Source organism: Peromyscus eremicus, chromosome 9 (genome assembly GCF_949786415.1).
Source record: "Peromyscus eremicus chromosome 9, PerEre_H2_v1, whole genome shotgun sequence".
NCBI classification, from domain to species: domain Eukaryota; kingdom Metazoa; phylum Chordata; class Mammalia; order Rodentia; family Cricetidae; genus Peromyscus; species Peromyscus eremicus.
Genome location: NC_081425.1, coordinates 112,110,759 through 112,166,824, shown reverse-complemented (window position 1 = coordinate 112,166,824; position 56,066 = coordinate 112,110,759). Strand labels below are relative to the sequence as shown.

Genomic DNA, 56,066 nt, shown 5'->3' with positions numbered 1-56,066 from the left:
TGTCAGGCCTCAGTATACTCTATCACTGACCTGTATCCCAACCCCATTTTTAAACTACTGAGGAGGGAAATTTAAGGTAGTTAAAAACAATTAATTTCAAGTACACACAGTAGAGATTACAGATGGCTTCCAGGCTGGACCTTCTAGGATGTTATTTGTTCATTGATCTCATTGCTTCACTAATTAAATCCTGAAATCACGCTCAGCATCTGTTTGGTAAATGCTCCCAGACTCCAAGGTTGCAGGTCCTACAATTAAGGGGCCCCTGGGGAAGCCAGTGTAGCTCATTTGTGTTCTTTACCACTCTGGGTCTGTTGTGAGGCCCTTGTGGGCAGGTGGGTTGGAAAAGCACAAAAGTGAGTGTGACTCAGTGAGGAGAAAGAAGGCCACAGCGATTTGTCTAAGCCACCCACTTTGATGGGTGATTTGTCATGGAAGCTGTGGAAACAGTTCCCTGTAGTGAGTCAGATGCAGCCCTTGAGTCCTGAGTGATGAGATAGCCAACATCTGGCATGACGATGACCCAGCCTTAGCCAGGAATCCTTTCCCAGACTTTGGAATAAGTTCCAGAAAAACTTTTCTTTCAGACAGGAGTGTGCACCGGTGGTTTCAGAGGCCTCTGCTTGGAACCTGAGGCTTCGTGTCCATTCTTAGAAGCTAAGACACGCTCAGCTTAGTCCAGATCTACTTGCTGCAGAGCCTGGTGGGACATGCTGGGGGGCTGCCCTTACTCACAGAGGATGTAAGTGGTCCAGAGTCCTGTGGGACACTGGTTCCACCCATGTTTGGAGGTAGAGGCAGACAAAGGGTCTAGTATTCCGTGCTGTAGGAAGACCTGTGCTATGAGTATAGGGCCGGGTCCTTTGCTCATCTCTGTGCAGCCATTCGGTGCTCAATACACATTTGTTAAAAGAACAACTGGGTGTTTTGACTGGACTTCAGCTTGCAGCACAGTGTGAGCCTAAAGGGATTTAGGGAGGGCTTCCTGGAATGACATCTTAACTGAAACTTTGGAACAGGAAGAGCAGCCAGGCCACACTGTCCTACGAAGGAAAAAACGGCAATATACTTTTCGGAAAGTTTTTCTAGATGCTAAACACTAGGATCTCACCCCTCCATCCCCACCAGCTCAGTAGAGTCTTACTTCTTCCAAGAGCCCCTAAACTCTCAAGGTTAAGATCCTTCTTGAATCTTTTTGGTGGGTGAAAGGCTCAGTAGCGCCAGGCACACAGTAGATGTTCAGTAAACGAAACAGTTGCCCCGTGAACTGTGGCTTCGCCTGGCAAGGTGGCAATATTTGCTCCCTAATGCCTGCCACTGCGCACTCTTATGGGAGGTCCTCTGGGGACCCATTAGATGCTTCTGCCTTAGGTTCTTGGTTGTTGGAGGCGGGCTGCTGGGGAGGGACTGAACTGCCAGGTTTAATGTTTTGAGCTAGTAACGCGAATTAGATCGGGGGAGCGGTCCAGCGTCCCCCAAACAAAACCCGGCTGCTGAGTGAGACACAACGCCGGGTGCGGGCTGGGCTGGTTTTTCTGTCGGAGGACGCGAGCGGGCGCGTTGCGCCTTTAAGGAGTTCAAGCCAAGCCTTTCGCCGAGAGCTGAGAGTGCGCAGGTGCGGGGACCTGGGGACGGAGGGCGGTGATCCGGCAACTGGACCCCGGCTTCTGTGGTCGGTCAGGTGAGCGAGGCGGGAAGGAAGGCGACGGTAGCTGAGCTCTTAGGAGAGGGATGGCAGCCTCCCACGACCTGGCTACTTGCCCCCACTTTCCGAGGCCAAGCCCTCCACCCCAGCATCGCAAGGGTGAATGCAGCTGGGTCCGAGATACAAACCTCCCTTCCTGTTCTATTTTCCCGCTCTCTCTCTTAAGGTGCGGGGAGCGGGGGGTGGGAGTGGGGGTGGGGTGAGGAGGTGGGATGGTGGTGGTGGAGGGGAGGCCTGGTGTTCCTAAGCCGGGTCTCTCCAATGGCTGGCTAGATGCCAACTTCCTTAAGCCCAGGGATGGAGTGAGGACTGAGTGGAATATGCATCCTATTTCTCTTCCTCCTCCGGATCCTCCGCGCTTGCACCAGCCGAGGTGCCTTTCTCCTAGTGCCAGGGTGGACTTGGTCCCCCACCCCCCACTCCAAGCCTGCTGCCTTCACCGCTCTAAAGCAGGGCTACAACTCGCTTTCCTGGTAACAGGGAATTGCGGCACTGTTTTATGGATTCGTAGTCTTATTGATAGAAACATTTTAAATCTCGGGAACCATGCTGTTGGAGTTTGAGAGAAAACTGAGCAGGCAAGCTGTAAATCTCTGTGGCTGATGGAAAGAGGGAGATGGAGAGGAAAGTCGTGCCCTTTGAGTTAGGGTCAGCACAGGCTCAGCAATGGAAACTCTGCAAGCAACTGTGTGGAAGGGCTTTGAGTATCAGGGAGTGACAATGTTCAGAATGTCGGTGGCAAGCATGATTAGCTTTTTGAAAGAGAGCTCAAAAAAGTGGGCAGTCTTAGCAGTGAAGATATGTAAGCAGCTGCCTCCAGGGAGGGGCTTCTGGGGTCTATATGTACTTATCTCATTAAGTGATAATTATTCCTACCATTACCTTAACACATCTTCAGGTATATCAGCCTTGCTAAAAGGCGGTCTCCTGGCTAGGTGATTGATAGGCCCAGTTTGATCAACTCTTAAAGACCACGCTTTACCGGGAGGAAATGCTTTCTTTTGAGGGGGCCTCAAGAAAGACCATCAGCCTCTAGTTTCCTCTCTTGCATATGGTACTTGAACTCTTAAAGAAGGGAAATTATGATGCTTTTCTTTTTTTTTTATTTTAATTTTTTGTTTTTGTTCTGTTTTTCGAGATAGGGTTTCTCCGTGTATCCCTGTTCTAGAACTCTCTGTAGATCAGCCTGGCCTCAAACTCAAGAAATCTACCTGCCTCTGTAGCATGAATTTCCTATTCTTTAAAAAAAAAAAATGCCTTGCCAGGGAGACAAGAGGTGGAGCCTAAAGCTCATGAGTCCATTGTCTAAGCCTGTCTGGCTTAGACATAAGTCCATTGTCTAAGCTACCTAACACTCCTAAATGACCTAGTCCCATGCCACCTCCCTTACCATGAGCAGACTTCTCTTCTTCCACTGACATCAAACCTCTTTCGGGCTTCTGGTACCTTAGCATGTCCCAACTGTCTCTCCCTTTGGCAGAGTCAGGAAGCTGGTCTAACCACTCTGACAGCTAAAGCAGGCTGTAGCATCCCTGCTCACATGGGATTTCTGGTTTCCTTAGAGATGCAGATTGTATAATGCTAGCTGCTGGGCTGAGCACGTGTGAGTTACTCCCACACCCACAGACCTGTGGGGAGCCAGATCAACCTAGTGGGCCTGGGGTGGGCTCCAGGTGGGGATCAGACTGGCTGAGGGTGTTTTGTTTTGTTTTTTTTTGTTTCGTTTTGTTTTTTTGAAGGCTCTAGTGGTTAAGAAAAGGAAGTAGAGGAGAGTCCTGAAAAGGAAATAGAGGAGAAAACCTTTACTTTACTCCCTACTCAGAAATCCCTCATGGCTGGCTGCCCCCAGCTGGTAGTTAAATATTGAATGTAATTATACTAACTAACGAAAGTAAGCAAGTACTGAGTGCCTGATTCTGTCCTAAGCCACTTAAAGAACATAACTGGCAGTACTGCCTTGATAGCCCCATAAGGTGGGTGTCCTGTTGATGCAGTTCTTAGGGGAGTGATGTGAGATGTCCAGAAATGGGCCTTTCCTGAGATACACCAAGTATGACCTCAGAGGTTCTCTGAGCCACTGATTTTTTTCTAACCCAGTTTTAATGACTTTTTTTAAAAAAAAAAATTTATTTATGTCTATGGATGTTACATCTGCATGTATGTCTGTGTACTATGTGCATGCCTCAACCTGTGGAGGTCAGAAGAGGATGCAAGATCTCCTGGGAATGGAGTTACAGATCTTTGTGAGCTGCCATGTGGGTGCTGGGAACTGAACCTGGGTCCTCTGCAAGAGCAGCAGTGCTCTTAACTGCTGAGCCATCTGTCCTGCCTCCATGACTAACTTCTTATAAACACTTTTATAATATAGGGAATAGAAATGTGGTACCTGTGTTTTTGGTACTGATTTATTTTTCTAAAATTAGGCTTTGTGGACTAGGGGTCGGGGAGATAGAGTATTAGAGCACCTGTCAGGAATGTGATGGCCCTGGTTTAATCCCTGCCATAGCTAAATATGTAAATTAAGTTGCTCTGATCATCAGGGAGTCTTTAGTGATCTACAGGATAGTCTCTTTCTTCTCTCTCTCTCTCTCTCTCTGTCTCTCTGTCTCTTTGTCTCTCTCTGTCTCTCTCTGTCTCTGCCTCTCCCTCCTCTGTGGAAGCCGACAGGTAGGTTGGTTTGTAAAGTAATAGTGGGCCCATGGTTTCTGAACCGTATAACACTAAACTCCCTCACTGTAGCACAGCTGGATCACAGGGAGAAAGGCTCACGTTATATGGTGGCATATTTGCTTTTGTTCACATGTAAAAGGTTTTCCCCACAGTGGCAGGATTGGGCCTACACCTCTACTTGCTGTGTAGCCCTGGACAGGTTACCTACTCTCTGAGCTTCAGCTTTTAGGGACTGTTCCTACATTAGAGGAAAGTATTGATCCTTTGATAAAGTAATATGCAGAGCCCATTGTGTGAGCCACCAGTATTAGGAAGAGCCATGATTGTTGACCACTACTTTGAATTACAGAAGCTATATTTAATCACAAATAAGCAGCTCACACCCTCTACTTGAAAGTGAGTTTGGGCCAAACAGAATAAACATTTTTTTTTAAAACTCAGAAAGGCCTCTAAAGCTTTTGTTAGCTCTAACCCATCTTCTGCCTTTGCACTAAAAGTGCAAATTGGTCTTCCCTTTCTTGAGCTTTTAAAACTGATGAGCTGTGAGCTATGTGAGAGATCTGTATAGGGAGAGTGAATGTGGCCACACAGTTTGTGCAACTGTAAGTATTTACTCAATTTCATGCAAGGAAGAAAACCTGTCTTAGAGATGGTCTTGGTTCATAGACTGTGTTGCTGATACAGGCCTGTCCTGTGGGGATATGTTAGAACCAAGGATCATTTTTGGGTTTGGGAGGGGAAAAAATGATGAGTGTTTTATCCTAGTAGACTGATGAGCAGCTGAGAGAATATTCTTTACCAGTTCCTGGTTATTTTGGTGACTAGATCAGTTATTGTGCTATGACTTCAAAAAGAAGGGCAGAGACTCCTTTAAAAGTGTTTGTAAGCTGGATGTGGCAGCACACACCTTTAATCCCAGCACTGGAGAGGCAGAGGCAGGAAGATCTCTGTGAATTCAAGGCCAGTCTGTCTACAGAGTGAGTTCCAGGACAGTTAGGGTTACACAGAGAAACCTTATCTCGAAAAACAAGAACAAACACAAAACAAACAAAATAATTAAATTTGCAGTATACCAAGAAGCAAGCAAGGTCTGCAAGTTGAGGGGTTTTTTTTTTTTGTTTTTTTTTTAAGTGGGTGGGGTACTTACTGGTATGGGTGCTGAACCTAAGGCCTTGTACATGTTAGGTACTCTACCACTGAGCTACATGTTCACCCTTTAAAAAATGTTAAAAATTAATTACATGTTTATTTGTGCATATCTGTACATGCATACCACAGCACACATGTGAGATCAGAAAAAACTTTGAAAAGTTGGCTCCCTTCCACCTTGTAGGTCCTAGGGATTGAGCTCAGGTTGTCAAAGTTTAGTGTCAGGCGCTTCAATACTGAACCATCTCACCAGCACACACACACACACACACACACACACACACACACACACACACACACTCACACACACATACTCACACACACCACCACTACCACCATCAGTTTTTCTTTTTAATTTTGAAACAGGGTCTCAGACTGACGGAGGCTGGCCTTGAACATTCCTATAGTGCTGGCAGGCTTGGCCTTGGTGTTCTCCTGCCTCAGTCTCTGTTGCAGCTAGAATTATAGGCTTGTACCACCAGGCCAGCGGAAACTGTTACTTTTTAATTTCTTTGAAATTGCATTTAGTTGAAATCAAAATTGACAAAGATGTTGAGTTTAGATATTTTAAGACGTAAATCTTTGTAAATTTTGATGTTCTAGAAAATGTAAGAAGGCTGTAGAACTTTATTTTTGTGACCCTGTAGGGACAGAAACACTTTCTGGGTTTCTAGTATAGTAACAGTTAGCCACATATTGCCATTTTAAAAATTGGTTTAAATTAAATTTAAAATTCAGTTCCTCATATTTCAAATATGGTCAACAACTGTGTGAGGCAGGACTTCATGAACACCATGTATAACTCAATGAAACCTCAAGAAAGCTGCCTGTTGGTGGCAATAAGTTTTCTTTCTACTAAATTCTCTACAGGCTAAGAAACGGAGTACATAGAGGGTGTGTCATTGTGTGGAAGGAACATCAGAAATCTTTTTACACTTGTTTTGACTGCACCACTGGTTTTTCCACTGCCATGGGGGTGGAAGTTCCAGAAGTTTTATGCTGCATTCTATGCACACTTAGAGCAGTGGTGGGAAAGGCTCCCCTGTAGCTCAGTGGTGAAGTTCTTGCTTAGCTTTTGTAAAGTCCTGAGCATTTAGACTACCTACCCTGTGGGGGAAGGCTCTGGGACACATATATTCTTTTGGGGCAGGAAATGTGGTTCCGTTCCATTTGCTTGGCATGCATGAAACCCTGGGCTCCATCCCCAGCACCACGTAAACTAGGCATGGTGGTGCATGCCTGTAATCCCAGCACTGTGGTGAAGGCAGGCGGATGAGCACTTAAGGTCATCCTTGGCTACAGAGCAAGCTTGAGACCAGTTTGAGTTGTATGACATAATTAACCAGCCAAGCAGCAAGGGTTTTAAAAAACAGTACTGTTCGAAGGCTCCACTCCTGAACCAGCTGAATCAGAGAGATTCTGATATGGAATCCAGCTTTAAGAGTCTGAAAACTATGGGTTTGGAACCCTTGACAATGGAAGACATTATTTCTGGGTAACTTTTGTGTATAATTCCAAGTTCCTCACTGAGTTTCCATGGTGATGAGACAGTAGTAGAAGTCTCAGCCAGAGTAACTTTGTCCCCCAGGAGTTGTCAATTTTGTCTTGTTTTGTTTTGAGACTTTTCTGCTTGTCATAGTTTGTGAGCAGCTTGAGTAGGTGAAGGCCAGGGATGCTGAAGGCAGGACAGTCAACATTGCTCATCTGGCACCCATTGCCACTTACTACGAATCCTGACATGGTCATGCTTTTCATGACATGAAAGTGCCTCTTGACATTGGATATAGCTGTCTCTTCATAGAATAGCAGGCACCTGTGTGTCAGGTAGTTGTTGCTCCTGTGGCTGCTTGGGTGGGGTTGGCTGGGCCTCTGTGGTACTGAAAGGGAGCAGACAGTGCTGGAAGGGGTGAGCTGAGGTACCTAACTGTTGCAGGTTGGGATCCTCCTCTTGTTAAGTAATTAGCTAGAATAACAGCAATCTTTGTCTCAGAGTTTTTCAGAATCTTTGGCTGTTGGCCAAAGAGGTTTGCTTTGTCATGTACACAGTTTAGCAGTCCAGGGCTATACACTTGAGGACAGTAAGTTAACCCTGAGTATGAGGACAGCAGCACAGACCCTCTTCATATAGCTTAAGCAGTTGAATAGTCCCTGAGCAGGGCAGGGGATGGTAGAGTAAAGTTGTGGTGTGTAGGGAACTGCCTGACTGCTGGGCCAGCAGGCTAGTCTTCCTTGCTGGGCAGAGGGACTTCCAGTATCTGCCAGTCACTCCTTTGAACCTTCTCTTGCATCATGTCATCTCCACGCTAAGGTTCTGAGAGGTTAAGTTCAAAGCTCAGTGGCTGATCAGTAGTAGAGCAGAGATTTGAACCCAGGTTACTGAAGTGCAAACTTGAACCCTGCGGGGGCATATGCAGACAGGGAGTAAAGTGCTTAAAAGGACCAAGTGTGCCAAAGTACTAGAGGTGTGAAAGGATCTGATGTGTCCAAGGCTTGTGAGTAGTCTGTGAAAGTGTTGCTGGACAGGTGGTGAGTGACAGAAGAAAATGACTCCTGAGAGCTGGGCAGGCACAATCTCCTAGTTAGCCTTGCACCTGATGCTGAAGGCCCTTGTGAACCAAGGAGCAGAGGAAAATAAAGCAGTGTGACCCTTTGGGTCTCAGCTGCCTCATTGACCTGCAACCTCTAGCAGACTATTCTGACAGGAATGTTCATTGTGTTGGTAGTCATAGGAATGGAGTGAGGATATAGCCTGTGTTGATACTGGCTAGGCGACCCTATGGATTCATGACTCCTCCACGAGAGATGGTATAGTGGCTGCAGGGGCTTCTTTCTTCTCGTTCAGAGAGTTGCTTGTATTTTGACTTTCTAGTATACTGTTTGGAATTCACCAAGTGTCCACCAAGGGGTCTTAAGAGTTTATAACAAGTCGAAGTCATGATCTGGCTCATTCAAAAGTCTTGGGGGAGGAAGAATGAGTGAGATGAACTGAGGATACAGAGGAAACCCTAGCTGAGGATCTAACTTCCATGTTCCACCAGAAAAAACCACAAAGAAGATGAGATGTGTAACATCTGTCCTATCGGAGAGAGGGACCAGTGGCGAAGAAGAGAAAGCCACTGCTGTGCAGTCTCTAGAGGGCCAGGCCATTAATTGATCTCATATCTCAATCAGCCAAAGGATCCAGCTTGGAGATGGGAGAAAATCCTCATTAATGGATTCATGGACATGTAATACTATGTCCCATTTTATCATAGCTTCTGCTGTTTCCCACTCTGGTGGACAGGCAAGCTCCAGGAGCACCCATAGTTTGTTCTGTGTCTTCCATGCCATAGATTTTTGTAAGTGTTGGACAAGTCACCACTCTTAATGGACAGGCAGGATTTCATGAAATCAAAGCAAGTGATGTTTGAGAGCCTCCTGGCTGATGTGTTGAGGCAGTGATAGGACCTGATATTTTCAGATTTTTCAACAGTTAAAGACAAGGGATAAGCACCCCTTCAGGGGACAGAGACTGGAAAATTGGAGGCTTGAGGGACCCTTGAGAAATGAAACTGAGATACGTTTGCAAAAAAATTGCTTCAGGCCGCAGGAATATATCATAAGAACTCAGCTGGTTATGGCAAAGTCACTACCTGGAGGAATCAGGGAATTCCTCCAGAGGAAGCCAGATCCCAAGGAGTTTTTGGTGTTGTTATATATCAGCTGTCTTCTGTTTTGAAAATCATGTGTGCCTTCATAGTTTTCCCAATTGACTTTTCCCTAAGAAGGGCTAACAGTGTGGACTGATCACTCTCTGGACATACACATTCCAGGTATTTGGAGAACAGCCTCAGGAAAGGCTTTCTCTGGAATCAGATATCTCCCTTGGCCACTTTCAAGGACTAGCAGTAATAACAGTCCACATGCAAGTCTCCTGATTTAAGGTAAACTCCACAAGGAGACAACACCTAGGTCAGGTGGACATTAAGTAATAGCTTTACACAATTCAGCTTGGACCCCCCTTTCTTACAGCCTTACTAACTTTATAGTCCGCTAACTCCTTACCTAACCACTTCTAGGAATATTTAGATAACCTTCTGCACTGACAGCTATGCTCAGCCAGAACCCCAGTTCAAGCCTCCCTGTAATTATCATCATTGGCAGCATCCAGCCAGGTCCATCCCCAGTTGGAGGAAAGCACCTTATCAGAGATACCTCCGTACTCTCTAAGAACAGACTTAAGCATCCAGGCTACCTGTTTGAGAAGGCCTGGCGGATGTGCCAATTAAGCCTTACTTCCTCTTTTCCCAAACCTTACCTGTAGTTCCAGATCTCCCTTTAACTATCACCAGAGGCATCTAGTTGTACACAAGTTGCCTAGCGACTGAGCATACTTTCCCCCACCCTGCAGAAAAACGGCATATAGCTTGGACAGATAGGAGCCACAGGAAAAAAGAAGACAGTTTTATTTTCTCCCATTGACCTAGCAACTTAGATTCTTAACATTTTCTACTAATCACGTTTAAGAGTTTAATAGTTGAGCACATAAGATCCCTCTTCCTAGATATTACCTGAATTTAGCCTTTAGTTAATTCATTTCCCCATTGGTCACTTCCTTTGGGGATGCAAATGATAATTAAGGGTTATTGCCTCCCTATGTGATTCTTATCACCCTTCCGTTTGACCCTGGAAGCCTGGCTTTGCACTGCTAGGGAATACTGCTTGTAAGTGTATATATACCAGGACTTCCAGGGCACAGAGACACAGAGAAGAGAAAAGAGAATGGAAGAACTAGATGGGTAAGAACTTGAGAGGAACAAACTGAGATGGGGAAGAACTAGATTGAAGGGCTAAAAGAGAGGACAAGAGGAACGAGATGGAAGATGAAGAAGAGCCAGATGGGGAAGAACAAGATGAGGAAGAGCCAGATGGGGAAGAACAATATGAGGAAGAGCCAGATGAGAGAGAAGGAGACGGGAGAGGAGCTGATAGGGGAAAGAACTAGATAGATGAGAACCTAGAAGGGACAGAACTAGATGAAGGAATTAAGATAGAACCTAGAGGGGACAGTAGATAAATACAGAGAAATCAGGCAAGAGAGGCTCTAGACATGAGAGCAGAATAGAAGCTGTGTAGAGAGAGAACTATTACAGAATAATAAAGTGTATGAACCAAGGAGTTTCGTGTACATAGATTCATTTCTTCTCATCAAAGATTAATTATCAGCTGGTTGTAGATTCTTCCCGGACCCTGGGAGGGGACTATCGAGGGGCTGGACCCCCATAGTCCCCGATAAAAAATAGCCTCTTGATTAGCACCATGGTAACCAGAAGTTAACTGGGTGGACTCTTCATGGTACTAACAGTCTATGATGCTTTATTCTTTGTTCTAGGAATTAGCACAGCGTTGTAATTAAAACACAAATTTTGTTTAGTGTTTGTTATTCCATTTGTGTGTTTGTTTGAAACAGGGTCTCAGGTATCCCAGGCTGACCTCAAACTTACTATGGAGCTGAAGATGACCTTGCCTTTCCCACCCTCCAGGCTATGATTACAGGTGGCTACCATCTTACCCACTTTATATAGTGCTGGGGATGGAACCCAGAGCTTTGTGCATGCTGAGCTACAACCTTGCGCCTTACTTATACAAAAAATTTAAGTTTACTATGAAAGAGTGTATGGGTTTCCAGTGGCAAACTCCTGTTCATGGCATCTTAATTTTTTTAATTAGCATACAAAGTAACAGGGTTCTTTGGCATTTTCAAACATACTTTGTTTTGGTTGATTTCCCTTTCTCTCTCTTATCTCTCCCTCCCGGCTTGTACTCTTTGCCTCCAGTATTGTATGTGTTCTGTTACTCTGCCTAGTGCCTTTCCTTAATACCTCTTTTTCCTCCCTCATGGTCACCTTTGTAGTTTCATAACCTGTCCCCACACTCATTCCCTAATAGACACACATATGTAAGAACTAGAAACTGGGATCTGCATATGAGGAAGACTATGTGGTCTTTGGTATCTGTCTTTCTGAACCTAGTTCTTAATGTAGTGTTTTCCAGTGCTACCCATCAACTATGAAATTTTAAGAGCGGTTCTATCTTGTGTCTTCTTCTTTCCTCCCCCTCCCTCCCTCCCTCCCTCCCTCCCTCCCTCCCTCCCTCCCTCCCTCCCTCTACTCTCTTCCTCTCTTTTCTCTCCTCTTCTCTCCTCTCCTTTCTCTCTCTCCTCCTCTCCTCTTTCTCTCTCCTCTGTATCTTCTCTCTCCTCTCTCCCTTTTTCTCTCCTTTCTTTCTCTCTCTCTGACAAGGATCTCCTTTTGTAGCTCAGACTGTCCTTAAACGTGGTCCTCCTGCCTCAGCCTCTTGAATGCTGTGGGGTTCCAGGCAAGCACCACTAGGTCTAGCTTTCATGTCCCTTTTCTTGTGTTCATTGTTTTTAGGTTACTGAGACTTCTGGAGAGGAGCTTTTGCCTAGAAAGAGGGTAGGGACCAGTTCACCAAGGTCCAGGTAGACTTTGTGCCCTCCAAACCTTGCCACTGTTTATTTTGACAGGGCTCTTTTTCTGTGTGAAGCTGGCTTTCTTCCTATAATCAGAAAGACTTTTGACTAGCTGTATCTCCTTTGCTGAAGACAAACCTTTTTAAACTCCTAGCTCTTTGAGAGCAAGTTTGGGCAACTGGAGAATGTTTTGGGGTGTCCAGTTTCCATTCTAGGCCTCTACCACAGCACACATAGGGGTATTTTGATTTCCTTTTAGTCCAGTGGAAAATACTTGCCAATATGATGCTTTCTCTGGCATTTTACCTTGAGGGAAGAGCTGTGTGTCTTGACTGGTTTACATAAGCTGAATGCCTACATTAAGATAATATTCAGGGGGCTGGAGAGATGGCTCAGAGGTTAAGAGCACTGACTGCTCTTCCAGAGGTCCTGAGTTCAATTCCCAGCAACCACATGGTGGCTCACAGCCCTCCGTAATGAGATCTGGTGCCCTCTTCTGGCCTGCAGACATAACACTGTATACATAATAAATAAATATTTAAAAAAAAAAAAAAAGGGGGGGGCTGGAGAGATGGCTCAGAGGTTAAGAGCACTGACTGCTCTTCCAGAGGTTCTGAGTTCAATTCCCAGCAACCACATGGTGGCTCACAACCATCTGTAATGAGATCTGGTGCCCTCTTCTGGCCTGCAGTCATACATGCTGTATACATAAATAAATAAATAAATCTTAAAAAAAAAAAAAAAGATAATATTCAGCGGGGGGGGGGGGGCGGGGGGTCACACCTCCTGACCTATGTGACAGTACAGAGGTTAGGTATACACCAGCAAGAACTTCAGTCTTTAAGGTTCAAGATCCAGTACTCTATGATATCCACTGATAAGGACTTTCCACCCTGAAACCATATATCCATGGTTAAGCTATGACTTCCTGTCTCCTTCATGGTTCAGAAGAGGCTGATGAGAAAGTTCATAAAGCACCTTGACTGATTTCCCTGGGGGTTCTTGTTCAAGAACCAGTCAAGACACAGCTGCTCCCCAATTCTGCCACTCTAGTGACACTGTGGACAAGACAGCTCGGCCTGCTGGGCTGTGCCCATGGGCAGAGGATCAGAGAGAAACAGAAAGTCTTGCCACCCAGCCCTGGAGATTCAACTAGCAGAGGCAGGACCAATTAGACAGATCAACCAGGAACTTAGCTAAAAGAAGAGGGCTTGTGTATGTGACAAAGCTTTCAAAACTCTTTCTGTCTAAGAAACAAGGCCACGAGACACACAGCTCATGTCCTGGCAAAGGCAATCATGTGAAAAATGTCTGACTCTTGAGCCAAATATGAGCTGTGATAGTCTAAGATAACCACCTCCTGGAAATCATGTTTGAAATAAGACAACACCACTGAAATCCAAACCAGTCTCTCCATCTGTTTAAAATAGAAACCCAAAGCCACTTGACCAGCTCCTCATGTGGTCCCTTAGCTCCAGGGTCTGGGGACCGCACTATAAGCTTTGATCTTTCCTCAAGGTAAAATGCCAGAGAAAGCATCATATTGGCAAGTATTTTCCACTGGACTAAAAGGAAATCAAAATACCCCCATGTGTGCTATGGTAGAGGCCTAGAATGGGTGTGTAAACTGGTCCAGGATGTGAGAGCACATCCTCATCACATAGTCCATGGATCCTTGGGTTTTTACTGTTTTTGCTGATGATGAGTGAGAGCCTCAACTCGTGGATTTAGTTTACCTGCGTCTTATTGTAAATGAGACTGAGCATCTTTTCATGGGTTTAAGGGCTGTTTCTGTTTTCTTCCTGGGGAGTTATCCAAGTAACTTACTTACTTTTCTAGTTGTTGTTCTTGGTCTATGGGGGCTTTTTAATGCTCTAAGGAAGCTGTGTGTTGTGTGGTATCTGTTGGCAAATTTTGATTTTGTTTATGAGATCTCTTTCCAAGTGGACTTCAAAAGCAATTTTATGCAGTCAACTTAATTACTCTTGTAATACTGATATAAAATTATTTTTTAGCATAATGTTTTGTTATGGCCTCTGTAGTTTATTTGCATTAGAATGGCATTCCCCATGGAGACATTTTCAGAGTTTTGATTTCTTCTAGCCCTTTCCTGATTCTTTGTCATGTTTAACGCTAACTTGCCTGGAATACCTCTGGGTCTAGTAGCCTAACTTTCCCCTCTGGTCGCCTCACACTTTGCTAAGGGGTTTTTTGCCAGCCCCTTCTGTTCTTTTAGCCCTGTTCTTGAACATTTAGCCCCTGTTCACTGACCATTCCTGTAGCAGGATTGCCCGCCTTTACCCATTATTTTTCTTTTTTTTATTTCTTCCCAAATGTAGCATTTAGGTAAGCCCTAGTAGAGATAAAGAAGAAGAATCTAGAGCTTTATTTGAAGTTCTTTGTTAAGCTTTGTGTCCCAAGCATGCCTGCTTCCTTCTGTTTGACCTCTCCTACTGATGGCAGTCAGTTCACCTTAGACCTTTTAGCTTTCCCAGGGCCTGACTAATTATCTAGATGCCCTGCCCTCTGTGCACTTTTGCCTACTTGGGGAAGTGGCCTGCGCTAGAGGTGGACTATAAATCCGCAGGAAATGCGCATTTTCCGTGTGCTGAGAGAATCCTCTGCTCCACCACAACCAGATCTGGTTGGCTGCCAACACATTCCTTATATGATTTAATGCTTTGTCATTTTATTTCTTGTGATTACAGAATCTCATTTTCAGCTCCTGCCAAAGCCAGTAACGTTGGGAAAGAGTCTACTCCTTGAAGAGTAAGTGTAAGTTTTTAATATATTAGATTATCTAAAACAGGAGCAGGCTTTCCTGAGACTGGGCCATTCTGAGTTCTGTCCCAGGCCACCCATGCTGAGTGAGTCTCTAGGTCACTGTGTGTGGTGGGAAGGCATTGGTACTTGGGGCAAGGGTCTTCAAAACTCCAGTATACACTCTAAAAGCCTTTCCAAAGACCATCTAGGAGCAGGGCTGTCATATAAAGGGTATCTAGAAGGCAAGGCCACAGAGGAATGACAGTGTTTTGCTGGGGAATGTGTCACTGGAACTAGCCATTAGAGGCAGGGATGAGTGAGTTTATCAGTTAGTTATAGGTTAGCAGGACCAGAAGGGGACAGAGCAGGAGGTATTGTGGGCAAGTGGGGCAGGAAGCTAGCTTGTTGGGGTGTAAGAAGACATAGGGTGAGTCAGCACTGTGAAGTAGAGTTGGGACCATGTGGTGTGGCTCTCATTTCGTCTGGTGGGTGTTTGACCAGCTCAACCCAATCCTTGCCTTGAACTGAGATGAGTCCTCCAGGAGCTGGTGTTAGAAGGATGGTTGATGTGTTAGAATAGCATTTACAGAAAGTGAACAGGAGAAACAAGGGCCTGGTTCCAGTGTACAGCCAAGGGAGCGAGTCTGACTGATTGACAGTTCTATATCTGATATGGATTGCTCTTCCTACTCAGTATTCCCACTAAATACTGAACCAAACTGACCTAATTGATTGCTTGCAAGGGGCCGTTTCAGCATAACTCCCAATGCTGTGTGGTCCTGTATGGGTGTGATTCTCAGTGCTGTGTGGTCTTGCTGGGTGTGACTCCCAATGCTCTATGGTCCTGTATCAGTACTCCTATCTACATGTGGCTATTGAGTGCTTGAAAGGCAGCTATTGTAATTAAGAAGTGAACTTTGAATTTTACTAAATTAGTAACTTATTTAAATTTATGGTACTGAACATTGAACTTAGGAATTCATACAGGCCAGGCAAGCACTCTGTCATGGAAATGTATCTCCAGAAGTTATTTAAACTTAAACAGCAGTTTTCATAGACTTAGACAGTTGACGTGAGTGCTCATATCTTATAATATCCATTATATACCTGGTGTATTGAACAAGTGAGAAGAGTGGAAGGTACACTGGCACTGAGGAGGCTACATGGATGGGGAAACTGTCAGCAAAAATCAGTGACTCAGAAGAAACAGGAAGAAATGTCTGAGGCATTGTAGAACCTTAGTGTCATGGGTGGTCAAACAGGCATTAGAAAAATCTAGAAAGAAATCCTGTCAAGTACATTGATATTTATAATTCCCTGTAGAAGAGAATGGCCAAGAATGGAGGTGAGGGAAGAGTCAAGAGAGCATTATAAGAGTTATGGGGGCTGGGGGGTGGTAAAAAGCCACTGTGATTATCCAGGGAGAAAATGAGGAGAGCACTGGGGTACCCCAGCCAGGCATGCTCAACCATAGCTCACTTCAACAGCAAGGCTGTTGGAGCCTCAAATTACATAGCTCAACCAGAGTTGAGGAAGAGATAAGATGGCCACAGAGAAGGTAGAGGAGTGCAACCAGGGCTGTTTTCGCTGTTGATCTTCATTGATAGTTTTGAAGAATCAGTTTCTTTTCGGGAACTAGTTCCAAAGTCTGTTGGAGATGCAGCACTGTTGACCAGTGGGAACACTGCACTCAAATTTCAAGAACATAGCATTTTTCTTTTTTTATATTTCTTTCTTTTATAATGTTTTAACCACCAGCACTCAGCCCTTGGAATTAAACCTACTCTACCACTGAGCCATGTCCCCATGTCCAACAAAACAAAAACCACCAAATTTATTTTGAGAGAAGATCTTGTTAAGTTGCCCAGGCTGGCCTGGAACTTGCTACTTAGCACAGGAAGGCCTTCACCTAATGATTCTGTTGTCTTGTTTCCCAAGGAGCTGGGATTACAGGCCTGTATCATGAGGCCTAGCTAGAATCAATGTTTTTCAGGGCTAGAGAGATGGCTCAGCACTTAAGAGCACTTACTGCTCTTGCAGAAGACTCAGGTTCAGTTCCCAGCACCCACATGGTAACTCAAAACCATGGTAGCTCAAGTTCCAGGGAATCCAACCCCCTCTTCTGGCCTCAGTGAGCACTATATCCACGTAGTACACAAGCATACATGCAGGCAAAATACCCATACACACAAAATAAAAAATAACAGTTTTTTCTAGTGGTAAACTTTATGGGGAGAATTTTTATGTTGTATAACCAAAGAAATATAAGCAACACTGAATAATTTTAAAAACATACCAGTAGGAATAAGGATTGAACAAGATTGGTAACTTGTACAAGTTGTTAATGTATTAGCATGTGTTGATGCAGTTCTATAGAAATATAGTGGGTATTCTATGAAATCACTGAACTGGGAGTTTTATCATAATTGATGCCCATGCTGTAGAAAGCACTACATGGGAGAGGCAGAGATAGGAAGTAGGGAGACGTACAGGGTCTATATAGTTAATGTGACAGCGAAGGCTGAATAATGGGCCTTATTCTGGGGTGTGACACTGAGTGACTCTCCTTGCTGACAGAATGGCCAACTCTTCCTCTATTTTGTTGGTTTTTTGTTTGTTTTATACAGAGAATAAATTCCTGATTAGCTGATTATATTGAAAGTCAAACAAAAACAAAAGGCATATATTGAGGCAGAGCCACAACCTGCTCTCGTCCTGATGTTACCTCCCTTCACCGTGTGTTTCAGGGCTCCTGGGGCCTCTACTTTATACCATAGATCAGTAAAAAGAGTAAGTCAAACAACAAGCATTACTGGGTATCAAGAGCTTGTCAAGGTGCCATTTTACCTTCTGGGGAACTGTAATAAGAGATGAGATTTATGGAAGGGCTAACTAGATCCTTTTCGTTGATTGCCTGTCATAATTTTAGAAATGTTAAGTCACCAGATTAGGAAAGGGCAGAAGAGATGAGGAGAGTAGGGTCTCACAGCAAAATGTGTAGAGGAGCCAGTGGATGGAATGTTCCTAAGTCAAGTGCCCCTTAGTCTGTGACTATGCCCTTCCATTCAGCATCTCACATGCCACATCCTCAGAGTCACACATCACCCACTTAGCATTTCCTTTTGTTTTCTTGTGGCACCAAGATCAAGCCCCAGGACTCAATGCATGATAGACTACCACACTGCCACTGGGCTACATCCCTGACTCTAGTGTGTTTCCTTAAATTAGTATCTTTTTACTTAAATTTATTCTTAAAATTAAGATACATCCCTAGAACAATTAAAAGTATCATTGAATGGTTTCATTGGGTAAAGGTACTTACTGCCACACCTGATGACCTGAGTTTGAACCCCAGAACCCACACAATAGAAGAAAACTGACCACCTCCACATATATGTTGTGGCATGTCCCTGACTCACGACACGCTCACATGTACTTACACATACAACCTGTGAGAATAAATGATGAGAACAGTGCTACTGACTAGCTAAATACTTCCAGGAGTTCCTAGGAGCAGATAGGATTTCCTCGGAGATGCTCTCTGGCCTTGACAGGACTTGAACAGCAGAGATAAGTTTCTTAGTAAGTGTTGGCCCTGTGCCCCTGAAGCCTGACTTAATGTTCTCCCATTCCTAAGCCACCAAGCACTATCCTTTGTATGGGTCCATAGTCTGGGAAATTCCAGGCAACACCTTTATGTGGTTTTCTGATTTTTGGTAATTAGTAGTTCCTTGTTCTCAAAGTTTTGGTTTTTCTGTCTCTAGCCTACCCTCAGGCACAACAAATGTGCATCAGCAGGGTAGGGGAACCACCTTCCAGAGGAAAGTGAGGCGAGTCCTTTGTGGTTTAAGGATATTGCAGAGATGTGAACAATTGTCCTCTCTTTGTCTAAATCAGTGGTTCTCAACCTTCCTAATGTGTCAACCCTTTAATATAGTTCATGTTGTGGTGACCCCAACCATGAAATTATTCCATTGCTACTTTATATCTGTAATTTTGCTGCTGTTATGAATTGTAATATAAATATCTGATATGCATAGCTTTCTCAGTTAGGGCAAGTGTGTAGGTTCTCTGGGAAGGCTGAACCTTGTTAAAGTAGTCCTACTACATAAGAGTTTCTTCTGCTCAAAAGATAGATTCTGGTAGAACTTTCCTCCAAAGTGTGATATCCCCAGCAGACACAGGCAGAATAAAGGTTTTTTTCTCTTTATGTTTGCCTACTGTTTCCAGTGCTGGAACTCGTGATGTACATGACCTTGGGCACAAAATGTTCTAAGTCCTAGACTGATGGGACATTGGGTAATTAACTTCCCAGCTCCGGAGTCTGAATCAGTGGCTCTCTGCACTTCCTAAGGACATCCTGAGGTATAGAAGAGTCATCTGAAACTGAATTCTTTTTTTTTTTTTTTGTTTTTGTTTTTGTTTTTTCGAGACAGGGTTTCTCTGTGTAGCTTTGCGCCTTTCCTGGAACTCACTCTGTAGCCCAGACTGGCCTCAAACTCACAGAGATCCTCCTGCCTCTGCCTCCCAAGTGCTGGGATTAAAGGCTTGCGCCACCACCGCCTGGCTTGAAACTGAATTCTTGCATCCATCAGCTCATGTGAGACCCACAGCCCTAGCCTGCAGATTTTTACATATCTTTGTGCATTGTGGATTGTGCCAGCAATTCTTTTTTTTTTTTACCCCCAGTGTTGGACTGGAACCCAAGGCCCTGTGTATGTTAGGCACATGTTCTATCACTGAGCCACACATCTTTCCCCAGCCTTTATACGTTGAATTTAATAGGCAACTTCTCCAGGGAGCTTCTTAATTTCTTAACTTTCAGGGGAAATGTCAGTCTCTCAGCATTATAGGTGATGATTTTCCTTCCCTAAAACATGTTACACGGGATTAATCCCATCTTGTAACTTTGCTTTTCTTTGATCTGTTTGTACTTTGTGTGTGCCTTGTGCTATTCTAGGCACTAAGAAAAAATATAAGTGATTATTCTTGCCCTGAATGAAGTGTACTTCTAGAAGAGAGACAGGCCAGTGATTGAAGCATGCTGGGAAACCTGCTTCGAGTGACTAAGCAGTTGAGGGGACAGTTGGATGAACAGAACAGGGTTAAGCTCTCTCTGCCTCAGTGCCCTTATCTGTGAAATGGATGTAATTCCTTTTGGTTATATTTTTTTAATTTTATGTGTATGAGTGTTTTGCATGCATGTATGTATGTGTGTCAAGTCCATGCCTGGTGCCTGAGGAAGGCAGCAGAGAGCATCAGATCCTCTAGATTGGGTACTGAGAACCCAACCCAGGTCCTGCTCTTAACTATTGAGCCATCTCTACAGCCCCTCATTTGGTTATTGTAAGATGCTTGCCTGTAATTTCAGCATTCAAGAAACTGAGGCAGTAGGATTGTGAGATCCAGGCCAACCTGGGCTACGTAGTGAGTTTCAAGCCAGCCTAGTTACACAGTAAGACCTGTCTCAACCAATCAATGGAAATAAATTGTTGTAAATCTATACAAAACTTGAGGGAATAATACATCATATTTAACATTTCACATACATTACTTTGTCTTTCCTAAACTTTTAAAACTGAATAATGGATACCAGTCTATACATGCCCCCCTCAAAGCTTGAACAAGCTTCTCCTAGGCATGACATCCTGCATTGTCCACAGCTACAGTTTTGTTGGATGTTCTAAGATGGTAGCACTGTGCACCCTACTACTGTCTGATACCCATTGGGTACTCAGATTTTTTCCAGTCATCCCGACAATGTACCTTGTAGTTTTGATTTTCACTTTTTGAGGCCCATGGTCCTCCCAAGTCTGCCTCATCATATCTAGTTGCTACGTTTTTTTTTTTTTTTTCTGGCATATGTCTTCTGATCCCTCTGGGATCCTTTTCCTTTCTGAGTCTTCCTCATTTCCCCTGAGATTTTTTTCAATACTGCTCTCTGTCTTCAGCCTCTGCAGGTGTCCACCAGTCTTGAAGAGCAGGATGGATCTAGATGTAGTTAACATGTTTGTGATTGCGGGTGGAACCCTGGCCATTCCAATCCTGGCATTCGTCGCCTCTTTTCTCCTGTGGCCTTCAGCGCTGATAAGAATCTATTATTGGTAAGTCAGCTATATGATTGAGGTTTGGGTTTTTTGTTTTGTTTTGTTTTTTTAGATAGGGTTTCTCTGTAACAGCCCTGCCTGTCCTGGAACTCCTTTTGTAGACCAGGCTGGCCTCAAACTCATAGAGATCCACCTGCCTCTGCTGGCATCACCATGCCTGGCTAATTGAGGTTTTTAAAGTATCACATTGTTGTCATCCCCACTTTGTCCTGGTCGTTGTTACTTGTCATTGTGTCATGAAATATTTTAAACAAAGTTGAAGGACATACATCTTGTTTAGAAATCTTTTAAGTTTAAAAAAAATTATTTTTATGTGTATGGGTGTTTTGCCTGTGTGCATGTCTATGCACCATGTGCATGCCTGGTACCCACAGAGGCCAGAAAAGGGTGTTGGGTGCCCTGAGATTAGAGTTACAGACAGTTGTAAGCTGCCATGTTCATGATCCTCTGAAACAACAGTGAGTGCTCTTAACTACTGAGCCATCTCTCAAGCTCCTCTTTTGAATTTTGAATGTGTTCTTGAACTGGCAGCTGCTTCAAAGCAGGTAGCTGGTCTCAAGTGTCTGACAGCATGTTTGCCCTCGGGCCAGTAACAGCTGTCACAGTCTCCCAAGGCTGTGATTTCCTAGCCACCAGGGGCAGTGATGTCACTGAGAGTGAATCAGAAGGTCAGGAACACTCAGTGCCAAGGATGCACGTGGCACCGAATGTTTTTAAGATTTACCCTAGAACTATTTGGAGTTTTACCATTTTGTTTGAGTTTTTAAGACAAGATCTTGGGGCTGGAGAGATGGCTCAGCAGTTAAGAGCACTGGTTTCTTTTCCAAAGTTTCTGAGTTCAATTCCCAGCAACCACATGGTGGCTCACAACCATCTGTAATGAGATCTGGTGCCCTCTTCTGGCCTGCAGGCAGAACACTATACATTAAAAAAAAAAAAAAAAAAAAAAAAAAAAAAAAAAAAGACAGAATCTCAGTAAGTAACTGTGGCTAGCCTAGAATTCTATGTAGATCAGGCTGGGCTTGAACTCACAGAGATCTGCCTGCCTCTGCTTTAGAAGAGCTAGGATTGAAGGCATGCACCACCACAGCTATTTGGTTTTGGTGTTGAGATGAGACCCTGCAGCAAAGGCTTGCTTCAAACTTACTATGAAGATGATTCCTGATCCTCCCTCCTCCACCTCTCAAATCCTGGGATTATAGGAATGTGCCAGCATACCAGCCTTGCTCTAGAATTGTTAATTAGTGAGGCGAGAGAGACAAATGAAACTTCCAAATATCTGTCATTCTTTTTTTTTTTTTTTTTTTTTTTTGGTTTTTCGAGACAGGGTTTCTCTGTGTAGCTTTGCGCCTTTCCTGGAACTCACTTGGTAGCCCAGGCTGGCCTCGAACTCACAGAGATCCGCCTGGCTCTGCTTCCCGAGTGCTGGGATTAAAGGCGTGCGCCACCACCGCCCAGCATATCTGTCATTCTTAACACCTTCATTCCTGCCCTGTTTTGGTATCATCTGTATTTTCCTTAGAGTTAAGACCTTAAATCTATGTTTTGGCTGTTGTTTTCTATTTTTTATTTATTATTATTAAGACTTTTATGCCACAGCTCATGTGTGGAGGTCAGAGGACAATTTGTGTAATTGTGAGTTCTATTGTTATTGTTTTGAGATAGTGTCTCATTGTAGCCCCAGGTGGTCTAGAACTCCCGGCATAGCTGAGCCTGATCTCCAACTCTCCTGTTTCTCCTGCCCAAGTGCTGGGATTACAAGGAAAATTTGCCATGAAAAGTAACTAATGTAAAAAAGTAAAAATAAATTACCTCAAATAGTCTTACTAAATTCTACCCTAGCTAGTGTTGCGAATTAAAGGATTGAACGCAGGGTCTGTGCTTGTTGGGCAGGGCCTCTAGCACTGACTTGTATTCCTAACTCTTAAAAGGTTAGCCCTTGAAAAGTGTTATGCTTCATTGATTTTTTTTCCATGCCACTGCCCACTTAGGAAATAAAGTAGCCTCCCTCCCCTTCTACTTCCTTCATGGTGAAATGAACACTTGGTCTTCGACATACTGTAGGTAAGCCCCGGGAGATTTATCTGGGTCTTGGGTAGTAAGAAGGAACTTCTGTATGTGGAGAAGAGCACCGGGAGACTGATGCCCTCCATCTGCCCTCGTTTCTGGCTCCCTTTTGTTTCACTGGTGCATGGAATTTTCCACCGGCTGCTCAGGCTCCAAGCCTTGAAAAGCAGCAAATAAAACAAAGCAGTTTATAATCTTTCATTTCCCTGCCTTTTCTGTGTGGGTGGGGCTCTCCCCTCCAGAGGGCCACCCAGGGCCCACCTCTGCATTGACAAATCAGACCTCTAGCTACCTAAATGTCACTGTCAGTGCTGCATCGCCAATATTCCTAGGTAGTCCTGGACATGGAGAGGTCATGAGTGTCTCCACCTCATGACCCTGCCAAAGACCTTGTGTTCCTCATGTTGTAGTGACCCCAACCATAAAACTATTTCATTGCTACTTCCTAACTGTAATTTTACTACTGTTATGAATCGTAATGTAAATACTTGAATCTATAGTTAATTAGAATTCATAGGTGAATTTGGGGTCTGGGTAGGGAGATGGTTCAGTTGATACAGTTCTTACCACACAAGAATAAAAGCCCGAGTTTGGATCTCCAGCATCCACAAAAAAACAAAACAAAAATGAAGTTGAAACAGAGAGTGCAGTTTGTAGATGTGGACTGTAACCATGGATATGGCTGCATGCAGATGTGTGGTTCCACCCACTGTGGGCCAGGACCAGCCTCAGTGCCATGTTAGTCTCCTGACCCCCAAGTTCCCTGGACTCTGAAAGAACACATTTTCAGAGTCAGAGTATCAGAGTAGTTTTCATTTTTCTTTTTCGAAGAGGATAAAGACATTCTTAGCAAATATTTTACTGTTTTACCAAGTTCTAGTTGACATAAAATTCACTATATGAAAGTGTACAGTTGAGTGGTTTTATTGTATTTATAGTAATGACCACTCCATCATTCTGGATCTTTTCCATCTCCCCAAAGTTCACACTATGTAAACTTGTGATCCTCCTGCCTTAGCCTTCCCAGTGCTGGGATTACAGGCTTATGCCACCATGGCACCAACATTGAGCATGACTCCAAGTTCCATGTGCACTGTCCTGGGTGTCAGTACTTTTTTCTTTATTATAGTGAAATGGTATTTCATTATACCTACTAGGTTTTAATAGGGTCTGTACCTCCCAAACCCCTGTTGAGAACTCAATCCCAATGGAATGGTATTAACGAATCTTCGAGAGGTTAATGCTATTCTGCAGAGATTGGATGCATTACTACATGGGAATTTGTCTCTGTAAGTCAAGGCAGCACCTTGTATTTCATTTTTTTGGTACATGGCCATTTGCCCTTTGGCTTTCTGCCATGAGTTGAAGCAGCAGAAAGCCTTGACCCAAAGCCAACCAGAAGTCACATCATGGTCTCTGACTTTCCTGCCTCTAGAACAGTGGTTCTCAACCTTCCTAACCCTGCAACCCTTTAATACAGTTCCTCATGTTGTAGTGACCCCAACCATAAAATTATTTCATTGCTACTTCCTAACTGTAATTTTACTACTGTTATAAATCGTAATGTAAATATCTGAATCTATAGATAATTAGAATTTATAGGTGAATTTGGGGTCTGGGTAGGGAGATGGTTCAGTTGATATAGTTCTTACCATACTATAAATACAATAAATATAGTACAGTACAATACTATAAATACAATAAAACCACTCAACTGAATAAACACCCAAGTTTGGATCTCCAGCATCCACAAACAAAACAAACTGGGTGAAGCATTAAATATCTGTAATCCCAGCTCTGGGGAAGCAGAGATGGGAGGATCCTGGGGTTTGTTGGCATCATTCTAGGACATCAGTGAGCTTCGTATTCAATGAGAGACCCTGTCTTTTGAAAAATAAGGAGGAAAAACAATTGAGGAAGACACCGAGTGTCAATTCTGACCTTCACATGCACCCACATACATGTACATGTACACACACACACACACACACACACCAGGAGTAAATTTGGATAAATTGCTGGCATTGGAAAGATGGCTCAGCAGTTAAGAGCACTTGTTGCTCTTGCAAAGGACCTGGGTTTGATTCCCAGCACCCATATAATGGCTTACAATGATCCATAACCCCAGTTCCAAGGGATCCAGCAGGCACTCATATGTTGCACATATATGCATGTGAGCAAAATATTTATATACACAAAGTAAATAAATCTTTAAAAAAAACAATAACCAGAATCAGTAGCATCCCCGTATACCAGAAACAAACAAATGAAAATGAAAAGTTAAATGTTGCTACTTACTCTAGTGCCAATAACTCTCAAATACCTAATAATAACTCTGAAGAGTAACATGGGAGCTCAGGCAGTGGCTCAGTGGGTAAAGTGCTTGCCACACAAGCCTGATTATCAAAATTTCCCCCCCCCCCGGGGGGGGGGGCTGCCCTGAGGACAGTTCTCTCAGTCCTGGGGAAGACTCAGCAACAAGGTAATCTGAGGGAATGAATCTAAGTACACCAAGCTCTACAGTCCATTTACTTTATTTTTCTGAGACAAAATTCTAGCTACATAGCTTCAACTCTGCCCTTGTACTTAGCTCCTCTCTGTCCCTTCTCCTCCTGCCCCTCATAGCTCTAACTAGGTTCTTCATGTCTCATCTTCGGTCCCCTCCATCTTCGTTCCTCCTCGTTCTTCCCCCAACCAGTCTCTATACACCTACAGTCTGCAAACTCTGCCTTGCTGTTTTCTGGTTGGGGAGGGTAGCTCTGCTTGGAGCTAGGAAACCTGCCCCATAGCTTCACTGCACCAGGTATGCAAAGAGCCCTTTTGTTCTAAGTAAGTTGCTTGAGGCTGCCACTTGGTGCTGTGAGAGGAAGTGGGGTCTGAGCTTAATTTGCACAAGAAGCAAAGCTATGTACCTAATGCCCACCTGGCCTTCAGGAGACCAGCAGTTGGTCTGAAATGCTTTGTCTTGGATGTTAGCTAAAGGAGATATCTGGTTTTAATGTTAAAAAGAAAAGCAGAAGGCCTGGAGGCAGGAAACCTTGCCTATGTGACTGTATCCAAACACCTTAGAAGTTCTTGGGGGAAGCTGTGAGAGCACACATGGAATTCATAGCTGGAAACAGCGGATATAGTAAAAGCCAACTAACACCAAATACTCCTTGAGATTTGGCTTTTCCTCTGGAAGAATTTCTTGATTCTTCCAGGTGTAGCTTTATAATATACAGCTGAATTTCTACTTCATTCCTGTGGCTCTTAGCACCTGATGAACTGAGTTGGACCCCTGGAAACAAGGATGGAAGGAGAGAACTGACTCCCAAAAGTTATCTTCTAACTTCCACGGATGTGTCCGCACTCACACACACATTGCAGCACTCACACAAGCATCACAGTACACACACACAAGGTGGAAGGAGAGAACTGCCTCCCAAAAGTTATCCTCTGACCTCCATGTTCTCATTTGTAGTACACACACGTATACAAATAACAACAATAATTTAAACATGAAAGGGCTCTACATAAAAAAAAAACAAAAAAAAAAAAACTATCCATGAGAGAGTTGATAATATACCTAAATTCATGGAAGGATATACTGTATTTGTGGGTTGAAAGATTTTCTTGTAGAGATGTCATATTTTCGTACGATGGCCGTAAATTAAGTTTTTCTGATGGCATTTGATAAACAGTGTGCTGCATATTTTTTGGTCAGCTTGACACAAGCTAGGATCATATGGGAAGAGGGAACCTCAACTGAAAAAAATGCTTCCATTAGGTTGGCATTTTCTTGATTAATGACTGACGAAGGAAGGCTCAGCCCACTGTAGGTGGTGCCACCCCAGGGCAGGTGGTCCTGGGGTGTATAAAAAGCAGGCTGAACAAGCCATAAGCAGTGTTCCCTCCATGGCTGCTGCTTCAGTTCCTACATCCGGACTCCTGCCTTGAGTTCCTGCCTTGGCTTCTCTCTGTGGACTGTGACCCAGGCCATATGACCCAGATTAAACCCTTTCCTCCCCATTTTCCTTTTGGTCATGGATCTCTATCATAGTAATAGAAAGCAAATTAGAAAAAGTAGATTCTTTTACTAGTTTAGAGATGTTTAATTTTTATATGATCCTTCAAGTCAGCAGGAAATAGTATTAGCCTTATTTTACAGATAAGACTAATGAAGCTTTAGATTAGAACGACCTCCTTTCCATAAGGGCAGAGTGAGCTACAATTAATACATTTTGTCTAGAATTTTAATTTCTTTTTTCCAAGTTTCTATAGCATGTATCAGCTATAAGAGTTAGGGTGAGTTTCATTCTGACATTTTCGTGCATATCTATAATGGATTTGATTGTGCTCACTCCTTGCCACCCTCTCTCTTGTCCCCTCTCACTGCCGCCCTTCCATTTATGTGTCTGAATATTTATCTGCATGTATGTATATTATATATGTCTGTCTGGTGCCCATGGAGGGCAGAAGAAGGAATCAGATGCCCTGGAACTCGAATTATAGATGGTTATGATCTGCCATGTCGGTGCTGGAAACTGAGCCTGTGTCCTTTGCGAGAGCAGCATGTGCACTTAGCTGCTGAATCTTCTCTCTAGTCCAATTAAGTGGATTCTTAATAAAGAAAAGGATAGGTCCGACTAATCAAGACAGTCTTGAATGAATCAAGGTGATTTATATTACCAGCTATCAAGACTAATTATGAAATTACGAAAGTCAAGTCGGTATGAAACTGGCACAGAGGACAAATAGAGCAGTGGGCTGAAGGTGTCCCGGAATAGATGTGCAACGATATGGAAAGTGCACTGCGTTAACAAAAAAAGTCCAGCTGGGGAAATGTAAGTTTGACTCTTAGTAGACAGAACTATTTTTTTTTGCTGCTTCTCAAATTCTGCTTCTCAAAGATGCCCCTCCCTTGTGGGGACCTGCTCTACTGGGAACTTAGGTCACCTGTGAAGAGGTGGCCTGGAACGGAGGAAAGGTAAGTACGCGCCTACGCACCGCTGGCCTGTTCCCCAGCCTCCCTCTTACCCGGAGACAATCAGACGCAGCAGGGAGTCAAGTCAAGCAAGAACTCATTTATTGATAGGCAGTAAGCCTCTTTTATAGCAAAAACCTCAGAACCCTAGGAGGGGATGAAGGAACCAACCAATCACTTTAAAGGTCACCCTATTTACAAGTTGTTTATGCCCTGATGTCATCTCCTGTTTTTAGTATCTTAGCATAAATAACTTGAGCTAACTTTTTCTTTCACTATTTGTCTTTAATCTCCATACAAACAACCCAAGCTAACTTCCTCTTAGCCATCCTTTGTATCTATTCTCTGTACAAACAGCTTAAACTAACTTCCTCTGGTACCATCTATATCCACTCTCTATTAGTAAACAGCTTAAAGCTTAAGCTCTATTTGGCTAAATTTCTCTTAGCACCCTCTTTGCAGCCCATGTATGCCCCACACTCCCTCTTCTCAGAGTCCTGTGACTATGACAGTGTATTTATGTCATGGTCATGCTAAATTACAGTCATGGTGTATGTTATATGCAGCTGATTTGGGGAAAGGGACATCATCCACAGGGGTCTAATCTAATCACCACAGCCCTTAAAAGCCGAGAGATGAAAATCTCCATCATGAATCGGTGCTGTTTTTCATTTGAATCTGAGGGGACCATCCAGGAAGTAACACAGGTGGGTTGGAGGAGACAGAGAGTTCTCAACGGACAGCCAGCAAGGACACAAGGACTTCAGTCCTGTACCCACAAAGAACTGAGTTTTGCTAACAAGCTGAATGGGCTTAGAGCTGAATGAAAGGCAGCTTGGCTGAGGCCTTTTTGTCAACACTGTGAGATCCTGAGCAATGTGCTTAGCTAAGACTTCTCACCTGCACAGGTAACCTATTGAAGGGTGGGTTTAAACTCCTCCAAGTCTGAGATTTTTGTTTGTTTGTTTGTTTGTTTGTTTTGTTGTTGTGGTGGTGGTGGTGGTTTTTTTTGCAGCAATAGAAAAATGAACACAACCCATCTGCAAGTTCATACTCTGCCTAAAAATAAAAGCCTGGTAGATTGTAAGTTCAGCAAGTCTTTCTTAAGAAAAAATAGACATGTATTTTTCTTGACATTGGAGGTAGGCAGAATCATGACATAAAAATTTCTAGCCATAAAAATTGTTCAGTTAAGGCTGGACAGTGGTGGTACACGCCTTTAATCCCAGCACTTGGGAGGCAGAGGCCCATGTATGAGTTGAAGGCCAGCCTGGTCTACAGATGGAGATCTAGGACAGCCAGGACTACACAGAGAAACCCTGTCTCGAGAAACAAAACAAAACAAAACAAATTGTTTAGTTTCATTGTGTCATCTGAAATGAAGAAATAGTGTTAACCAAAAAGACCAAGATGGTGTGTGGCTCAACATGTATGCCCAGCATGCACCAGGTACTATGTTCAATCCTTAGCACAGCTTCTCCCCAAAGGAAGACTATTTAGGGAATAAAAATGCATACCAAAGGTGGCAGTGTGTATTTGCAGTAAGTCTGTTCATAAAGAACTTGCATCTAGCATATATAAAGAAGTCCCCCTGTAAATCTGAAAAAAAAAAAAAAGCATATAACCTAGAAAATGGACAGAAATTCAGATACTTTACACAGATGGTATCTGGTAGCCAATTAGCATGAAATGAAACAATTTGCTCTTCCATTGGTTATAAGGGACACTCAAAACCACAATGAATCTAAACACTTGAGAGGCTGAGCAAGAAGGTGCTTAAGCTTAAATGTTCAAATCTGAACTGAAAACAAAACACAATGAAATACTATTACCTGCTTATCAGAAAGGCTAAAGTTATAAACAAGGGGGGAGAGAGATGGCACAGTAATAAGAGTACTGGCTGTTCATCCAGAGACCTAGAGTTCACTTTCCAGCACCCACATGGTGGCTCACGCTATCTGTAACTCCTCACTCCCTTTTCTAGCCTCTGAGAGCACCAGGCATGCATGTGTTGCACAGACATAGATGCAGACAAAACATCCATATCCACAAAGATAAATATTCTTCAAAAATGAAAAAAACTTGATGAGCAATTCTGAGTGTTGGCAGAAGCACAGTGGGGCCTTCGATGAGTGACTGTGAACTGGATGTCTAAAAGAACAGAACTGTACTTAAACTGTCGCGTGGTTCTGGGGGCTAAAAACATGGAATTGGGGTTAGTTCTCTTTAGTGGTTAAGGGAGAATCATTTCTTGCCTCTTCTGAGTTTCTGGTAAAGGCTGCTTGTTCCTTGAGGTATGATTGCATTATGCTGATCTCAACCTCCGTTTTCACACTTCCTTCTCTATGTGTTTTCCAATGCTGGAGAAGAAGCCTAGGTTCACATCGGTCATGGTATCTTATGCCACGTCATATCCCCAGCTCTTCTGTTTGTGTTTCTGCCACCTAATTTTTTTTTTAAAGTTTTCTTTTTCATTAAGGCTTCTTCTTATCTCCCTGGGACAAATAATTCTTGAAAGTATAATTAATAGGCCAAATTAAAAAATTCCTGATAGCTAATGCCAGATGGCTTCCTAGAAAGGTGGGACATTAGAACTGGTCTAAAAGAAAAAAGGAAAGATCCTACTTGTCTAATTTGAAAGTCTACATTCACAGAAACTAAAAAGGAACCAGAATTTCAGGGCTGGAACAGTGACTCAATGGATAAGAACACTGGCTTCTCTGGCAGAGGACCCAGGTTTAATTACTAACACCTAAATGATTGCTCACAACCTTATGTAACTCCAGTTCCCAAGGGACTCAGTGCCCTCTGCTGGCCTCAGTGGGTACCAGTCATGCATGTGGTTCACAGACATACATACATGCAGGCAAAACATCCATACACATAATTTTTTTAATTAGAATTTTGTCTAGGTATGGTGATACACATCTTTAATTCCAGCACTTGGGAGGCAGAGGCAGGAAGAGCTCTGTGAGTTCAAAGCCAGCCTCATCTACAGAGTGAGTTCTGGGACAGCCAGGACTATATAGAGAGACCCTGTCTCTAAATAAATAAATAGAAAATTTAAAAAATTAGAATTTCATCAGGAAATACCATGCTGCCGGTGAGGGTAGACCACATCCTGGTACCAAAGGAGGAACTGACTCCTAAGAAAAATTTATCTCACAGTTTGGATATCTTAATTCATAGCTAAATCTGTGTGTTGTTCCTGGCCTTTGCTTCATCATTCCTGTAAATTGTATACAGGCAGATAGAGAGAGGCTGGGACTTTTTCCTCTCCCCAGTTCTGGCCCAAACTAAATAAATCATTTTTCTTTTACCAGCTCCTGCTTCCTGGGTTTTTTAGAATGGCTAACAAGGGACCTAAGAGTCCAGTAATATAAAAGGATGTATTTTATTGCATGTCTATATTTTTATTAGTGAACTTCAAATGTTTGCTATGTTTATTCAACATTAATATCTCTTCTATTCTGAGTTATCCTTTTATTTATTTTGCCCAGTGTTGAATTAAGTTTTTGGCATGGTTCATATCAGTTTGGAAGCCTTTTATATGTTAAGGATATCAGTCCTGGGCTGAGGGTATGTGTAGCTCAGTGGTAGAATGCTTGCTTAGCATGTTTTAGGCCCCAGGTTTGTCTTAAGATGGGGAGGAAAACAATCTGACAATCTGTGGTTATCATATTTGTTGCAAATATTACCTCTAATTTTTCCCTTGAATTTTAGCAAATGATATACTTGGAAAGAGATATTTTCAATATAATGCTAACCGCTGTTTGTCAAATATTACTATGTGCTGTGTCTTGAACAAAAGTTTTTGTGTGGATAGGGGCTGGAGAGATTGCTCATTGGTAAAGTCTGCTTCCTGTTCTTCCAGAAGACTGGAGCTCAGTTCCCAGTACCCATCTTGGGTGGCTCACAATGGCCTGTTATTGCAGCTCTGGGGGATCCAGTGCCCTCTTCTGGCTTATCACATTTAATCTTGGCCGTAGCCTTGATGGAATACAGTGTTTCCCCACTGTTGTCCACGAAGAAATATACATTCAAGGTCATATAGCCAATAGCTACAAATTAATGGTATGGAACCATTACTTAGAGTACTGAAATAGGCCTGCTTTTTTCCTATAAAGAGCCTTAGGCTAGCCAATTTTATTATTGTTTTAATGTTTTGAGTAGGCAATGCAGTCATTGCAAAAGGATCAAAAGGAATGTAGTTCTAGCTCTCGTTGGCCCCTCTCTTCCCTTTTCTACTCTTCACCTCATTCTCTGCTTCCACTCCAGATCCTTGACGGTGCCTTGTAGATACAGGTAAACGTGATTATATAGCTTGACTTCTTTTTTCGCTTAGGTCACACAAAACAAACACTGTTTTGGTCACTTGATTTTGCAAGACTTGGCTGTTGTTGCTGTGGTATAAAGTCTATTAGAGAGAAGATATTGGGATGATTTAATTACATTTCATCTTTGAAGAGATTTTTTTGCACGCTGAGAGTTCAGTTTGTTTCAATGGTAATTTTGTATTGAAATGGACTTGGGGCCAAACCACAGCCTTGCCAAGGCTTATATAACTAACAGAAGCTGAGCCTTCAACTGTTGCCATATGCTGTGAGGAACAAAGCCAGAAAACAGTCAGTGCATGTAGGTCTTGAGCACTGAGTTCTGGAGCCTTGAGAGCTGTCTCACAAAAGGTGTTGTGTATGGTGTCCTGTTGTTTTGTTTTTCATTCAGTTCTTTATCACTTTTAGTTTTTTCATTTCTTTATTACCATATATTAATTGCACAGCATATTGAGTTTTATGATGACATTTCCACACATGTATGTAATGTATATTGATCCTGTTACTCTCTGCTATCTACTCATCATCACCCCCAACACACACACATACAAACATGTGTAACATACTTCTCTTCTTAGTGCTCTTTGAGGGGGAAGTAAAGGACAAGCTGGGAGATATGGCTTGGAGTCATATTGCCACCAAGTAGGATCTCTAGAGAGAACCTGTGCCCCTCCCAAAGCCACATACCCTGAACATGCTGCTTGTGTCTTGCCTTTCTTCACCCTAGGTACTGGCGGAGGACACTGGGTATGCAAGTCCGCTATGTACACCATGAGGACTATCAGTTCTGTTACTCCTTCCGGGGCAGGCCAGGACACAAACCGTCCATCCTCATGCTCCATGGATTCTCTGCACACAAGGATATGTGGCTCAGTGTAGTCAAGGTACACTTCCAGACTCTTCTCTCTTAAAAGGGGTGGGAACACAGTTCAAATTCATCTTTAAATTAATGAAACATATATTACTCAGACTCTTTTTTTACTCAGAATTGATTGGGTAGTATTTTAAAAACTGTGTCTCTGGAATTTTCTCACCATGGAGATATTTTTAGGTACGGGGACTGTTGGGGGTGTTTCAGCACAGCTCTACCTCAGAACTGCCATGATGGTGGTCAAGGCTGGGCCTTTTCCAAAAGTGTTTGTTCTTAAACATTCTTTTCCTTCCCCTGCCTACCCCCAAAATCCTCTTCATTCTGCTATTTGTTCTTTTTTCTTTTCCTTAATCATTTAGAGAAATGGTCTTGATTTGGCAGCTTTTTAGAATCCTTTTCCAAGTCACTTTTTGTACTGTTGACTTGTGTGGCCTCTCACTGTACTTTGGGAGAGTGGCCAGCTAATGAGGGATAGGGGGCAGGACTGAGGCTGGTGTTTGTCTTGAGAGAGCAGCATCCCAGGTTCCTACTTCAAATGGGACAATATCTGAAAGATCATAAGTGTCACTAGGAGGAAAAGTGCACATGTCATTGGGTTATTTGTGTTCTTTCCAAATGCCACCATGAGGACTGCCATCTTCAAGCCTTAATCCTTTTTGTCCCCTCTTCAGTAAACATCTTTGATAACTAATATTTCTCAGACTCATGGCTAAAGTTGGTGCATCTTTTAAACATAGAGGAAAGGTGATTTGGGAGAATCATCATCTCAATAATTAGACCCTGATGAAGGAAAAAAGAAAGTTGAAACCAGCCTTATGGCTTTGGGGAAAGGCATTGCTCCTTTTGGCTCTGGACCTGGCCAGGGCTCTGGGAACCATCTCTTCTAGTTCCAAGACAACAGCCACATGGCTGGAGGAAGTGTGGCATGGAAGGGATGGAAATAGTACTGAGCAAATAGTATTAAGAAGTTTTCAGATGTTACCTTGGAGGGAAAAGCACTTGCAGTGCAAGCCTGATAAGCTGAGTTTGATCCCTGGAACCCACATAAAAGTGGAAGGAGAGAATGGATACCTAAAACATAATGGTCACTATTTTAAAAAATTAAGTGCAAGATGTAAGCCTGCTAGCCTGAGTTTTGTATCCTCTCTCCTGTCACTCACTGAGCCTCTTTTCATCTGTACACCAGTCTTGGGGTCCTCTCCTCCATATGAGGCTCTGTTGATACTTATTCACATGTATAAGACACATGGAGGCTCAGAAACATAATCTCAGTGGCTGTCTGGGTCATTGAGTAGGTGGCAGCTTCCTCCCCAGAGAAATGGATAGACATGTTTTTCTAGATCACATACTGATTGTCTGGCTCTGGGTCTTCAGTTCCTTCCGAAGAACCTGCACTTGGTCTGCATGGACATGCCTGGTCATGAAGGCACCACCCGCTCGTCCCTGGATGACCTGTCTATAGATGGGCAAGTTAAGAGGGTACATCAGGTAAGCAGGAGGCTTTACCCAAACTGCCCAGATTGTATCTTCTCAGCACATGAAAAGCAGGCAAGAGTTGCACACTAGCTCATGGCCAGTCCGTAGCACATCTTCTGTCTTTAAGTGATTGCAAACAGAATGGCAGCCTAGGGATATCTTTGGTCAGTTTTCCTTTAAGCCTATTGTATTTTTTGTTTTCTTTTTTGAAATAGGGTATCATGTAGTGGAAGTTGCCTTAAACTTCTGATCCTCCTGCCTCCACCTCCCAAGTGCAATGATTACAGTAATGTACTACCATTTTATGTGGTGCTGGGAATCAAGAACAAATCAAGGAATTTGTGCATGCTAACCAAGCACTCTGCCTACTGAGTTACATCCCCTGCCAATTTGTACATGAAGAAATGTAATCTGGGCAGTTTCTCAGCCCTTTAAAAAGGCATTTAGAATTCTACAAAACTGTTCCCCTGTGGAGGTCTGTTTTTCTCCTTCTGTGTGGTTCGGGCGAACTCTTTGCATGTTGTTATGTTTTAGTATCCATCTCTGGCTCTCTCCTAAGGTTATGATAAAGCCTTTTCTTAACAGAATAGTTTGTAAGTTTCACGTTCACATTGATTTTTTTTCTAAATAAGAATATTTAGGAGCCGGGCAGTGGTGGCGCACGCCTTTAATCCCAGCACTCAGGAGGCAGAGGCAGGCAGATCTTTGTGAGTTCAAGTCCAGCCTGGTCTACAGAGCGAGATCCAGGAAAGGCACAAAGCTACACAGAGAAACCCTGTCTCGAAAAAAAAAGAATATTTAGTTGATAATTTCTGCCTCCACCATTAAACTATATATTTTAACGAGGGCTTATTGTCTGGCTCTTTGCTGTGTCCTCAAGGGCTAACCATAGTTACTTGTACCTAATAAATATCTAATACTATTTTTCCAGTGAGGGATAAATATGTAGATGGTTGATTGGACAGATGTCTAGCCAGATAGGGCTTCAAATGAAGCAGGAGTTATCAAACTATCGCCCCAGAGCTGTCAACCTACTTTTGTAAACTAAATTTTACTGGAACACATCCATGCTTACTTAGCTTACTTAGGTATGTATTGCCTCCGGCAGCTTTTGTGATGCAGTAGCCTAGTTGAATAGTTACCACAGAGAACAGCTGACCCATAGAGAGAGGAAAAAAAAAAAAAAAACATCGATGCCTTGGTCCTTTATAGAACAGTTTATGACTTAAGGGGATCATTGTTTGATTTATACTTATAAATGACCCTACAGCCACATGTGCCTTATAAAGCAAAGTACACATATGTCACAGGGCTCAACTAAATGTTGGGTGTAATAATCAGTGTCAGACCCAGTAGAGTGTTCAGTTTGACTGAGGGGAGGGGTCTCTGCTCTGCAGTAGTTGCTGACATCTCAGCTGTAATTATGCCTCCTTTTCTTTTCTCTTCCTAGTTTGTAGAATGCCTTAAGCTGAACAAAAAGCCCTTTCACCTTATAGGCACCTCCATGGGTGGCCACGTGGCTGGAGTATACGCTGCTTACTACCCATCTGATGTCTGCAGCCTGTGTCTTGTGTGCCCTGCTGGTGAGTTACGTTACCAGAACAACCTTACAAGTAACTTGAATTTAAAGAAGCATCCACACAGCTTCTGCTATGACTCCTTTAAAAAGTTATCCTTCTGATATAGATCCCAGAGATAGACAATGCTTTGTGATAACTCTGACCAGATAACAGTTGTGTGATGAGAACCGTAGCCAGACTGACTTAATTGGAGCCAGACCTGGTTCACAGAGAAGGAGGGAGGCAGTGGCCATGTGCATGGTGCTGTGTGGCACCTGTACTTAACTGTGGAACCTGCCTTTCTCCACAGAGAAGGAGGGAGACAGTGGAAATTTAAGATTGATTGTTTGCATGTGAGAAGGTGGAAACAAGTTAGGATCACATCCTACCTACATTTTTCTATATAAGCTTTGTCTTAACTTTGAAATAATTTTAAATTTATAGGAACATTGCCAAGGTAGTGCAGATTCCCATATTCCCTTTACCCAGTTTTGTCTATGTGAACAGCTCACATCCCCACAGTGACCCTGTCACAACTAAGGGTTGAGCTTGGTGCCTTACTATCAACTGAATCCCAAGCTTCATTTGAATTTGACTTCATTTTTCCACCCGTGTTGCTTTTAAGTATCAGAATCCAGTGTAGGATACCACAAGATATTAAACCTAAGATTAATTTTTTTCTTAAAAAATATATATGACTTTGGGGGGCCAGTGACAATATAAATTAAAAGAGAAAAGATGGAAAGGCTAACTGATAAAAAACGAGTTTCATTATTTGATCATCTGTCAGGATGTGACTTTTTATCAAAACTTTCATTTGAATGCAAAAACAATGACTTTTTTTTCTTTTCCTTTCTATGGTGCTGAATTTCAAACCAGGGCCTCATACAGGCTAAGCAAGGGCTCTGCTACTGAGCTGCACGCCCACATCTTAAGTTAGTTTGTTTATAACATAGATGTTATCTTAGCACAACTTCTAAAGGCTATTACAGAAAGTTATGAGGCCATTTTTGAAAGCTTTTAGGACCACCTCATGAAATTGCCTGTGCTCTAAAAGGACATATTCTATGATTAAAATTAAAGAGAAGTCACTGTGAAACAGTATTGGATATGGACAATTCTGGGCAGGTTCTATGTATTCCCCCATCCCACAGGTTAGGTTCTTGCTATGGCTGGCTTTAATTCCCTGTGTATGTAGCCTAGGCTGGCTTTGAACTTGCAATCCTCTTGCTTCAGATTCTTGTGTGGCTAGGATTATAGGAGCATACTATCTCAGCAGGCTTTTCAGGACATAGATATATAATGTGTGGTTTTCTTTGTGGGTGAGAGACAAAGTTGAAGCTGAGTATCTTCTTGGTCACTGTCCACTTTATTTGTTGATGTGGGGTTTCTAGCTGAACCCGGAATTTGCCAGTTATGGCTGGTCTAGCTAGCAAGCTGGCCACAGAGTCTCCTGTTTATCTCCAAGGGTTGAGATTACAGGTGGCTGTTACAGCTTCTGCATGGGTTCTGGGGTTCTGAACTTCCATCCTCATACTTATGCAGCAAGAGCTTTACCAGTGAGCCATTTCCCTGGCCCTAACATGTTTTCTATAGGATGGCCAGTATTAAAGATGCAACTGCCTGTTTGTTTTTAAGACAAGGTCTCATATAGTCAAGACTGGCCTTAAATTCATAATCTTTCCATATCTACCTCCCAAATTCTGGGCTCACAGGCCATGCCTAGCATAGTGTTAGCTATCAGAGCCTCTTGTGTCATGAGACAGTGGGCAGTCTCAAAAGGAGTTTCACCCCTCACCTAATTTTCTTCTGGAGGAAGAGAGCCTTTGTGCTGCACTTACACTCTCTTGTGTCTTATGCGTTGGCTGCAGAGGGGAGGGCATCTAGATCAAGGGAGGGAGCTGCAGTCATGGCAGCTCTGTGCTTTCTTTCCATCTCTCACTTCCTTCAATCTCCTCGAAATAACGCGGGCATGAAAACAGCGCAAGTGAGGCACCATCTGGTACTCCCCATACTCTGCCATTCTCACCCCTTTGCAGCTTGTGGAAATGCAGGTTCTGGTTCAAGAGGCTTGGGGACAGCCTCCGTTTCTGCGTATCTTGCTAGTCTGTGGCCATGGTATGTGCAATCAGCCCTAAAACATAATGCTGTTGTTTTAATCTGGACTAGTTTAGACTTTATTATGTAAGCCCATGCTGGCCTTGAACTTGTGATTCTCTTGTCTCCACCTCTTGAGGCGTGTATGTACCACCATGCTTAACTCCAACCCTAAAATATCTTAGATGATATATTTTTTTCTATAATTCTCAGAATACAATGTTTACTTTGAGCAAGGGTGCCAGTACCAATTAAAAAGTGATCTCTTAGCCAGGTGGTGGTGGTGCACAACTTTAATCCCAGCACTCAGGAGGTAGAGGCAGGCAGATCTTTGAGTTTGAGGCCAGCCTGGTCTACAGAGTGAGTTCCAAAGATGGCTAGATCTACACAGAGAAACCCTGTCTCAAAGAGAAAAAAAAAAAAAAAAAAAAGGATTGTCTCCTGGTGAAAGAAACCTGACATGTTAACCTGAGTCCCTGGGTTTTCATTGAACATTTCCTTCACATAGGGGCACAATACACCTGATAGGTATATCATTGGGCTCTTTTGTTTTGCATCCCAGGCCTGCAGTATTCAACTGACAATCAGTTTGTACAGCGGCTCAAAGAGCTGCAGGACTCAGCTGCCATTCAGAAAATTCCCTTGATCCCATCCACCCCGGAAGAGATGAGTGAGATGCTCCAGCTCTGCTCCTATGTCCGATTCAAAGTGCCCCAGCAGGTACAGTGTATCAGTGCCACACCCTTGCCCTCCAAGCAGCCTCCCCCAACATGGCCTCTTGCGTCTACTCTCTGACTCCATTCTGTCTGCTCCATTATTCAACATGTAGCTTACCTGTGATTATGTTAGACACTGTGCTGAACACTATGGTAAATATATAACACAGGGAGTTTCCCTGAGCAGATGCAATCCAATGCAGGAAGCAGACAACTAATAGACAAAAATTTACAAGTTGAGACGAATTTTAGAGGTAAAATGAAGGTGGTATAAATATTTAAAATGGGGAGGGAGGGATAGCTCTGATAAGGTAATTTGAAGGGTCATGTGTAGAGTAGAAAAAACATACACAGATTGATGGCAATGGAAAAAAGCAAGTGGCTGGAGCCTAGAGAGTGAAGGAGAAAGGAATTGGACATGGAGTCAGGGGCTAAATCACATTCTCAATTTAAAAAAATTAAGACTCTTAGACTTGTACATTTAAAAAAAATTATTTTGGATGAACCCAGAGGGCTTTTTATCTATGAGGGTTATATTTATTGATATTGAAACTCAAAAAAATTAAAAAAACAAAGATAAACATTTGCCATAAGAGATGATATTATCTTGTCATATATAGTATGCTTTTAAGAGAATGTAGGTGAAAGGCAATGATGTTGAGTGTCATTGAGTATGAGCACAGTGTGACCTCATGGTTTCCTAAGAGCTGCTCTGAGAAGATCTTGTATGTCCTTGTAGTTTATGGGAGTGAGTCTGTTTTTTTCTAAGCATAATGGGAGAGCCACTGAAAGACTGTTGAGGACACAAATAGAAACAGAGGCTACTTGGGATATACTGTGGCTTAGAGGTGATGCTGGTACCAACTGGGGTAGTAGAACTAGCTAAGATGTGTTGTGAGGAAGAATGGACAGGACTTAGGGCAGGTTGGAAGTAGAGGTGAGGAAAAGTGAGTGGTCATAGATGACTTCCAGTTCTTGAGACTGAATGGGTAAAGGTAGCATTTTCTGCACAGGGAAAGGAGAGGAGGAATTTCAGGTTTGGGACATATGCTGAGAGTTCCATTTTGGATATATTAAGTTCAGATTGCTTTTGAGGCTTCCAAGGGGTGGGCAGTTGGACATTTAAGTGGTGCAAAGGGATTTCTGGCCTAAACGTAAAGCAGTAGCCATAGACAGAGGAAGATATTGAGGGTCATGTCTGAATGAGGTCGTTTGAGGAAAAGGTGTAGAGAAAAAAGTCCACAGCTGAGGCCTTATGAACCCAGATTATCTTCCTGTGTTGTAAGCAATGAACCCTGCCTCAGGGTGAGGTGAGGTCCTCCTAAGCTGTAAGAATGGATGCTACACAGACTTTGTGACCATGGCTTAGTTAATAAGTGCAGTACGTTTCTGGAGAAGAATCCAAAATCTATGTCTGTGGTGTAATCTGTCCTTGATATCTTTTTAGTCATAAAGTGGCACTGTCCTCTTCCAGCTATAATACCTTTAGAATATTGTGACCAAAGAAGACTCCTTGCTTTTAGTTGTCAGGGATAAGAAAACACTGGGAGAAAATATATGTTGATTTCAGAAGCCTTTCTTTCCCAGTAGGGTAGGGCCACCTACCATTGAGTCCATTAGGCCATCTTGTGGTTTCATTTGTTCACGTGTGTCTTCTGCTCTGTTCTCTGTCAGGGCCTGTCTATCTCCAAACTTTAGCAGTGCACTTTCATGAAGAAGGTCCTACTTATATAGATTGCATGGATGGTGGATATTATAGGATGTCTTAGTGTCAGAGGTAGAGAGTGGGTAGTTATATAGGTACAAGATAGATAAATGAGTTAATGCATGTTATGCTTATATGCTTATATGGTTTAAGGCTGCAGGATGGAACCATGGGTGGATGGTTGGTTGGTTGGAGGGATGGGATGATGACTGGATAATATAGGGGTGGAGAAAGGATAGATTAGCAAATACAGACATAAATAAATGATTCAGGGAAATAAGATAAATGGATGAACTGATCCGTCAATTAAGCCAGTGGTTCTCAACCTGTGGGTCGCAACCCTTTGGGGGTTGAACAACCCTTTCACAGGGGCCACCTCAAACCATAGGAAATAATCAGATATTTACATTACAATTCATAACATTAGCGGGCTGGAGAGATGGCTCAGCGGTTAAGAGCACTGCCTGTTCTTCCAGAGGTCCTGAGTTCAATTCCCAGCAACCACATGGTGGCTCACTACCATCCATAATGAAATCTGGCGCCCTCTTCTGGCCTGCAGGTGTATATGCAGACAGAACACTGTATACATAATAAATAAAAAAAAAAACAACAAAAAAAAACAATTCATAACATTAGCAAAATTATACTTATGAAGTAGCAATGAAAATAATTTATGGTTGGGGGTCACTACAATATGAGGAACTGTACTAAAGGGTTACAGCATTAGGAAGGTTGAGAACCACTGAATTAAGCAGAGTTGGAAAAGGATAGATGGATGCATGGATACTGGATGGATAGTAGAAAGAAGAAAACATCTGTCATGGAGCACAGTGTTTATTAAATAAACAGTCATTTCCCTCACCTCTGTGCTGCTACTTTCAGAACCTCTGGGATTCTAAAGAGCTGGTTTAGTCAAAAGCAGCCATGGTTCAATATATTAGTGAGCTTTCGATCACTGTGGGAGAATACCTGACAGTGCCATGGGTTCGGAGGTTTCAGGCCATGGTTACTTGGCCCCTTCATTTTGAGCTTATGGTGAGGCAGAACATCATGGCAGGAAGCATGCAGTAGAGCAGAACTGCTCATCTCATGGTGGACAGGAAGCAGACAGGGATGGAGCCAGGGTCCCAATATATCATTCAATGACCTCTCCAAGTGGGTCCCACCTCCTAAAGCCCACCCCACAGGCTGAAGACCAAGCATTCAGTACATGACCTTTTGAGGAACATAACACTAGTCTTCCAAATTTTGGTCTGCATAAGATGCCTGAGAAGGTATGTTGAAGGCATCTAGACCTGCTCCCTGGTGAATGAGAGGAGTGACAGCTATCTTTGTGAACCCTTTGCTTTGACTTAGAGTCCTGAGGCAAGGAACTGCTTTACAATGGCCATAGCCACCTATCTGGGTTAGTAGCCCAGGGCTTGGAGATCTGGCCTACCTATGTTTTCTACAGCCCTCAGCAAGGAAAACAAAGGCAATGTCAGACAATAATCTGAGCTCTCTGAAACTATGGGGTTCTTACCAGAGTTTTCTTAATAGTTTATTTCTTCTGCTCCTCTTCCTCCTCTTTTTCCTCTTCCTCTTTCAAGAAGGTCTTTTTATGTATTACAGACTGTCCTGGAACTCACCAAATAACTGAAGATGAATTTAAACCCTCAATTCTTCTGCCTCTATCTCTAGAGTATTAGGATTATAGGTATGCTGTACCACACCAGGTTTGTGTGGTGCTAAAGATGGTCAAGGCTTGGTGCATGCTAGGCCAGTGTTTATAGGATCATCAATCTTGATGGTTCAATTTTGTTCTGCATTTAGATATCATTGAATAATGGCCTGATATTTTGTTTATCCAAATTTTTGTCTTGAATTAAACCAAGCGTTTCTCAGGATGCCATGCTAATGTCTTTATAATGTCTTTAACATAATATGCAGACCTCTGGCTTCGCAGCATTTCCCAAGTTCCTCCCTAATTTTTTATTATTATTGTTTTTTAATGTGAAAAGTGTTTTGCCTGTATTTTTGTGCACCACATGCATGAAGTGCCTACAGAGGTTAGAGGAGGGCATCAGAGCCCTTGGAACTAGAGTTACAGATGGTTGTGAGCTTCCTTGCATATGCTGAGAATCAAACCAGGTCTTACGTAAGAGCACTGAGCTATCTCTCCAGCTCAGTTTGTTTTTTAAAGCCTCCCAATTATATTCTACATTCTGGGGATTCACAAGCCCAACCCTGGGCAGTGCTGCCCCAGAGCTATAAGACGCTGGAGAAAGTGGGACTTCTCTTGTTTTCTAACTTTGGATTATTCATCCTCAGATCCTTCAAGGCCTTGTTGATGTTCGCATCCCTCATAACAGCTTCTACCGGAAACGTAAGTAGCCCTGCTCTAGCTTGTGGCTTCGGGGCCAGCTGCCTTGTAGTTTGTAAACCTCTGTACATGTCCTGTTTTCTGGTCCCCTGAAGAGAAGTAATGGCCTGGACTTGAACCTCTGACTTTTGTGGTACCTATGTGCAGACCCTGCATATACTCACTGTGTTTTTCTTTTCTGACAAGTGTTTTTGGAAATTGTTAGTGAGAAATCCAGATACTCTCTGCATCAGAACATGGACAAGATCAAGGTCCCAACACAGATCATTTGGGGAAAACAGGACCAGGTATGTTATAGGGCCCTGTGGAAAAAAAGCAGGTGGTGATCTTTAAAGTGGGCCTCCCTGGTGGGTTTATTGTGTCAGGTGCCAATGTCTGCTGCCACAGTTCTTTAAGCTGGGAACAATGACATTTGACTTTTAACATGAAAGGAAATTTATTTGTTTGTTTATTGAGATAGGTAGCCCAAGCTGACTTTGTACATAGGATCTTCCTGGCTTCGAATCTTGGAATCAACAGGGCTGATTCCTCTGGGAACTCTGAGGGAGACTCTCCCCATTTTCCCCCAGCTTCTGTTGCTTGCAACCATCTTTGGTATCCCCTGTCTTATAGATGTATTCCCTGGGTTCTACTTTCATCTTCACATGACATTCTGTGTGTGTGTGTGTGTATCTGTATTCACAATCCACTTTTTAAAGGACACCAGTCATATTGGCTTAGAGCTTCCCTGCTCTCTTATGACATCATCTTAACCAGTTATACCTGCAATGCACTATTCCAAAACAGGCCAATGCTGAGTACTGGAATTAGGACTTCAGCATAAGAATATGGGGACTCCATTCAGCTCATAACCAGCTCTCCAAAGACACACCAAGTTTATTCCCAGAAGTACCTTTGTAACTGCCTCTGAGAAATCATGCCTACCAAAGATTTTTCATAATGTTTAAAGCAAGAGGAGGCAGTGAGAAATGTGTAATGCAAATGAATGACAGTGTATTATAAAGGGTACACAAGAATCTTTCATTAAGGAATATTGTAAGAAAAAGATATTAAAAACAGGCTTTTTTCTGATTGTTTTCTGGTGCCATAACAAAATGTCTGAGACTGAGATTTAAAAGGACTAGACGTTTAAAGGTTAATGTTTGGTTGGCTGGGAAGTCCATGTGTAGAGTGCCAGCATCTGCCAGCATGTAGTGAGGGGCTTTCTGTTGCATATTTGGTTGAAGACAGCACGATAGTGACATTAATCCATTCCTGAGGGCAGAGATCTCAATGATCTATTAATTCATTTAGGAGGGCGGAAGGATAAAGTTTCTAATGCATGAACTTATAAGGACACCTTCAGGCTCGGCAGACCTGAGTTCTGATGCAGCTGAAGAAGTAGAGGAATCTTTACAGAAAGGGAAAGAGAACTCAGGAATGGTGTCTTCCCTTTCTCTGTCTTATTTGCCCTCTCAGCCCCTATCTATGGAGCCCCTGTTCACATCATGATACAGTCATCTCTTGATAGTTCTGGCTCCCCCTCCGGCTTAACCTCCTTGCAGACAGGAACTCTGTCTTTTCTACCTGGTTATCATTGGCAGTGTTGTACTTCTAGTACCATATTTCAGAGTCAAACAGGAGGCATGCTAACGGATTCCATTTACCCCATCTTCCTGACCCCTGCCAGGCCTCAGTGGTAGAAATTGTCCACGACAACACAGTGGCACATCTACATCTTTGTGTACTATTTCTCTCCTCCTCTTCCTCTGCAGGTGCTTGATGTGTCTGGAGCAGATATACTGGCTAAGTCCATCGCTAACTGCCAGGTAGAGCTTCTGGAAAATTGTGGCCACTCAGTGGTGATGGAGAGACCCAGGAAGACAGCCAAGCTCATTGTTGATTTTTTAGCTTCTGTGCATAACACAGACAACAAGAAGCTGAACTGAGGTCCTTGCCATGGCCTGCATTGTTCACACAGCATCTACTCCCATCCCGCAAACTTGACACAGTCACCGCTCTCAGGGTTCCTGCCCCAAACGCCGTTGGAGCACCAATGTCCCTGAGGAAGCCAGTCTCCTACCCCAGTATTCTTGGTTCCACAGAGCATCAGGGGCCACAAGGAAATCTCCAAGATCTTTTTTCAAAATAGAAACGTAAATGGAACTTTAAAAAAAAAAAACCCAGCCATGAAGCCTACTAGAAGTCAAGTTCATATCACTGACAAGCTAATGCTAAGCAGCCACCTTAGACCATGATCATGAGTGACATTTTCTTTAAGACATTCCTCACACATTAAACTTGAGATATTTTTTGTTGTTTCATATATATCCCTTGCATGGTCAGTGACTCCTATAGAGGAGCTTTAGTCATTTATTGAACTCTTGTTTAGATCTAATTCAAGTTTTGCATAGAGGCCCATGTCACAAGACTAGGGAAGAAACAGTAAACTGTGGAAGAGGTTTCTGCCCTAGGCCTATTGTACAGACCTGGAATCTCAGCCACTTGGGAGGCTGAGGCAGGAGGATCCAAGTTCAAGACTTGCCTGAAATATAGAGTGAGTTCAAGGTCAGCCTGAGCTACTCACTAAGACAAAAAAAAAATTTTTTTAAAAAGAAAAAAAAAATGTTTCTATGGTTTTTTGTTGTTGTTGTTGTTTTTTTTTTTTTTTTTTACATATAGAAACATACATGGAAGGGCATTGTTCTGCCTTAGCCAGCCCTCAAAACTGCTGAAGCAGCAGAAGATGGGCTGATGGATTTGGGTACCTACAAATCAGATATGTCATGAGTAACCAGAATAAAGAACATCTAATAGGGTGGGTTTCCTAGAAATAATTTATAATTTTTAAAAATAGGACTAATAAAGCAATAATGTTCTAGACTTCTATCTAATCAGACTGGAGTTCCATACCAAGCAGCTCATGGGCATCTTTTCTATTCTGCTGTTCTACTGATAACCCTTGGATGTAAAATACTAGTTTGTTAATGAATTCTGTGAATTCTGTGAACAATAATGTGATTGAAAAAGTAAGTCCAAACAGCTGTAAAAGTGACTACAATGATGTGAAATAAATTTAAATAGCCTAGGCTGGCAACACACGGCGCTTTCTATTTCTCAGCCCCTAATGGGGTGCAATATTGATAGATTTTCTGTTCACTTAAATATGCGTTTATTTCCGGGGACAAGTGAAGAGGCCAGAGGTTGATGGTTGATGGCAGGTATCGTTCTTAGTCATTTTTAAGACAGGATCTCTCAGTGAACTTGGAGCTAGCAAAGCCGCAGACACCCTTCTCTCATCACCTCGCAGCACAGGGTTGCAGGCACATGTTGCTGTGCCGTTTTTTCACATGGGTGCTGGGGATCCAAACTCGGGTTCTCAGGCTTGTGTGGTGAGCCTTTTACCAACTGAGCCATCTCTCTGGACCCTAAAATGTATTTTTATTATTTTATATTTACTGTAATTAAGTGGATGTGTCTGTGTCTATGTGGGGGTAGATGCAAATGCAGATGCTGGTGGAGGCCAGCAGCCACAGGTCCCCTGGAGCTGCAGTTACAGGACATTGTGCCCTGCATGTCATGGGTACTGGGATTCGAACTTGGGTCCTCTGCAAGAGCAGTGTGTGCTGGTAACTGCTGAGCCATTACTCCATCCTAAGTGTTTTTTAAAGTAACTGAAATCATTGCTCAAAAGCAGAAGTCATCAATTTTTCTTTTTTTTCTTTTTTTTTTTTTTTCCTCCAAGACAAGGTTTCCCTATGTAACAGTCCTGGCTGGGGCTGGAGAGATGGCTTAGAGGTTAAAGAGCATTGACTGTTCTTCCAGACATCCTGAGTTCAATTCCCAGTAACCACATAGTGGCTCACAACCGTCTATAATGAGATCTGGTGCCCTCTTCTGGTGTGCAGGCAAACATGCAGACAGAACACTATACATATTAAATAAATAAAGGAATTTAAAAAAATTAAAAAACAACAACAACAAAAAAAAAAAAAACCAGTCCTGGCTGTCCTGGAACTCACTCTGTAGACCAGGCTGTCCTGGAACTCACAGAGCGCTGCCTGCCTCTGCCTCCCTCATGCTGGGATTAAAAGCACTAATGCACAGCAATTTGTTTCTTTTCCTTCACTTCTGTTGTTCATAGCTTAAATGGGAATCCATGGTGTGGTTTGAATATTATAATTAATGAAAGAAGCATGGAGTATAGTTCTTGAAAAGATGTGAAAATGACAACAAGCTTGTGAGATGTAGCCAGTGCACTGAGCAGGAAAATGGATAGGTGTAAATGCACACATTAGAAAAGAAAGGCTGAGCCTAGCGGTGGTGGTGCACGCCTTTAATCCCAGCACTTGGGAGGCAGAGGCAGGTGGATCTCTGTGAGTTCGAGGTCAGCCTAGGCTACAGAGTGAGTTCCAGGACAGCCAGGACTACACACGGAAACCCTGTCTTGAAAAACAAAAAAGGAAAAAAAAAAAAAAAAAAGTCTAAAAATCAATAAATTAGCTCCAGAAGCTTGGGGGGGGGGGATTAGTAAATCCAACAGTAAAATAAGGGAGTAATCCAACTGAAAATAAAATCAGAATCTATTCTGTTTCTCAAAGAAAGTAGATAGATGATTTGACTTTTTCCTGTGAGTGCTGAGCTTCCTGTGAGGAGGGTGACTCTGCACCTAGGTGACAAGAGATGGTTTCCTCTGAATCACTAAAGAGGCCATGGACCTGGGGATCCGTTTCAAAAGCAGCTTTCTGGACACAGGATTTCTTACTGGCAAGGATTAGAAGCATCTGTGAGCCAGGTATTCTGATGTATACTCATAATCCTAGAACTTGGAAAGAGGAGGCAGATCATGAAGCCATAGTAAGACTCTCCAATCACAGTGGCCTGGGAGAGGGATCTGCATTGTCATCTGGCAGGATACGTGCTGTCCACCTCAGCCTGGAAGAACAGTTAGGCAGGTTCTGCAGTGGGCATGACCCCCACTTCCTGCGCTATCAACAGAAAACCTTGTTAGAAGTCATGAACCAAGAATAAGGGAGTTGTTTTTTTATAAACACATAAAGTAGGTTTTCTAGGTTCTCTGATGGCCCGGCCATGCTGGGAAGTCCCTTGTACCCTTTGTCTCGCCCCCATAATTTTAAGAAGCCTGCTAGTTACTGCCTGCTAGCTGCCTCCACACCACCCTGCTGGGCACTCTGCACCTTTGCTGAATCTTTAAAAGAAGAAAGGAATCATTCACTACAGCCCTTCCTGAAAGGACTGCCAGGAACTTCTGGGATAAAATGGAAAGCCCCAGGAGACTCAATTCCTCTTCTTGGAGTTGGGACCATCAGAGTTGTTGCAGATTGAGCTTCCTGGGAAAATACTGGAGTCACTGAGGGACAAGCAGTGATCAGAACTTGTTGCCATCAGTCTGGGCTTCTCCAGGATGGGGGTGACAACAGGAATAACATTGGTACCAGGTGACATATGCCAGGTCGATGGTGCTGTCTGTTCAAATCTGTCTTCCACTTGAGCTCCTGTGAGGCCCCTGTATCCCAGGGAGTCATACCCGCTGCTCTGCCCTGGGGAAGTTCCCAGAAAGCACAGGGGGATTGGAATACCTGTCAGGTGGGGCTGCAGGACTATGGCTGCTGTGTTTGTCCGATCCCTTTTTCTATCTCCTCTCTATGCCTCTCCCGATATGAGCTACACACAGGCAGTTAGTTACCTCCTAGCCACTGGAACATGGCTCTGCTGAGCTTTCATCTACCTCTCCTGCTGTCACCCCGAAGCCACAGACTAGACTTCCTGGTCAGTTATCAGGGGTTAAAAAGTAAAAGGCATTTTGAAGGGAAGGGAATGAACAGAGAGATGGGACAATGGAGATAACCTCAAATTAGCTGCCAAAATTGGAGCAGAGTGGGATGGAGCAGTACTTGGATTACTGATCAAGATCCCTGCTGCCCCATGGCTTTGTGGTTTAGTACCATCCATATTCTCTAGGCTGGTCATAACCAGAGTGTGGGCCTGGCAATTCCTCTGCCTGTGGTGGGAACAAGGGTCTTTAGTCACCATCACTGATCTGAGAGAGGCAGAGGCAAAAGGCAGCTGGACTTTTCTTGCTGAGTCTAGTGGGGATCATTCCTTTCTGAGTTTTTTTATCTTTGGTTATTAAAGTTCCAGTGGGAACCTTGGGCCATGGAGCTCCATCAGGTGATGGGCAGGAAGGATTCTGACAATCCTAGTGACCCAAGGCCAAAGCTAGCTGGGGCCTATACTCTCATTGATTGTAACGTAACTTTTGGAAGGTGACTGCCGAGAGTAGTGTGAGCCTTCTTCTATAATTCCTCACCAAGGCTATCAGATCTGAATGTTACTCAAATCCAGAACCATCTCCATGTAAAAGGACCATGCACCATATCTCATATAATATCCCAACTCCATGTATGATCCAATTGATACATCCATGTTTCTGCTACCAGTGTAAATTGGATGCGATCTGAAACAAGCTTTCACTTCACGTTGGTACTGGGTGAGAAGACTGTGCTTCTATTTTGCGTTTTTGTTTGTTTCTTCCTTTTTTTCTTTTTCTTTTCAAGATTTATTGATTATGTATACAGTGTTCTGCCTGCATGCCAGAAGAGGGCGCCAGATCTCATTACAGATGGTTGTGAGCCACCATGTGGTTGCTGGGAATTGAACTCAGGACCTCTGGAAGAACAACCAGTCCTCTTAACTGCTGAGCCATCTCTCCAGCTCTTTGTTTGTTTCTTAATTTCAGAGTCACAGATAAAGAATGGGAGCCTGTTTTCCAGATTCCAGCTCTTCTTTTGAGGAGTAGGTGGCACACTAAGGAAGAGAATTTTCCAGCATGGAGAAGAAACAACCTGCACATGGGTGTGTGCCACAGCACCCGCTTCCGGGCGATCAGTAGTTTGTCCTAATATTTTTTTTCATTTATTTATTTTATGTGCATTAGTGTTATGCCTGCATATATGTATAGGGTGTCAGATCTTAGAGTTATAGACATGTGATGCCATGTGGGTGCTGGGAACTGAATCCAGGTCCTCTGCATAAGCAGGTAGTGCTCTTAAGCTCTGTGCCATCTTTCCAGCCCTGTCCTAATATTTTAATTATTGATATTAATGATACTTTTATTTTCCCAATGCTAAGAAGAAAGATGCCTATGCCTCATGCATGGCCCCACACTCACCCATCAATTTTTTGGGATGTCTGCGTACTTGCATACACATATACATACCTATAATCAGAGAGGATCTGCAGATGGTTTGGCAAGCTTTTTTTTTTTTAAACAAAAACAAAAAGTATAAATGGAGTTATGGCGGGAATTATTGTTGCCCTTACCCACTTGCCTCTTTTGCCTCTATACCTTGGGACTCTTCTAGATCAACCCACAGAGCCCCAGGTTTCTGTAAGGGGAGTGCTGAGTTCTCCAGAGAAAGTGTGGAATGCCCAGGTACACTTGAGAATGAATTTTGAAATTTTAAGAAATTATCTAGTCAGGTACAGCAGCAAAAGTCCATGATTTCAGGTACTTCAGAAGATGACAAGTTGGAGGCCAGCCTCGACAACTTAGTAACATCTTATCTCAGAACAGAGTTAAAAGAGCTAAGGATGGGGGCTGGAGAGATGGCTCAGCAGTTAAGAACACTGGCTGTTCTTCCAGAGTTCAATTCCCAGCAACCACATGGTGGTTCACAGCCATCTATAAAATAATGAAATGCTAATAAAATATCTATTTAAAAAAAAAAAAAAAGAGCTAAGGATGGAGCTCAATAGCAAAACACTTGTCCTGTGAGACTCTGGAAGAGAGGAAGAGGATTGAGGATGGGGGTGGGGGTGGGAGGGTGGGAGATGGGGGGTGGGGGATGGGAGATAGGGGGTGGGGGATGTTAGCATTAAGGCATCTTCACTGGCCTGCCCTTGGGGACCTGGCAGGATACCTGGCATGTACATGCACTTGCTAGTACTCAGGCATCTACACTGGTCTGCTCAGGGTCCTGACAGAATACACCATCAGCTATGATGCTACACAGAGCTCTCCCTATGCGCATGCACTATGTCCCCTTATAATAGGCAAGCCCCTCCCATTTTCTGCCCCTTCTCTCCTCAGCTCTTAATAAACCTCCCATGTGAGTTCTGTTGTATGGTGTGACTCTCTCTCTCCCACCAGTAAATTACAACATTGGTGCATGAGACTCTGCAAGCTCTCCTGGCAGTTCCTCCTGCCCACCGGCAGTCTGAGGCACACCAGGACCCTGGAACTAGTCCACCTGTGATAGCCTCACTTTTCCAGCTGGCCGATCAACACTGGCAATGACTGGTAAGTTCCCCTTCTCCTGGTCCATGTAAATGCTTCCCTGGACCCATGGGAGTGACTGTTGAGTATCTGGCACCCCTCTGGTGTACTTGGAGGTGGGGGAACACCCAACCATGGCCTTCAAGGCTAAAGTTGACCACCTTCATTGTCAGCCACCCTTGGCCATTTCCTACAAGTGAGACTTTGTCTCTTGAGTGTGGTTTCTTGCCTTTTGGCCCTGCCTGCAAGCCCTGGTTGGTACCAGGCAACCACATGTCTCTCTGGCTTAGAGCCTGCAGCCCCTGTCCTTGCATGATGATGTACAAGACAGCCTGTGCCTTACTTAGCCCTTGGCCCCTGTTCTTTGTGTGATGACACACTGGGCAGCTTGTGCCTTCTTAATCTGATCCTCCATGAATTCCTGGGATGCTGGGGATTCCAGGCCTTTGGATCTTATTTTTCTGCCTCACTCATGGGAACTATGCCTAGCACTATAAGTCCAAGCTCTTCCCCAGGATGTCTTTTGGAAAACCTCAGACCTCTATACTTAGCACCCAACCCCCAAAGGGCTTCTAAACTTTTCCAGCTTTGCAGTCGGATCTGGCCCCAGTACCCCTTAGATATCTGGCACAGCCATATCTGATGGGAATGGCAAAATTCATAAGGCCAGCACAGCTGCTTGACAAAGATCCAGCAAAGCTGAGCCACATGATGGCTGCCATGTCACCTTTGGTTTTCATCTCCACCTATTGCATACTTGGGAGACTTTTAATATTTGTACAATTTTGGGATATTAGATTGATTGGAAATTTCTTATGAAGCATTTATGCCTTCTCCTAGGAATACTGCTTCTAAGATTCCCCAGGAAAGTCCTGAACATATTACCCCTTCTGCTTTTAGGGAGATATCCTTATCTACTTGAAGGTCTTCCTTATGCCTTGGAGGTTGTAACACACATAAAGAAGCCAGAGGTCTTTTTATGAGGCTAGGAGACATTCTGAAACATCTGTCCCTGTACTTACTGAGGAAAAAAATATTCAAAACAAAGTAAACTCAAAAAAGTAAACAAGATTCCGGTGGGCTAGAGGAGTTGGCCACAGATCAGATTGCAAGCCTCTTCCCACTGTACACTCAGGCGATTACGTGGCATATACAGCAATGAAGTTAGATTAGCAGAAGTTACCTCTGTTTTACACAGGGACTTATATCAATGAGCAAAGAATGGAGTGGAAAGATGATAAAAGAATGAGATGTTAGGACCTCCCTTTCTTAGAAAAGTAAGCACATACAGAGCCACTGTGGTGTCATATGACCAAGGAACAACAGAATGCTAGGATTAAACGTATAGACAAATTCTATAAAGATATAAACATTGTATTATGCCAGAATTTGAATAATAACTACAGTAGCTTTGGCCTGAAACTTTTCTTGGGCACTCTGCCATTAAGAGTTAATAATACACTGCTTGGACATGGTAATAGCCTCGGCTGGCTTAAAGATTTTGTTTTGGTCTAGCATCCCTGAAGCAACCAGAGCTACCAGCCTGAAAACAGGCTGTCATATGCTTCTAGATTCTTAAAAATTGGGTTATAGGGTTAGTGAGTAAAAATGATACCTCTGTTTATTAATGATGTCAAAACTTGAGGGAAATGATTGGAAATGATAACTTTCTTCTGTCATAGTTTATTAATGATGACTAAAAGATGAGCATGAGGAAATGAAACACATGTCCAAAAACAAAAATGATATGATTTATGTTTTGGAACAATATGAAACTATCCCTGCCTACTGAATTCTGTATATATAAAGAAGCACTCTGGCTGCTAGTCAGTCAGGCTGCAAGATTCTCACCCACCATGGCCTGGCTTACCTCCTTCCCTTGCCAATTCCTTACATCCTCTGCTGGGACCTGCTCACCACTGGGGATGGCTCCCGGCAGATATCAATCCAAATGGTTGCTTACCAGCACCCTATATCCTGATATTTTATGGGACCTTTGCAACTTCTGCCAGTGACTGGATATATGGAAAGGGGTACCCTATATCCAAGCTTTCTCATATTTTCTCTCCAAGCCCTCCCTCTGTCCTTTCTTCCAGTTTCTTTACTCAGCTCCTGGAGCTATGAAGCCTGTTAAGGTACATGTCCCTTTTTCACTAAGTAAACTCTCAAATAGAAGAAAACAGAATTGGGATCTTATACTTCTAACTCAGCTTCTTTCATTAAAGAATTCCAATGTTAGTTTCTGATGCAGTGGCATCAGCCTGCCTCATATGCCAAAGCAGTTACATCATCACCTGTCTCCAGGTCCCTTTCCACTACCAGCTATGTGATATGTGCACCCTTTAAAAGTACCCGCCAGGAAGAGCTCACTCTCTTTGCCTCTTCTGTTGCCTCTTACTCCTCTCTTTGTCTCTAATTTCCTCTCTTGCCTCTCTTGTCTGTCTGCCTCTCTCAAGTCCCTACTCCAGTGTGGCCTTTCATGCTTTCACTCTTCTGCTCTCCTTCCCTTAAACCTCTTGCACTAACTCTGTTGCATGTGGCATGTTTGCTTAGTGGCATACCTTGTCAGGGCCCCCCAAAGGTACCCGCTTCATGCGGGGACTCTACCCACCTGATCTACCCACAACAGATCCACTGTCTTCCACCTGCAACACATCTCTCATGTTCACTGATGGCTTTGCCTTCATTCCAATACTGGCAATTGGGTCTCTGGTGGGAGGGACTACCTGTCTCTGACCATTCCCTTGGATGTGAGGCTTCCTTTCTCCAGCATTCATTGTGCCCACTCAAATCTTCCTCTACCTCATCCTTGGGAACTGTGTCACATACATCCTCACTCCCATTGGGATGCCTTTTGGAGACCCACTGACCACTCCTTTCAAATCAAATCTGGCCTCAGTATTCGTTGGACCAGGCAGTAGGGGAACAGAGAAAGAAGTCTCCATTTTCCTTCTTTTTCTTTGTCCCAAGGCCTGCTTGTATTTGTCTGCTCTCCCTCTCTAAATGTCCTGTCTATGTTTGCTGCAACGCAGGAGTCAGAGATGGAGAAGCCAGCTTTGTCTTCCTTAGCACACACCAGTTTTCCCTTTCTTTAATTTATTCAACTCCTGATTTTGTGTGTGTGTGTGTGTGTGTGTGTGTGTGTGTGTGTGTGTGTGTGCGTGCGTGCATGTGACTTGGATCTAACTCTACATGTGTGAATGTAAGCTCTGTGTCTCACTCTTCATGTATGTGTATGTAACTTGGATTCAACTCTGTGTATATGTGCGGGTAACTATTGTTTAGGACAACATGTTTTAAAGAGCAACCACGTGGCTCTCCTCCATCTTGGCTGGTGACTTCGTCATGATCTAGGCAGCCACACGGCTGGCAGCCATCTTTACTAAGGTAAAGAGTATACTTCTTAGTCCTAATACGCTCTCTGTTCACGGTATCTCCCTTTAGACTAAGAAAGCAACAAATCTCAAATATTTTGGGTTGGTATGGACTTTCGTATGATGATAAAAATATATGGTTAGATTTGTTACAACATACTGTATATGTGATTCAACTCTGGTTTAGAATATATTCTATATGGTGATAAAAAATTTAAGGTTATAAAGGTCTTTCAGATTTACAAATGCTAATTTAGAAATTTGCACTTAAGACTTACGTCTTTGCCAAATGTTCAACACCAAGCATCTAGGGAACTTAGATAAGTGGTAACATATGTTTGGTAAATAAGGTATTTGATAAATAAAATACATATTCTATAATGGAGTTTCTGGTCCCCCAAGAGGGTCCTTTCCCAGGTTTGGGCAGAGGGCCCCATGGCTTTTCAAAGGCAATGCTGGCCTCTGGGCCAGTCAGTCCCTGTTCATGGGCCCCACCCCAACTCCTAAGTCCCCTTTTCTCCTGTTCCCATTTTGCCCTGAGGAATCTTTCCCCTGTCACTTTTCCTTGTCTTCTTAGTAAACAGCCTTAGTTTGGTACAAACTTGTTCTGTTTTTACCCACAGAATGACTATTTTGGTTTCTTTACTGAGTCCATTGTCTATGATTAAAAAGTTTTATTTTGGCTGGGCGGTGGTGGCGCACGCCTTTAATCCCAGCACTTGGGAGGCCGAGGCAGGCGGATCTCTGTGAGTTCGAGGCCAGCCTGGGCTACAGAGTGAGTTCTGGGAATACGCGCAAAGCTACACAGAGAAACCCTGTCTCAAAAAAAAAAAAGTTTTATTTTGGGCCGGGTGGTGGTGGCACACGCCTTTAATCCCAGCACTCAGGAGGCAGAGGCAGGTGGATCTCTGTGAGTTTGAGGCCAGCCTGGTCTACAGAGTGAGATCCAGGAAAGGCACAAAGCTACACAGAGAAACCCTGTCTCATAAAACAAAAACAAAAACAAAAACAAAAAAAAAAAAGTTTTATTTTGATATTTATTCTGACAGGAGTGGATGTAAAGTCCTAGTCTTATGAAAGCTGCTAACTTATTGTACACTGTTAAGGAACACAAGTTAATAGATAGTCATCTTATAAATGATCAAATTCTTTAATTACAGTCATGCTAAGTACTAATATAATTAATTATAGGGATAAGCCTTACTTAGTCCCCTGAACATGTTTTCAAAGTTAAACTTAAAACAAATAACTAGAAACAAAGTTTGTCTATATACCTAATAGATAGACTGTCCTCAAATGCTTCAGAGATCGACAGAATATGGCATTTTAAATGTCTAATTAAAATGCTTTTCATGTTAAAGAGACATGCCAGCTCCTGGCAGCAACCCAAAGCAG

At 43.2% G+C, this 56,066-nt stretch overlaps 1 protein-coding gene across 2 annotated transcripts; it reads left to right on the top strand.

Annotated features, from left to right (window-relative positions):
* Positions 1-1,604: 1,604 nt before the first annotated feature.
* Positions 1,605-45,613, top strand: Abhd6 (abhydrolase domain containing 6, acylglycerol lipase). 2 transcript variants are annotated; one of them, XM_059274271.1, is made up of 9 exons: positions 1,605-1,681; positions 20,711-20,863; positions 32,961-33,117; positions 34,479-34,592; positions 36,031-36,163; positions 38,799-38,956; positions 42,968-43,022; positions 43,206-43,306; positions 44,774-45,613. In XM_059274271.1, exons 2-9 carry the CDS (start codon positions 20,745-20,747, stop codon positions 44,945-44,947), a joined length of 1,011 nt encoding a protein of 336 aa, XP_059130254.1. In that variant the 5' UTR covers positions 1,605-1,681; positions 20,711-20,744; the 3' UTR covers positions 44,948-45,613. The 2 variants fall into 2 exon arrangements, with proteins under 2 accessions (XP_059130254.1, XP_059130255.1); XM_059274272.1 differs by lacking the exon at positions 1,605-1,681 and adding an exon at positions 22,858-22,930 and having other exon boundaries at positions 20,751-20,863.
* The last annotated feature ends 10,453 nt before the right edge of the window (positions 45,614-56,066 follow it).

Coding starts and splice junctions, on each gene's coding strand:
- Abhd6 (XM_059274271.1), top strand. CDS start 20,745: ATGGATCTAGATGTAGTTAACATGTTTGTGATTGCGGGTGGAACCCTG. Junction 33,118..34,478: donor TGTGGCTCAGTGTAGTCAAG/GTACACTTCCAG, acceptor CTGGGTCTTCAG/TTCCTTCCGAAGAACCTGCA. Junction 34,593..36,030: donor AAGTTAAGAGGGTACATCAG/GTAAGCAGGAGG, acceptor TTCTCTTCCTAG/TTTGTAGAATGCCTTAAGCT.